Source organism: Sebastes fasciatus, chromosome 8 (genome assembly GCF_043250625.1).
Source record: "Sebastes fasciatus isolate fSebFas1 chromosome 8, fSebFas1.pri, whole genome shotgun sequence".
Classification (NCBI taxonomy): Eukaryota; Metazoa; Chordata; class Actinopteri; order Perciformes; family Sebastidae; genus Sebastes; species Sebastes fasciatus.
This window is the reverse complement of record NC_133802.1, coordinates 12893898-12953999: the sequence shown is the minus strand read 5'-3', so window position 1 is coordinate 12953999 and position 60102 is coordinate 12893898. Positions and strand designations below refer to the sequence as shown.

Here is a 60102-nt window from a genome sequence, read left to right as displayed (position 1 = left end):
AGCCCGTCTGTTAAACAGTGTTGGCTGCGGTCGGGAGACCGTAGCTTTGGTCTCCAGGGCCGGAGTCTCTGCTCCTCTGCTCCTCTGCCTGCCTGTTTGCCTTCACTCAGCTCGCTCCACCTCACGTGCATGCGCGCACACTACGCACTGCACAAGACTTCTTAGCTCTGAGAATATCTAGTAAATGTACAGTGGACGTTTGTGCAAAAATAACTGCTGCAGCTCCTCCAGACCAACAGAGATTTTCCGTGTCTTGTGAAGTGACGGGGCTCCGCAGCGAGAAACGTCATCGTCTCCGACCGGGTGCCGGTGTCTCCCTCCAGTCGGGAGGCTGAAGCAGGAAAAGCCAACACTAGGATCAGCATTGATTCACGGAGAGACCTTCGTCTGGTCAGCTAACATTACTGCCAAGCAGGTGAAATATGGAGTGATATTGTGGTTTTAGCTGACGTGAGTCGCCTCACTGTTTTGAGCGATGCTCGTTCATGTATATTTAGAGCGAGCACAAGCGCGAGCCCGACGCTGACTTTCGTTGACTTAATGGCCACAGGTGTCGCTGTTAACAAGCATTTCTGATTCTTACAAACAGTCCCTTTAAATTATTCAATATAATTATACTAAACCTTGTAATTTCCAGAACACCATAATTTTACATGTTGCGTCAGTGCCCCGCCCCTCCCTGCTTGATGGTATGATCCATGTCTGTCATCACCTGATTGGTCACACGGATGTCATTAACACAACATTCAGTCACAGTCAGTGCATGGAGTGCCCGTGGCGCGGAGAAGATCATCCTATCATTCTGCCTTGAATTAATAATAATAAAAAAAAGGCTCCCATCGTTCACTTAAAAGAGCCGGCTCTTTGAGCTGGCTCGTTCGCGACCGACACATCACTAGTCACCACACGGTGCTCTGAGGACCCCTGCTGGCCGATGGTGGGAGTAGCACTCACATCTTTTACTTGTGTAATTACAGTGTGTATAAATACTCTGTTATAAGTAAAAGTAATCAAACTTTTATTTGAGTAAAAGTATAAAAATATTAGCAAACGATACTTTTGTGCAGAATGACGCATTTCAGAATAATGTATATGTTATCACTGGATTATAATTAAAATAATTAATGTAATGTAATTAAAATAATTAATGTTTCCATCACTTTAAAGGTCCCATATTGTAAAAAGTAAGATTTTCATGTCTTTTATATTATAAAGCAGGTTTAAGTGCTTTATAAATACTGTGAAAGTATCGAATTGCTCAATATACAGAAAAATACACACAGCCCGTATTCAGAAATTGTGCGTTTGAAACAAGTCGTTAGGATTTCTGTCCATTTGTGATGTCACAAATATACAATATTTAGACCATTACACGGTTTTAAACGTAAACATTCTAAATGTGTCCCAGTTTATTCCTGGTTGCAGTGTATGTTAATAAACATCAGCTGACAGGAGGTACACATAGACCCAACCTGTTGTCTAGCAATGCAATTCTGTTGCAAATCCATTGCATTCCGTTGAAATGCACTAAAACAGAGCATTTCAGACAGAGTGTAAATACAGGTATATCAAGCAGACAGTATGAGGAAAATAAAGATTTTTTGAACATTACAGCATGTAAACATGTTCTAGTAGAAACACAAAATACAAGTATGAACCTGAAAATGAGCATGATATGGGACCTTTAATGTTGCAGCTGGTAATAGAACAATAACAACAACTTCTACATGTTGTAGTAAATCTAGATTTACATTGTGAAAAATTACAATGTATTTTAGTGGTGATGAAATGAAATGTGAAATGTGGTGATGGATTTCTGCATTACATTATCAAAAGGGATGCTTTTATGTGACAATTTGTAGACTAAAAATTGTTTTTGAAAGACATAGAACACAGTTTACTTTAAATTAATTTTTATTCTCTCTAAGGTAATTTAATATAATATTTTCAGTTAAAATAGAAAAGTGGTGTGTTTATGTGTGTGTTCTGACATTCGCACGGGATCAGTGTGTTTTATTTGTCAGCACTCACAAGAAGCAGTGTGTCCTTGGTCTGGTACAGACATAATTTCAAAATAATCAGTGCAGAAAACCTAGTGCATCTTTACAAATATAGTCTGGGGGGCACTTTAGGCGAGGTAATTTTATTTACAAAGCACGTTTCATACACAGAGGTAGGTTCAAGGTGCTAAAACATGAGGTATTTCAACATTAAAGGGTTTCCTCTGCAGAGCCACACCTAAAACACATTACTCCCACAGCGGCAATGGCCTCTGTCTTGTGACCATTAACAAACCACACAGAGGTGGCAGTAATTAGGACAGAGGCTCATACTGTGTGAGGTACATTGTTCTCTACTCCAGCTTATAATATCCTGCCATATGTTAATATTTCCTCTGCTGTCCTGGGTGTATTTGTGTAGCCCATTATGCCCCAGCTGGTGCTTTATCTCTGCCCAAATAGCTGCCAGTTGTCACTCAGAAACACAGAAAAACTGAAATGCCCTTGAGTTTAATTTAGTTTAAAACACTGTTATACATATATAATCTTAAGTGAAACCTTTTTAAGAAACATCAAGGATGCTTTGTTCTTGGTTATTGTTGGTACATATCCTTCCATGGTAACTCTTTGCAATGGGCTACACATAATCGTGAGTAATTACCAATTAATTAGTAAGGAATAAATCAGAAATGAATTAACAAACATCTAACAATTAGGACCAAAGTAATGCAGTGAGGACTAACGGAGCGGCAATCATGAAATGATGATGCATTCTTAATAAATACTCACAATACACTACCTTAATTGATGGGACAACAAACAGCAACTGACTGAGAGTTAATCAGGAATGGTGCATTAAAAAACAGGCCATTACAGATATCAAGCAAGTCAGTTCTGTAACGTACAGCAGTTTGTTTTCAAGTAATTTATAAATATCCATTAATCCTTAATTCAGGAGTTCTCCAGGAAGTATTAGATATTCATTAATTAGCAGATTTGATTCCTTACTCGTTCCTTGCTGCTCAGGATTTTGTGAATCTCATTGTATAGCGTTATACCCTGTCCATTTCTACAACTCTGTTCAGATTATTATGCTCTGTGTGACAATGATGGATACACAGCAGGCTTTTCCATTTAATGCACGAGCAATTTTACACGGAAGACATTTTGATTTGTCACAGCAGTAAAAGCATAAAAGTGTAAATGATCAGATTAATGACGCTTACTGGGACACTTGGATAGAACAGAGCCATCATTAATGTTATTAGTAACGCCTGTGCTTTTACTGCTGTGACAAGTCAAAACGTCTTCTGTGAAAAACGCCTATAGTGATTGCTGTTACCCCAAGTGTTTTAATTTTTTTTTGTTGCATGGCATCTCACAACAATACATGCATTTAAAAATCAGACACGGTACATTTAAACAAATAAGATTGCTTATTTAATTCTTCCCTAGAGGATAAGGCTCAAGATGTTGTATATTTTTCCTATTGTCAACAAATCCCATGAAAATACTCAAATCAAAAGTGCATTAGTCCGTCTCTAAGTACTTTCTGACTTTCCCAGCTCTGTGGCTCTCAGCACATTTGTTCCTACTAGAGATGTCTATCGTTAAAAACAGCCCACAAATATATAGCTTTATTAAAAAAAAAAAAGGCTCAGTAATTTCCAAAAACAGCCGGGCACTTTAGTTTTCAGCAAAAGCTGCTTCAATAAGAATAAATAGTGTATTTGATGGGACTATTTTCATCTACGGTTTTGGCACGGTCATGAGTATTTATGGCAGCAAGGTGGTGTTTGTGCAACTGACTTAAAATAAACTACAGTGCCCATGCTCATGGTAATGAATGGACATTTCATCTACTGCTATGGTATGGCTCATTGATCTGTTTTTAAAGATCCCATTTCATGCTCATTTTCAGGTTCATATTTGTATTTTATGTTTCTACTAGAACATGCTGTAATGTTAAAAAAACATAATTTTTCTCATACTGTCTGTCTGAATATACCTGTATTTATCCTCCGTCTGAAACGCTTCGTTTTCGTACATTTCAATGGAATTGTGTTGCTAGGCAACAGCTTGGGGTCCATGTCTACTTCCTGACAGCCGATGTCATTCACATACACTGCAACAGGAAATAAACTGGGACACATTTAGAATGTTTATATAAAACTGTGAAATGGTACAGACGATATATTCTATAACTGTGAAATCACAAAATTACAGCAATCCCGACAACTTATTCCAAAGGCACAGATTCTGAAAACAGGCTGTGTATTTCTCTATGGACTGAGCGTTTCAATACTTCCACAGTATTTATACATCACTTAAACCTGCTTTATGATAAAAACGACATGAAAATCTCACTTTTTACAATATGTAATAGCCTACATATGGCACAGAGGAATATATCAGCCTTAGGCTACACAGATCAATTCATTATTTAGTTTTGGTCTTTTCATTGGAATAGGACAAATATAGAAAATCACCATACTTGTCCTTTGAGTGTGTGTCAGTACTCCACCAACAGATGTCACTGTTGTTTAATGAGGGGAAGTGGTATCCTCTTTGGTTTTCAGGATTTCAAAATAACAGTTAAATAACATCTGACAACATTTTAAAAAGAACAATTTGAAACAAACTGTTAATTCATGTCAAATATTATTCTATTTGACATTATAAAACGGATTAATCTTCCCCACTTACGTTGCCTTTTTGAGTCCGTTTAAAAGATCTCACTAGCTACAGAGCTCAGACCTGAATTTGTAGTTTTAATAAACAGCAACCCATGGTGAGCTTAACGACAGCAATGTTGTGGATAAACGCTACTTCGATTTCTCATGGAGTGCATTCATATTCTGGCTTGAAAATCAATCTATGAAGCTGCGTCTGAGTGTTAAATCAATATTATTTCATTTCCACCAGCACCTCCAGTGAGAGAAAGACCAGCGAGATTCCTACTGACTCCAGTGTTTGGTCAACACTGAACAGACTGGCCGTTTTTGTACCACAAACAGACACTGTTAATGCAAACAGTAGCTGACACCTGTGAGGCTTCTCTCAGGATTACAGGAATTTTTATCCATCACATGTTATAACCTTTTTGTACAATCGTGAATTCCACTCCAGGATACAGTTTCTTAATATCTACAAGCTTGTAACCTGAAAAGAAATACATTGGCATTGCCACAGAGTCCCTTCCCCTCCCTCCTTCCTTCCCCTCCTCCCCTTCAAGGTGACTCCTCCATCTGCACCCTCCCTGGTTTGTGCCAATCTCTCTCTCTGCAGCAACCATGGTACAGTTACTGGGATCTGATTCCCCTCTTCTTTCTGTGTGAGCTGTCACTATCTCACCTGTTTTCCCTAGTTGTCCTGCACATCAATCAAAGCTCTGTGCTGCTGCTTTGTGCCTCATGTGTGTGTGTGTGTGTGAGCGAGAGAGAGGTGCAGGTGGGTCATCAAAGTCAGCTATTTCTACTCTCATTTTGATGAAAGTAATATCTGACACAATATATATATCTACCTATTTCTGTATAGCACTCACTCAAGTGGTTTTATTCCATTCACATTTCCATCTCTTAGGGGTGAGGCGTGTCTTTGTGCCCGGCTTCATTTCTCTGCACAGCGTCCCCATTTTAATTACCCTCTTCTCCACCCGTCCTCGCGTCGTTCTAAGTGGAGGGGAAGAGGAAGGGGGAAGGAAAATAGAGAGGAGATTGAGGGGAGAATATAAAAAAGAAAGATGTAAGAAGGGCGGGGTGGGTTGTGAGTGAATGGGTGGCCTGTTTTGGGTGCAGGCAGAGGAAATAGAAGAGAGTGAGTGGGAGATTTAAGCCAACCACTCACTGCTTTTGTTGACAAGTGGGACAATAATACCATCTCTATCTTTAACAATTCAAATAGACATACATTTTTTTCTTCCCCCAATCAAAATGACCAGTATTCATGCTTGCCTCAAGCACTCCTGACCCACTCATCACATGTCTGACACTTTACAGCAAGGTGGTGTACACTGCTACTGACAACCTTTCCTGTTTACCCAACATGCACAGCAACCCACGGGCTCAGACACTTCCACTGGGGGAGTGTTGTGGCTGTCGCTCCCGCCATCACTCAGTTGTCTGGTGAAGGGTTGAGCCCCTACAACGCAATTACACATTCATTTCACCCACACAGCCAGCCAGCCAGCCAGCCAGCGAGGCTCCCCTCCCCCTCATGCTCCCCATCTCCGCCCTGCTTCGCTCTGCTCTTTCTTACCCCCCTTTTATATTTCTGCAAGCATCCACTATCTCCATCCCTACCTGATGCGGCTCAAATTCCTCCCTTACACCTTTAACCCCCAGCTCCCCGCTCCCATTTTCATCCCTCTTTCACACTCTCTTCCCCATCAGCGTCAGGGTTTCAGAGAAATGCACAAAGGACAGGAGCAGAGCTGGAGAGTGGGGAGGTGGAGGCCAAAGGGAGTGAAGATGAGAGGCGAGGTAAAAGGAGAAAAACAGCATGAAATAGTGTGAAATGTGAGGGTATAGGACGGAGTAAGAGTGTAGTGGGAGGGGTGGTGAGGCGTTCTGGATGGAGAACAGGGGGGTGAGTGGAGAGAGTGGCTAATGATATATTGATTTGGATGAGCCCGGGGCAAATAAGTGGGAGTGTGTGGGAGGAGGAGAGCCACAGCTTGCAGATGTCTGAAAACACCTGGGTGGGATAAGTTTGGTTTATTATATGCTGATGGAAACATCTTCAAGTATCGGAGCAAGGCTTGTGCATGTTTGCACAAAACAATATATCAATTTCAACGTTGTGTTGCTGTGCTTCCATCTAGAGTGCAATTAAAAGGGACTTTTAGTTGTTGTTTTTTAATGTAAGAAACATTATAGCTCAGCGGTGAGCCAGAGAAAGGGCTGGACCAGAATAATATCAAAGCTTCTGGCTGTAAAAGCAGGCATTTAGACAGCGGGCAGCCTTTGGGGATCACATTAGGTGAGATCACTAATGGGGGAGAGGGAGGGATGGAGAGGAATTAATGGGATTTTGTACGTTTTCTCTTCATAATGCATCAAGGTGTGTGCATGTGTCCATGCACTTGTGTCCTTGTGGGCAAGTGAGATGTTGATATTGATCATTAAATACATCGCTGGGTTAATGATATAGTCTGTATTGATTTGAAGAGCCAGTGGAGATAAAGCATTGTGGTGGGAAAACAGCTTGGGAATAATCTGGAATCTCACAGCTGGAGTCGTCACACGGCCGGCGGGATTACAGATTTAAAATCTGATATATTCATTTAATTAATTAATTTGGCTCTCTGCTTTGGCGGTGCCATGCTGTTAAATTGTGAATTCATGTGCATTATAATGTGCAGGCTGAGGTGGAGGAGAGGAACACTTGTGGTCTCTCTATTAGCACTCAAATTAATTGGGCCACTCTCACTAAGCCTTCCTCCTCCCCTACGGTACCGTGGTAATCACCTTTCCCTTCGGAAAATCCGACGCCCACTGCACTTGTTCTGTGTGTTCCTTTGTTTCTCAAACCTGCTGCTTCACCTCTCCTCCTCCACCACCCAGCTTTCTCTCATGCTCTCTCCACCCTCGCTTCACTCTCTCCTCTGTTTCCAAACTGTTAGAGTCTCTCCCATTTTCTACTTTTGCTCATAAATTTCTCTTTTATTGCCAAAATGCCACAAGCAGCTCTCAGCAGGGTCCCTGTTAAGGTTGTCCAGTTGCCAATTATATGCTGTGAAATCTCTTTTTTGTCTGTTTGCCTCGTATTTATTCCTTCATTACAGGTGAGACGGTGTTGGTCCCCCTAAATTCCCTTTCCCTCCCTCTGCCCCTCTCTTCCCGCCCCGTCCCTGCTCTGTGTTAACTTTGTTGTGACACAGTAGCAGAGCGAGATGAGAATTGGGAATAGAGGGCTGTGATGAGTGAAGATTTGAGAACAGTGAAGGGTTGACATTAGGGAATAAACGCCCCTCCCGCCCCTGCCCCCGTCTCCCCGACTGCCATGAAAAGCCATTAATTTGTGTAAGAGGACTTACACGTCCCACATGCCAGTCAGCGTCTTATGATAGACGGATGATTCAATTCTTTATATTGCTCAACAACTCTCAAGTGTGTCGGCTTGTTTCTGCATCTCTTCTCTCCCCTTTCATAAGAAATAATCTCTGCTATTTACATGCTGTTACAACATCTCCCTTTTTTTAAAGCTGGAGTTCTCTTTAAAACATGATGCTCAAAGTCAAAATCTTCACTGCATGGTTTCTACTTTCTTATGTTAGTTAGTTAAACTTGATTTATTAAAGAATCACACAAAGAAAATCACCACACAGACACACTAATTAAAACAATAACAGTTGTTATTAGAAGTATTAGTAAGCAGAACTTGAACTATGTGACCAATTTGTCTAGTTCATTCCAGTAGTAGGCTAAAGTGCATATGTAATGCCGCAAACCAAATCAGAGTTGGTACGAGAAACTTTTAACTAGGGCTTTTAATTGATTAAAATATTTAATCTTGATTAATTACAAATTAATCACACATTTTTTATGCATTCAAAATGTACCTTAAAGGAAGATTTATCAAGTATTTAATACTCTTATCAACATTGGAGTTGACAAATATGCTTGCTTTATGTAAATGTATGTATATATTTATTTATAACATGGCAAACTGAAGCCCAACAGGCAACAACAGCTGTCAGTGTGTCAGTGTGCTGACTTGACTATGACTTGCCCCAAACTGCATGTGATTATCATAAAGTGGGCATGTCTGTAAAGGGGAGACTTGTGGGTACCCATAGAACCCATTTTCATTCACATATCTTGAGGTCAAAGGTCAAGGGACCCCTTTGAAAATGGCCATGACAGTTTTTCCTTGCCAAAATTGAGTTTGGCACATTATTTAACCTCCTTTGCGACAAACTATTATGACATGCTTGGTACCAATGGATGTCTTTATTTTGTAGGTTTTTTTAGTTTCATATGATACCAGTATCTTCACTCTAGCCTTAAAATTGCTACAACTTAAAAATTGCAAGTTGCGTTAATGCATTCAATTAAATAAGTGGTGTTTAAACAAATTTGTTAACACGTTAACTTTGACAGACTTAATATATATGTATCAAATGGCGCTGTGGTAAATAGTGTGCTGTATAATATAACTATATTGTTTTGTCTGTTTTGAAGTGAGAAACTAACTCTGTCCTGCTGTAAGTATCCAATTTGTAATTTTAGTTTTTGAGTGATGTGTTTAACAAGGGTTTTATAGGACAATCTGCTATCTAACCATATTCATAACTACTTATAATGCCGTACTGTGTCTATTGGATTGGGGATCTGGAGTACCTACCAGCCCACAAACTGGGTAATAAGACAACCCAGTCAGTTTTTTTGTGGGCTGCCCTGATCAGAAAACATGCCATTTAACAAGTCATTCAGATTTGGCTCCCCTTCCTATGTCACATGCAGGCTCGTTAGAATATATTAGACCCAGATTGAGAACTGCATCATATTTTTCTTACAAGCCATTCAGAACAGACTGGACTTTTTCAGGAAGGGGTCTTAAAGAGACAGCCTCTAAAACGGAGTGTTTCAGACGGAGGGTGAATACAGGTATATTCAGACAGACAGTATGAGAAAATTAATGTATTTCTTTTAACATTTAAGAATGTAAAAGTGTCCTAGTAGAAACCCAAAATACAAGTATGAACCTGAATATGAGCATGCTATGTCCCCTTTAAGTCAATAAAAGAAGATTCAAGGTCAAATGCAGACTGTAATATAAAGAGAAGGCCTGGTTCGGGGCACAGCAGATATCATACAACATGGTATCGTCACCATAAATATGAACATTGCAGTGCTCAGTTGGAAAATTAATATTATATATGTATAGAATGAATAGCAGGGGGGCCTAATATTGATCCATGTGGGACACCTTTATCAACTGGTGACTTTTGATTTGAAAGCAACAGCAACAACAGTTTGAAAGAAACCAAATTTACAAACATATTAGGGATAACTACTGTTACAAGAAGAGTCTATTTCCTCAGTTAGTTAATTAACAAGTCCATGCTTCTGCTGACCAAAGTTTCCTCCACTCAACTACGATTTAACACAGTTACCGATTATAGACACCTCTCCTCTCAGTCTACACACTGGCTTTCTCTTTCTTCCATTCTTTTATTTATCCATCTCTCCACAGTCTATCTAAGTCCCCATCAAATGCCATCTCAGTGCCGCTCAGAGGCGGCCGGCCCTCATCGTTTTCCTCTATGAAATCGCTTTCACACACACAGTGACTTCACCAGAATGTGAATGAAGCTGTTGCCGCTAACCCTAAGACAGTCAAGTCACATGCACACAGACGCAAGCGTGCACGCACACATATATGCAACAAAAAACACAAAATATGGTTCTTGCAGTAGAGTATTATGTACTGGCAGTCTTTTTCCTCAGAGCAGTAAATAAATAATGAGAACACTGTTAAAATTCTGCCAGTATTCCAGCGCTGTGCTGCTATCAGCCCTGTGCCTCCCTGCTCTGCCTCCCTCTAAAGAAAAGCAAGGTCTTGCTTGAAAGAAAGAGGTTTTTCTTTTTACATATCTTTGTTCCTTTTGTTTTCATCTCCCCACTGTTCACCCCTCTCTCCAGCTCCTTTACTTCTCCTTTCCCCTTTTTACTCCCCATGAAAAACTCTTTTTATTGTACTCATGTATACATAATGTTTTCCATTAACATTTTTACGAGACAGAAAGCTTCCCTCTCGTGCATTTTGGCGATGCACAGCATGCAGGAAGACGTGAAGGTCTTTCTGCCTTTGCTCTGCATTTGTGTTCATTACTCATGTATGGAGTTGAGATCCGTAGAGATATACTAATGTCAGATCAAAGGTAGAGTTCACTGGAGAAAAGGAAGGATGGCATCCTTCAGGCTACCTGCCCTTTGTTCAGGTTAGTGAGAGAAAGAACCGCCAGAATCAGTAGTGGATAATGTCAGATGACAAGCGCTGGTATTTAAGCTGGAAGCAGATCATGACACGAGCCGTACGAGGCGGATCTGACCGTTTAAATGGGATGATCCCTACTTTTCTCTGTCTTGTGGAGCGGGGCAGTTGATATTTCAGAGTTTATTTCCTCATAACACACTGACCTTTTGTGTTGTGGATGAAGATCTAAAGGAGACAGATTGGGGGCTGAGTGATGCACGAGTGCAACAGATAACAAGACAAGAGAGATGTGTCTTCCTGTTGTGTGAGTAAGTGTTAACTATCTGGGGTGCATTCAGTATTAGTAGCTCTGCAGCATTCTGAGGGATAAAATATGTGTAAGCCTGTTGATCTAACAGCCCACATGAATTTCAAACAGCAAACGTCGCACAGGAGGTTAAAAATGTGCAAGAGATAAGCACATAATAAGTGACACGGCACTCCACGCTTACGCAAGTTGTTCTTCATTTCTTGGCAGCTGATAAATGACTCTCTGATGAAGCAGAGAAAGAGTTCAAGCATGCAAAGATGGAAAAATAGGAAACTTGACAGGTAGAAAATTACAAATCCCCATAGAAAGGTTAACCCTGAGTGTGGCACTGGAAATAAAACTCTTCTGGTGTGATGGTATCAGTGACTGTAATCCTTTCTGCCCTGTGGACTGTCTCTGTTCTTCAGCCTTGAGGTGCTTGGCAGTGGCACTGCAGTAAACATGCCAGTAAAGCCTTTTTTAAATTGAAAATGAGCTTGCGAGTGGTGCTCTGATTGTGCGTAGTTTCACTGAGAGGAATTTCACTCACAAATATCTCCCAGGCTGGGCACATACTTCATATTAAATGCCTACATATGCCTCACCCCCTCCTCCTCCTCCTCCTCAGCAGGTCATTCTGATTACTGCAGAAAACCGTTGTTCCACCCCATCTCAGCCTCCTCGCCGCTCTCCCACACACTCATTTGCATGTTCTCTCTTGGCTCTCTTCCATATCTTTCAATGTATCCTGTCACACCTGTTATTCACTTGTTTTCCCTCTTTTTTTCCTCCCCAGTGGTTCTTTTCCACTCCTTCTTTGTGGCAGCGCAGAACCTCATCTGAATGCACAGCCAGTCACGAGTTCTCTACCTGCTTTGGGCATTTTTACTGGTATGAAAAAGTGCAATCATCCTTTTCTTTCTAATAACAACTCAAGGTGACACAGAATTGCTTACATTGCCATGAGATGAATGAACCTATTCCCTGCTTGTCTGCATGTCTTGATAGTGGGGTGCATGCATACCTTGATATTTCATACACTTTTATGTGGCTTTGGTGGTGATTTCGCCCCTGTCCTGCTCAAACAGTGTGCATATAGGCGTTTCCAGTGCTTGCTCTCTTCTTGCCTGCAGACAAGCAGAGAGAGAGGAGAGAGTGTGAGGAGGAGGGAGAGGGTATAGCAAATGAGGTGTGGGTAAAAATTATGGGGGGGACTGGAAAAGAGAGCAGCAGCCCAGCCCTGGAAATGGAGAGAGAGATGGGAGGGAGAGAGAGAGAGAGAGAGAAATTATACAGTGTAAAATCCATGCGAATTCAGCTTTAGTGGTAGTGCAGCGTCCAGATCAGCAGGCTCCTCCACCGCTGGGGAACAACCGCCTTTTGTGATCCCCTCCCGCTGCAGTGGGGGAGTGCATTTACCGTCTCGCCCAAGGGAGAGAGGAGCCAAGAAGTATCCTCCAATCAGCCGCTAGTGATTTCTCTCATCTTGTGGGGCTGCTGATGGTGATTTATCACTGACCTGAGACAAGCGCTGCACTCTGCAATCAACACCCCCAAACCACCTGGAATACTCCACCATGGCTTTTATTTCTTTTCTTAAACACAAAATACCCTCCTGTGGATATTTTAAATAGAATGACCAGAGGACAAAGGGAGGATTAAAATGGACTTGCTCAATGCCATTCTTGAATTTTTTTTCCTGCTGCAGACTGAAGATGGACTAACTTTTAAGGGTTGCATTTGTGCCACATGAGAGCATCATTTCATACTCAGTGCTTCAATAGGCATTTTTTACTGAATTACTTGTCATATTTCATATCATATTTTATCCTTAAAGCATGGCAAGCAGTGGTTGATTGTAGACACACCACTGCAATAATCATGTAGGACTGATACTCAGGTAGATAGAGGTATAAATGTGTTGATGGACAAGAGATGGAGACGGTGACAGTTGGAGCACACCTGCCCTGCTGAGCATGTCTGACACCTCGCTGTAGCTTGATTAGAGCGTCTGCTCTCCAGACTATCAGGTCGCCTTTTTACCCTCAAGTTATCATGCTTCCCTGTGTGTATGAGTGTATAACTGTGAGTGTGTGTTAGGAGCCAGAGTTTGGGATTACACCGCCTCTGGAAAGGATACAGGTGTAGTGGAGCCTTGAATAAGGATTAGCAGCTCTAACATCTTGTCGCTGGCAGCACGCGGGGCGATGGACCTTTCAGACAAGACTCACTGGAGGATTAAAGATAAAAGGTTTAACCGACATGATGAGACGCAGAGGGCAAGGAAGGGGACAGGGAGACAGTAGAGAAAGTTGTATTGAGATTCAGGTTATCCTTGACTGAGGCTGATCTTAAAGGAAGTGAGCATACAAACAAGCTGGTCAAGTACAAATGAGATATTGAAGCATGAGAGAATGTGTTTGTGTATCCACAGTCTGATAAAAAAAAGACCTGCCTTGATAAATTAAATCATTGGGTATGTAAAAGACAAACATTGATGGTGATACACAATCTTGATTTCCCCAATAACCCAGCAAGCACAAAATCCAATTGATCCATGAGTTGGTTTCATATTGATTCCTCTCCACAGTCAGGATAGACTCTTGTCTGATCTCAGCTTAAGAGGTCACTAATTTAATTATAATCCGTCATTCGGACTCGCCCCGGAGCAGTCAGCCAGAGTGCTGAGTGTGCTGTAGTGCAGAGGATCAATGGTCTAATACTTGTCATGATAGCTGACAACAGATCAGATAAACACAACGCCTTCCTGCTGCTGTCTGCTATAACAATCTCACAGTTTGTGTTATTTACATGTCTTGTATTATTTGGAGACGCAGTTCTCCATTGATGGCAGATCTGCTGACAGTTACAGGAAATTTGGCAGCTCGTGTGCTTGTAGTTGAAAGAAGCGTGTCGTCGCCTGTCTTGATGCAGGTGTGCATGTTTTTTGGGCTTGTGTCCCTGACATACACAGCTTATCTTAGCTGCACAGCAAAGGCTTAAATATCCTGGCTGAGGGTGTAATGGGCACCTCAAGACCTGCCCCACTTAAAAGTTAAATTAGGAAATACCTTTATCCTGGAGTGGAGGACAAGAGCAGGGCAGTCCTGACAGGAGGAGAAGTTATCTGAGCAGCCACACTCAGCGATCCTAGAAAGCAGAGGGTACAGCAGGTGGTAAGCTCGGTGTGGGAGTGAGGAGAAAAAAAACAGGAGTAAGGCGAGTTCTTTCATAGCTGTATTGTTTGGATCTACTTTGTTCAAAAAGCATAGCTGAACGGTTTGGAGGTTTAGTGCTTGAAAAAACTCAGGAACAGCGTGCGGGTGTTCAGCTGGGAAAAAGCTGCTTTATACTGCAGATTTCAACACTAAAGAACAGACCAGGCCGGGTACAGCAAGTATACTGTATTGACAAGTCACTGGATCAGCACTCATTTGTCTGAAACAACTGCCTAATCTTTTTAAGCACAAAACCAGCCGGACTCTTAGAAACATATTTTCTCCAGATCCAAGATTCAAATGAAACTGGATGATCTACAACAAGCACTTGAACTTCAACAAGCAACATTTTCTGCCTGCGATGGAGACAGAAAAAAACACGTGGTCTTGCAGCTCTGAAACAATCTCAACATTTGAATTTACTCTGGATTATAACACTTGAATTGAGAAAAAAGAAGAGGAGATCACAGCCAAATAAACTGTGTAGCAGGGATGTGTTGAGTGTTACTCTGAGGAGGAGGAGTACTGTAATATACCACAAGCCTGCGAATGAGGGTGGGGCTCTCCCACTGCCACAGACAAAGACCCTGATAGAGAGAGTCCTGGTGTGAGAACTGGTCAAGTGGGGCAATTTTTTGGACCTGCACAGTCCAGCACCGTGTCAAAAGTCACAATGGGGTGCAACATGTGCGTGGTTCAAAAGCCTGAGGAACAATACAGGGTCATGTTCCAGGTGAGCACTCTCTGTCCTCTCTCTTTCTGGTTTTCATTTCTTTTTTTCTGTCTTCCAGCAAAAGCCTTCCTTTGTGTGTCTTTAAAGTTTTCATTATTCTGTCTTAATTTGGCCCTTTCTTACAGCTGTATGAGTGACAAACAAAACAGCTCTGATGAAAATGTCATGTGCTTCCATCTGCAGTAAAAATCAACAGAAGCTCATCATGTTGACACACTCAATTAACCCAAATATGCACATATTAAACTCCTAATAACCAGTTTTGAATCAAAGATAAATTTAGCATGTATTAACTGCAGTTATTTGTATGGCAATGTCGAGGATAGCAACATCAGATAATTTATGAATGAGTCTAAATAACAAATTAGCTCCAATTAAATAAAACTTGATAGTGACATATTGAGCAATTAATAAAACTCATTAGGTGAATTAGACATGAAATGGATTTTATACAAGCTCCAGATCATGTGACACATCTAACCTTTTTGCTGGACCTATATGTCTTTTGTGTAGATTTATATATATATATAAAGCTGTGTAAATCACTTTGTACCTCTTGAGCAAGGCTATTTATTGCTCTAATGAAATAGTAATTCAGTGATGATAATACCGATAATTATGATAATGATGCTTCACTGTGATTACAATGATTAGGATCAGAGAGAGCAGAGCTAAATTGCGTAAGATAGAGAGATACGCTGGCCTGGAGAACGTGGAAGTGGTGCAGAGCCACGGAGGCAGCAGGATGGATGGCTTGTTAAAGCCGGGGCTAAAGTGTTATGGGAGAGAGGGGTTGCCACGGTTACAGCCTCAGCACCACCTGCCAACTGGGACCACAGACTGTATGTGAGTAAGCTCATCTGGCGGTGCGGTGCCTAAAGGAAAGCTGCTTCTCGGTGACTCCATGATACACAAGGTGACCAAAATAAGCCCCGTGCTTACTAAGCATGAAAAATGCTCAGCACTCATGGGTATGCAGCGCAACACTTTTAGTATCTGTGGCACCCGGAAGCCTCAGCTGGGTCTCTCTCTGTACTAAGCTGGAGTCTGGGTCTGGGCCAGTTAACTGGGCTGCATCTGGTGCCAGAGGCGATGCCAAGACAGGAAAACGTGGAGGGAGACTGAGTCCAAATAGAGGCACGGTAATGAGTCAAAGAGGGAAACAGAGTCGAAATAGGAAAATGAAAGAGGGAGGGAAAGTCAGACTGTTTTTCTTTCTTTCAGTCCTTGAGCTCTTCATGGAGCAGGGGTGAATAGAAAGGCTTGAGTGACTTCACAATAGGGGTGTAAGAAAATATTGATACACATGAGTATGGTGATATTATGTTGTGCGATACTGTATCGATTCTCCAAAACACTGTATCGATTTTTTATTAAACTCTTAAAAGTCAGATGGCCCACCGTCAAGCCCGACCGCTATTCAGTCTTTCAGAGGTTGTAACAGGCTCCGTTTTAGTGTAGCTAGAGTGATGTTACTGGCATCATATGAAACTAGAACACCTAAGGAATCCTTTGGTTTCAACCATGTCATACTAGCTTGTCACCAAGGAGGCTAAATCATGCTTCAAACTTACCTGAAATTTTGGCGAGGAAAAACTGGCTAGGGGATTTTCAAAAGGGTCCCTTGACCTCTGACCTCAAGATATGAGAATGAAAATGGGTTCTATGGGTACCCACGAGTCTCCCTTTACATACTGTACATGCCCTATGATAATCACATGCCGTTTGGGGCAAAAACATGTCGTTTTTTGCATGCGGTATACATTTGTTGTTTTTACCTCTTCTAAAATATTTCTGGTGTATTTTTTATTCTATGACAGTTTTCCTAAAATAAATTTAAAAAAATTCACAATATATCGCAATACATTGAATCGTTACCCCGGTATCATGATACGTATCGTATTGCCAGATTCTTGCCAATACACAGCCCTACTTCACAAACCACTCCATAATCAGTGACCTTGTCTAACAGGGGTCGGCAATTCTGACCACATGCAGGTCAACGTCTTTGAAAGTGGAAACCTAATAATTCCACTGATCTGACAATGTGAGCTGAACTGTGGCTGAAGGTTGTGTCCCTAAACGTCTGTCATCCCAGAAACACTTCCAGGTCTGTCAGAGAGAGTTAATCCGCACGTGGTTCCCAGACGGGCGTGGCGATAAGTGCAGCGAACAGTGATGGCAGGAAATATGTTGTATGATTTAGTGCATGCAGAGCAGTTGTCATGTTGCATGCAAATCTATTGTGTGAACGGTGGCTGTGTAAGTAGAGCAGATATTTTGAGGTGTTGGGAGCAGCATATATTGTGGTCTGGTGAGCTTGAAACGACATTTCTGGCAGGGAGCAGAGGAGCATGAGAGAGAGGGAACAAACGCAGATGGAGGACTGAGCCACAGCCTTTGGCTTTCAGTGGCTCACTAGTACATTGCAATGAGAGTATATTCAATGAAACCTCTCTGTTAAAGTGCAAAAAAAGTTAAAAAAAATGTACAAAGTAGAAAATCCAAAATACTAAAGGCAGCCGAGAGATAATCACAGACTGCATGCTGTTCTTTTCCCATAAAATTCAATCTCAGTTTTTACATGTAATGATTACAAACAGCAATTCTTGCTGTGCAGATGGCTGATTAATCCAAAGATCATGCCAAGAAAAAAATGGAGGTATACTGTGTCCAATCATAAAAAAAGAATCATCAGAAAAAAGGAAACATAATTACATTTCTCGCCCACATTTCATGGCTCTTCCCTTTAGAGGTTTACAGCTTTGAGCTTAACTAACATGTATAATTACACCTTCAAATTAGATGCAGTCTACTGAGTAACTGTCTGTAGACAATAAATACAGCATTAAACACTTCACAGCTACATCAGGCCGGAAAACTAGTCTGTTAAATTTGACTATGTGTATCAAAAACACTGGCTTCTTGTGCCAAAGGAATAAAAGTCATGCATTATACATTGGGCCTCTGCTACACATACGCTGCACGCTGGTGGTTGGTACACACCCATTGGCATGTTTCTGATCAATTTAGCCTCCTGTAGCCCCGAGTGAAAAGGCATATTGGTGTTCAGCTGATGAGTTACAGACTCAATTGTAGTCTTACGTGCACACAAACCATTTTCAGCAAGATATTGCATTTTACATACATTTAACAGAGTACCTGGCCTACACACACACACATGCAGTAAACCTCTGCCCCCCTGAGCCCTTCAGCCGCTCCCTTCTTTTTCTCTCCTCCATCACTGTAAAGCGGGAGGCTGTTTCCATGGCAACCGGCGTCATTAAACAAACCTAATGGGCTTTTATTCACAATGACACGAAGAAACATGCTGACAGCCACAAGAGGCAAACGGATGAGAATCAATACATACCAATGACCAGCTGACTTTAAGTGCACGGTTGTGTTCACACCCACATGCATGTGAATGACCCATAATAGATACCCACACATGAACATACAAGCTGGAGGTGGACAAAATAAAAGGAACACCTGGCAATATAATGTGATGAGAGCACCATAAACTAGTGGTGTCTCACAAACACTGAGCATCATACTGTAAGTTTCTCAAAGGCATTAAGCATTGCAGGGCTATTGTATTAGATTATTATACTGTAATGGTTATGTTGTCCCTGCCTCCAGTATTTGCCAGTACTGTCACTGCACTTTTCACTCATGATATTATATTCCCAAATATTCTTTCCACGTCCATTAATTCCATCAGTAACACTTTACTTTATTGCCCCCCTCATATAGCATCTACAAGCATCAATATAACACATTATTAGTAGTTATACGCAGATATAAGGACATTTTGACGTGTTTGTTATTGTACAGTATTTTCAACAATTTTATAACTTCACCTAAGAAGTCATATTATATATATTGCCATTCATTATCTGTTTACACCAGCATCCAGTTATGAGTTATGGAGGCTTCACAGGAGGAGTTAAAGTTGTTGACAACTAAATCAATAAACACTTAAAAAAGACATTATATCTGCTTACAACTACATCACAGAATGTTATGAACCAAAATAACTAAAATAACCATTTCATCTTTTCTTACTTTGCCTCTCTCTCGCATGACAACTGAAACATCTAAATATCTATGTAGTGTTTTGTATTTATATCAAATTATATCAAAACACAAGATGTGCTCTGTCTCCTGTCTAACTTAAAGGTGCAGTGTGTAGGATTTGGCGGCATCTAGTGGGGTGGTTGCAGATTGCAACCAACTGAGTACCCCTCCGCTCACTCCTCCCTTTCCAAGACTGCGGCAACATGAGCCACAGAGTGCAAAACCGTGGTAACGCAGTTTGCCTCGCTCAGAGGCAATCCTTACCATAATAACACTACTTTAGGAGCAACGGAAGTCAGACGGCGGCTGGCGATACTGCGGTTTTGCACTCTGCATCTCACGTTACCGCAGTTTCACAAACGTGTTGGAGAACTGCGGTGACCTACAGGCAACGTAAAAATGCAGTGTTTGGTTTGTCCATTCTTGGCTATGTTGAAACATGGCAGAGAAACATGGTGGACTCCGTGAAGAGGACCCGCTGCCTATGTAGATATGAAGGGCTCATTCTAAGCTAACAAAAACATGATGATTCTTAGTTTGAGGTGATTATACACTAATGAAAACATAGTTATGAATATTATATTCCATTTCTGCTAATAGATCCCCCAAAATGTTACACACTGTTCCTTTCACTTAAAGTGGTGCAAAAAACAGTTAACGTGGGTTAATTACATCACTCGACAGACTGCTAATTACCTTTTGGCTCATTAGCTTCTTTTTATGTCAAGACTAGATGTGTCAGTTTTCTCAGGTGAAGTGCAGGCTAGTGTTTTATAATATGTAGGCTATGTATCTGTCGGGTTCCTGCTCTTTCCCCATGTGTGACTGACGTGGACATGAGACAAAAAGGATGGAGAGGATGTCTCATTTAATATGAAAGGAGTGACAGAAAAAAAGGAAGGGTGGAGGGCATTATTGTAAGGTCATATAGCCTTTGACATGTTTTACAGACCTACTAACTGTTCTTCTTTTCCACCACCACTGATTCATCTTTTGTTCCAGCTGATGAATGTATTGATAAATTATGTATCTTCATAGTCCACACTCCCGCTGAGACTTGTTAGCTTCATCGCCATCATTTCAAAGAATGTTTTAAAATCAATATCTTCTCACTGCTATCAGTGTATAATAGGCCTACCACTCCCTTGCTTGTTCATTTAAATTAGCTCAGTGATATCAAACAACAGGGGTTACAGCCGGAGTAGGTCAACTCCGTCTCCAGATTAATTGATTTTCTGAGGAGGTGACTGCTCCAGCCTTCAGAGTATGAGAGATGAGAAAAATCAATTACTGAACAAGTGGAATTCAATATGTTGGGGGGTATGTATCGGTCATGCAGGAGCTCTTGCATGTGGAAATGCACATCAATCCAGGTTTGGGGAAAAACTCTGTGATGCCGGGAGGAAAAGAGGCACCTTTCAGATTAAGACTGTGATTGTTTGTGTATTTTAGAACAATACGTGTTACTGTAATCGTCCCCCTCTTTCTTTCCATCTCAGCCTGTTGTTCAGCACGCAAGATTAATTTGCTCTTTAAAGGGCTTTCAGATAAAAACTAATTATGCATCAACCACTTAGTAATTTCCCATGAGCCTCCATTGTGCGTGTGTTTACATACAAGTACTGAACCCAGAGCCAGACTCGCTATTTACATTCACCCGGCAATTCCTTGAAAGCTTGTGTTTTCTACATTTCTCATGCATCGTTACCCTCCCCTCACCTCACCTCCTTTCCTCCCCAGTGCACTCCTTCGGTGTCTCTCTGCCTTTTTTCTCTTTCTACACTTTGAACTCTTTGCATCTCTTTCATCTCTAACACATCACCCCACCATCCCCACCCTCAGCTCCGCAGCCACCGCTGTTACTACTACTACCACCCACCCCCTACTGTGAATTTTGGAGGCTTTACTATTTTTTTGAATTTCAATTCTTTTTAACACAAATATACAGAAGGAGGAGGAGGGAGAGTGGGGTTCGGGTGTGGCTTCATTATTTTTTGCTTCGCTTGTGTCGCAGCAGATGTATGCAATGACTTAGTAACCCAGAGATAATAAGAGAACAGAACATGGTAATGGGTTCTCCATCAAGTCAGGTCTCACACACAACAACCATTACCCTGCATGAAGTCATCTTCAAAGCAATCTCAGCACCTCTCATTGATAATGAATGAGATATCCCCCTCGCCCCTCTCTTAGTATTCATACCTGTCACTCATGACCACGGAGATGTTTCCTCTCTGATCCTGGAGAGCTGGGCCATGTGGTCACGAACAGAGAGCGCTGAAACAATAGATACCTCACTGTTTGGTGAGAAAAAAAAAGATGAGGTTAGAGCTGAAATAAAAATGCACTTTGATGAGGGATGTTACGGTGTGTTTGTCCTCTAATCTAACATGCAAACTACACAGTGTAAATTCATCATCACCAATAGGCCATGTAGGGGAGGAAGCATCTTATTTGTCTCCAAGTGAAGAGGCTCATTAAGAGAGACAGCAAGATTTATGAAGGAACATTAGTGTGAGGAAGGACAAACGCACACAAGGAGGTGGACCGGCTGAAAAAGATGGATATAGAGGAGTGTGGGAGGAGGGCGAGTTGTCATCTCCATGGGGAAGGGACAGAAGACAGAACTGCTGAGGCAGCACGGCGAAAGAAAAACCAGAGTCTGGAGAAAACAGGGGAGAGAAGATGCAGGAGAGGATATGGGTGGGGATGAAGAAAGAGAACAGAAAGGGAAATGAATGTGAGCATGGTAACACAATGGCAGAGCAGGAAAGATAGACCAGAGGGGTGGTGGTGGTGGTGGTGGTGGTGGTGGTGTAGCGGTATGAGAGAGAAAACCAAAGGGAGCAGGGGGCTGAATGTGGCAAGAAAGTTTTTGTGCTTGGCTGCACAAGGGAACATTGATTTGACATGCAATTACTGGAAGGGGACAAGAGAAGAGAAGAGAAGAGAGAGGGAGTGGGAGAATGAAGCTGGGCGGCGGTGGAGATGTGGAGAGTCGCAGACAGCCAAGGTCAGTGACTGTGAGTGCAGCATGAATGACACTCCACTCCACTGGCTCAGCAACTGCCTGCGAACATCATCATGTCGCTGTCGGTCTCCGTGCAATGAAATCAAGAGAATTAAATCTGTCTTCGTGAGTTCATTTGGAAAATGTAGGAAAATGTGTTATTTTAAAATGATTCTGTTCAATTTTAAAAATGGCGAGCAGCTAACGGTGCTGCTAACAGCGCTTAACAGTGAGAACAACGGCAACAGTGCTGACAGAGATAACAGTGTTTACCTGAGGGGGAATCGGAGGGTGGGTGCTATACGCTTCTACGTCGACGCCATGGGTCAGGGTGGCGTTATCAGCTGTTACCGCCGTATGAGCGCAGAGCAGAGCGGCCGCCATCAGCTAGAGAGACTCACATGCACACAAAGCTGGCTGTAAACAGAGAAACTTTGATTACAACACACACAGAGGGAGAGCAACTTCATTCTCTGCTCAGGTAGACATTACTCCACTATATCTTTACATAGCAAATAGTTGTTTGCTGCTATATTCATGCTCTGAATATCGAATTTAGCACGTTCAACCAACAGTCTTCAGCTTCTAGCATTACCAGGGTTATACCTCAATTGATTGAGAAATTTTAACTGGATAAGTGCACATTTGACCTGCTGGTGGCGCTATAGAGGAAAAGTCAGGGGATCACCAAAGTCATTCTGATTCATCCTCTGGGGACCATGAATGTAGGTTATGTACCGAATTTCATTGCAATCCATCCAATTATTGAGATATTTCAGTCTGGATCAAAGCGATTGACCGTCAGAAAGACAGGCATTGATATCCATTGAGCTACACTGCTAGTAATACAGCTATAAATACTGAATGAATCTTTCTTCTTGGTTTGCGGGGAAGTCCTGCTTGATTTGATCGGGAATGTTTTGGTTCGGTAACCCTGAAGTCAAATCCCTGTTTTGATTCATTTTCCACATTTATTTTCAATAATGTTTCATTATTAATGTCTCTCCCTCTCCTCTTTGCTGAATGAATGAACCAGCTGTGGTGGGAGAGATGGGAGATGTTTCACTCGCCACCTGATTTAGCTTTCAACAACACCAGAGAGTCAGGAGACATGTTGTGATCCTATACTCTATATGAGGACTATTTAGACTGTATATATGCCGACTGTTTGAATGAATTGCCAATATCCACAAATAGAGGGAGAGAGCTCTGATGAAAAAAGGAATTTTCAAACATACAGTATGTTTCTAGAAGTGGTTTATTTCTCCAAATCAAAATGTCTGAGAGCATGACGCTCCAGCACAAATTACATTGCAATAATTTTCAGTGTAGTTCCCCCTGCTCAAAAAGAGAGAACAATAAAACTAGTTTCCCCAGAATATAAAATATGTTTTGTTATTTCAACATATTTGCAGAGAGAAACCACTTCTGATTCACACAAAAGAAAGATAACAGTGTTTTGTAGAAGAGAACCAAAACCAAAGCGCGCAAAACTAATGTCCTAAAAAAACTCATTTTTATATCTCTGACTGTTAACTTCAATGTGTGTTTTTGTAGCTCTGGTTCTCTTCTTCTTTATGAGAAAAGTTCCTTGCTGTTTTCAATCCGTTCACAGTTGTAATTACTTTCTAACTCCACCATTTTTCCTGCTTTCTTTCCCTCTCTCCACAGAAGGGTCACATAAACAACATGTTGTGCTCTTTTGACGCTGACGGCCGATTAAAGGTCTCAGTATAAAGCTTTCTGCTCTGCTGCTCTGTGTGATGTGGTGTTGAAACCTTTTAGATATAAACCATGTTTTTTTTCCATCTCTGTGCCTGTAGAAACAGTAAATACACTCATATGTCTGCTGAAGTGTGTCTTTCCAGTTTTCTATTAACTAACACAACCTCAGTCTTTCTTTCTGTAGGTGTTTGTAGCTGTAGTTCTCCCCTCCTGTTCTCTGTGTTTCTGTGAGGCGGCTTTACCTCTGTGAACTAACCTTGCCTGTTTGATAAAACTGGTCTGTCCGTCCATCCTGTCTTCCTCCCTTCCCAGCAGTGGTGGAAGAAGTATACTTTACTTAAGTAAATGTAGTAACACCGTGTGTAAAAACACTTAAAAGTAAAAGTCTTGCCTGCACACCAGTAGCCCATCCACACAGGTGTTTTCACGCACCTAATTAGGGCTGCACTTGATTGAGTTTGGTGACTTCATGTAATCAGCCAGAGTGATTGGAAACACCTGTGTGGATGTGCAGAGCCTTTCATTTCCAAAGTAACTTTAGCCGTCAAATAAATGAAGTAAAAATTACAATATTTCCCTCTGGAATGTAGTGGAGTAGAAGTATATAGTAGCATAAAATGGAATCACTCAAGTAAAGTACAAGTACATTAAAATTGTACTTAAGGTATCTATCTATCATCTAGTGGTGTGGTTGCAGATTGCAACCAACTGAGTTCTCCTCCGCTGACTCCTCCCTTTCCACGGACGATTAGACTGTTGTCAGGCTATTAAATAGGCATCGTCAGTCGCTATAAGCCCCATAGATGTGGGTCATTAGGGGCCTACTATACCCACTGGTAGGTTTTATCCTCTATTCACATGGTAGATCACTGAAAGAAGGTATAAAAGAACACAACAACGACCGTAGTAATTATGACAGGAGCAGAAGTATTTGTTTTCGTAGTTATTTTAACCCAAAACACAATGTTTTTACCTAAACTTTTTTTTGCCTAAACCTAAAGAAGCCTTTTTGTTTTTTGTTCAAAACGTGTCGTTTCATTCAGTTTTACATGTTAAAACGTGTTGCTTTTAAGTTTCACTTTCACTTTTACAATGTAGAAGGTGTAGTAGGCCCCTATTGACCCTCATCTATGGTGCTTATAGCGGCTGATAACGCTTATTTAATGGCCTGATAACAGTCGAATCGGGTGCTTTCCAAGACTGTGGTAACGTGAGCCGCAGAGTGCAAAACCGTGGTATCACTGTTCGCCTCGCTCAGAGGCCATCCTCACCATAATAACATTGCTTTAGGAGCAACGGAAGTCAGACGGCAGTTGGCAGTACCACGGTTTTGCACTCTGCTGCTCACGTTACCGCAGTTTCACAAGCATGTCGGAGAACTACGGTGGCCTTCAGGTAACGGAAAAACACAAAAGGCTCTCTCTAAAGCTTGGTTTGTCCGTTCTGGGCTACTGTAGAAACATGGCGGACTCCATGAAGAGGACCTGCTCCCTATGTAGATAAAAAGGACTCATTCTAAGCTAACGAAACACAACTATTCTTAGTTTCAGGTGATTATACACTAATGAAAACAGAGTTACGAATATTACATTCCATCCTCCGAAATGTTACACACTATACCTTTAAGTACAGTACTAGGGTAGTTTCCACCACTGCTTTCCTGTTATTCATGTCAGCATCTATCTAGTTTATCTTTTCACTGTATAGAAGTTTGCTGCCCACTTTCTAAACATTTGTCCTTTCCTTGTGGTTTCCCTACAAAACTAGATTTAGAAGCACACTCCTTTTACACCTGGTTTCTTTACCTTTATCCCTGCACGAGTTTTCCTTTAATTCAATTTGCCCCTCCTCTCTTTTTCTCTTCCTCTTCTCCTCACTGCTCCTCCACCATTTGATATGTGTTTTACAGGTGAATGGAAAGGAGCTGTCCCGCCTTTCCGGGGATCCCACCCTGGACATACGGGACCCCGTGCTGTCCAACATACTGAGGCGGGGGGCCCGCAGACGTGCAGGCCTAGCGGGGGCCCTCGGAGGGTCACTGCCAGTGACCATGGGCATGGCCGACTGTGTAGACAGCTGCACCCAAACAGACATCAGCTTCCAGCATATGTTGACTCTGGGCAAGAGTAGCCAGCATCCCTGTGGAGCTCCACCCCCACCCGACCCTCCGCCGTCCCCTCCGCTGCCGCCCTTACTGGAGCCATATCTGTTCAATGAACTGTGAGTGGGAGTAGTCTAATAGGCCTCTGCAGCATGTCCAACTGTCAGACCAGAGCTCATCTGCTGTCTTGGTTCTGGTCCATGCCATTCTGTTCACACATTTCACGTTTGAAGCTGCCCCAATTACTGAAATATTATATCCTGAATATTGTTTTTCTCAGCTTTATAGAGCCCGTATACTACGACCCCACCGACTACTTCGATATCACCCAGCATGAAGTGGACAGGCAGGATGAGCTGGAGTATGAGGTGAGAGCCACTTTACTCAAACGCTGGTACAGAAAGCTGCCCCACTGTTCTCTGTCTCTGTCTGACATCCTCCTACTTTTCTCTGCAGGAGGTGGAGTTGTATAAGTCTCGTCAGCAGGATAAACTCGGGCTGACTGTGTGTTACAGAACCGATGATGAGGAGGACTTGGGAATATATGTAGGAGAGGTGAAGATAGTGTTATGAAATCACATTTTCAATAAAACTTTCCCATTTCTTTACACTCCTAAACAAATCCCTCTTTTTCTCCAGGTGAACCCGAACAGTATCGCTGCACTTGATGGACGTATCCGCAAGGGAGACAGAATACTACAGGTACAGGTTTCCTTAACAGTATACTGGAGCAATATGATGTTATCAATACTACTACAGTGTTGTATAACTCTTCACTGCAACAACTTTTTACTTCTTCTTTAGTGATCTAATGCACAGTTTTGGAAGAAGTATTGAAACCCTTTACAGTATTAATAATACAGTGTTCAAATATTTTGTTACAAGTAAAAGTCCTGCATTCAAAGTCTTACTTAAGTGAAAGTACAAAATTATTAGCATTAAAATATACTTAAAGTATCAAAATTAGAAGTACTCATTATGCAGAATGGCCCATTTCAGCATAATATATATTATATTATTGAATTATAATTAGTGATGCATGTGTTCATCACTTTAATGTTGCAGCTGGTAAAGGTGGAGCTATACTTTAAATACTGCTGGGTAACTTAAACTGTAATAATACACCATAATGTATCATTTAGATTTTTTTAATTTTTTTTTATTTTCTATTAATAATCTCAATATGCAAAGTAACTAGTTACTAAAGCTGTCAAATAAATGTAGTGGAGTAAATGTACAATATTTGCTTTCAAAATGGAGTGGAGTAAAAGTATAAAGTAACATAAAATGTAAATACTAGGGCTGTCAGTCAATTAAAATAAAATGTAATCATGATTAATCGCATGATTGAATTAATCGCAAATTAATCACACATTTTTTATCTGTTCAAAATGTACCTTAAAGGGAGATTTGTCAAGTATTTAATACTCTTATCAACATGGGAATGGGCAAATATACTTGCTTTATGCAAATGTATGTATATATTTATTATTGGAAATCAATTAACAACACAAAACAATGACAGATATTGTCCAGAAATCCTCACAGGTACTGCATTTAGCATAAAAAAATATGCTCAAACATGGCAAACCCATCGCTCTTATTATCGCGTTAACTTTGACAGCCCTAGTAAATACTCAAATAAAGTACAAGTACCCCATAATTGTATTTAAGTACAGTACTTGATTAGATGTACTAAGTTACATTCCACCACTGGTAATGCATGAATCTTATATAACCCCCTGGTTCATAACAGAGCTGCAGTCAAGTCCTTTTTAATCCAGCCTTATTCACATATTAAAGCAAACTGCTAATAGTGCACCATTTATTCTGAATTCTCTCATAAGAGGTAGAATATCATTACTCGTGCTATTAAGCTAAAGAGAGATTTTTTTTTCCCTGACTATTTCCTGAATCAAGTAATTTAATTGAATCTGGCCTTTATCTGACATTAACTCAGTTTTTATTCTCCTCTTTCTCTCTCTCCCTCAGATAAACGGCGTGGACATCCAGGACAGAGAGGAAGCGGTGGCTATTCTCACCAGAGAGGACAGCACTAATGTCTCCCTGCTCCTCGCACGACCCGAGATAGAGGTGAGGAAATTGGATATGAGGTCTTGGGGGAGCGAGCGGCAAGGCTTAGTGTGAATACTGACCTAAGAAAATGCATTCTTCTCCCTTTGACTCCCTCTTTATGTAGCCAGAAATGAGTTTACATGCTTGGGTATGTGAAGGTAGTGCTCTATGTGATAGAGAATTGAAAAAATGGGGACACAAGAAAGATGGTGCTCTGGTTTGTCCTATCCTGCTGCAAGCTGCACGAAGGCAGGAAAGCAAAGAGGTGCAAAAACATGATGAGTACACAGATAGTGTGAGGAGGAAGGCAAAGACAAATAGTGCTTGTGCTCACAGTGCTAATGTGGCGCCGCTTTGTTTCCCTCAAGGTCACTCTCCTATAGCAGATACGAGGACATAGTAACACACACCGACCGGATGCCCCTCAATAACACACCTCTGCCAAAATGACTTGTAAACACACAACTTGACACGTGTCGACACAGCCAAATTGACTTACCATGGTAAAAAAAAAAGAAGAGCTGCAGCTGGAGACAGTGTACTGTATGTGAGAATACAAAAATCTGTATGCTGGCTGCATTTGTACATAAAGAGCTAAAGGGCAGATTTAAAAGGCGCTCATTAAAATGGTCAAAGTCAAAGACACACACACACACACACACACACACAAACAACCTCTCCCCTGTTTTAATATGTCCTTGTATTGAGAGACAGAGAGAGAGAGAGAGAGAGAGAGAGAGAGAGAGAGAGAGAGAGAGAGAGAGAGAGAGAGAGAGAGAGAGAGAGAGAGAGATGAGCACAAGCTCTACCTGTGAAAGGCTGACAAGATTTATATTGCCAAGGCACGGTCCCACATTAAGATTCATGTGAGCGAGGGGAGGACGGAGAATCATCAGAGGGAAACGCACAAGCAGAGATTAAAGCTTGATCTGTTGTCTTGAGGGAGAAAGAGAGAGAACTGAAGGGTTCGTCGAAGAATAAGAATGAAGATAATCAATACTTTGTCTGTAGTCGGCACGCAACTCACATTCAAATCAAACCAATTAGCCGAGATCTACTGCGCTCTGTGGAGTGGATTGTTCACTTATTTATTACAGTATTTGCATTATATTTGATGGGATGCCAATCAAAACGGCAAAGTAAACAGCTCAGAAACAACAGCTCTTATGAAATATTAAGTTATTATTCATCTCTAAAGATTGGATCATTCTGGATGGACGTTCATCGTCTAAATACTGAATACTTGATTATGAATGATCAATGTCTTTTCCATGTTTGAATGTACTCTAAACATGAGCTGTGAGTGTTTGTTTTCCTCTATAGACAAACTACTCAATGGAAACCAAATGCAACAGCAGGGTATTGAAATGATATTAAAGTCTCACACAGCACTGGCTCCATCTACTGACAAAGAGGAGCACTACTCCTATATCAGTTCAGAAATGTGTTGCACTCAACATTAAAGTCAATGGATCAAATGACAAGGCTTAATGTGAAAGGGGTCACTCGTTGGGATGAACCCACAGAGATTTATCACCCAACTCTGCAGTTCCCCTCAACTCTATGAGGCATTCCCATGTATTTAAGTTCAGTGTTTTTGTTGTCTCACTGTTTTCTCAACAAAAAAAAGAAAGAAAACTCACTGTACACTCCCTGCTCAGGACCAAACAGCAGACAGACACAGCCAGTGACTAGCTGGTGAACATGTAAGGGATAATGTACAACGAGCCAGTCATTGCTGTGAAATAAACCCTGACAGGGTCTTGCATCAGGGTTTATTTCACAACACTGACCCGCTATCTGTACATTATCCTGCTTATTACACAGCTACTTACAATAATTTGACAGAAAAATCGTCCGCCATAGTCCGACATCAGAACTGCGCCCATATCAGCCCCAACGGTCTGCTATAAAGAAATAACAGACCATAGAACACCATCAGAATCGACTATTCAACAAAGCTGTGTAATAAGATGGAGCAATTAGCAGCTAAAGAGCCAGATATTTCCCTCAGCAGTTGGTGGAGACCAAAACAGAGCTAAAAGGGGAGTGAATATCGGACTTGCATTCTGCAGGTGGCCAGAAACATAACTCCAAAAGAATACTGATGTTTCTACATATCTACTTAATGTGTAAATAGGCAACAGTTTGCTAAGAAGTTCACCATATCTACTTTAAAGGTGATTATATGTCAGTGTTGTGTTTGGAGCTTGTTTTCCGCTGCCCCAAAGTGGCCGAAAAAAAATCAATCTGTAAATCCTGGTTTATACATGTTTTTTTCTCCAAAGCTTTAAAAATATAGATATATTCAATGTTAAAGATCCCATCCAGACATGTGTTAAGATATACAGGAATACTCTGCTTTGAATAGGAATTTGTGTTTGATATATTTTCCTACAAAAAAGTTCAACTTCAGCAAAAATATTTTTTTGTCATATTTGCTCAAACACTATATCCTGACAGTAGTACATGAGACAGATAATCTGTGACAAGATCAGGTTCCTCTGTCTCCTCTTAGTGCTCTGAATGGCATTTACAAGATTCTACCACGAAACAACCAATCAGAGCCGAGGAGTCTCTCACGCAGCTGTCAGTCACTTGCAAAGCTCGAACTCGGATGAAACTGTCAAACTAGGCATTGCTGATCAAATATGAATCAAGATTCTGTTACTGTAATGCTTATTTCTCGCCTTAAATGTTTTCAGAAACATATTTTAGTTTCCTGTTTAGTTGTAAAATGAGTGCTTGGTTTTGGCTCGGCTGTTTTCAACATGCCTGGTTTGACAGTTTGATCGGAGTTGACGAGCTTCGTGAGCAGTGACTGACAGTTGCGTGAGAGACTCCTCGGCTCTGATTGGTTGTTTTTCTTCAGTCTCATGTACTACTGTCAGAATAACTAAGATTCAAGATGAGCACAGAGAAGCTTTCCCACATTCTGCAAGTGAAGTAAAAAAAACAAGCAAAACACATTTTTGAGTGGAGGGGGACTTTAAACCTTTAAACATTCTAACACATACTTTTTCTTTGTCTTCTGTTTGTCTCTTCAACAATGACCTTTACACCTCCACTGCAATGCCATCAACTACAACAACCTATGCCTGGTACACCTTTACCTGTCAGAATGACAACCAGCTGGACCCAGATGAGCTGGATCTGGAGCCACTGGACAACGCTGTTCATCTGCCCGGCAGCCACAAAGCGAGGAACGGCACCTCCGTCCTAGGTGCTGAACCAGGCGGTGTTGTTGTTGGGGGTTTTCTAGGCAGCCATGGTCGCTCAATAAACAGGGATTCACCTGATCTGCTTCAGACGGTGCTGAGCAACAGCCAGGAGCTGGACAGTGGGGTGGGCCGCACGGATGAAAGCACGCGTTACGAGGAGTCTTCAGAACATGACCTCCTGGGAGACGACCACACCAGTGCTTCCAATACGAACGCCACCAACACACCCGGCAGCATGCGCAAGTTTTTGTCCGGCCGAGGGGACACTCCACCCTTGCTGCACTCCCAAGACCTCCAGTTCAGCACCGACTCCCTCTTAGGGCTGGATTGTGTTAACGGAGGAGGGCTGGAACAGGTGGAGCGACTGGAGAGGGCCTACGTGGCAGATCCTATGAGGATGATGATGCCTGGGCTCACTGAGGAAGAGTGTGAGAGGTACAAAGAGCTCTTGGAAATCAAGTGTTACTATGAGAAGAACAGTAATGCTCTGATGCTACTGGGAGGTCAGGAAGAGGAAGGCGGCGTCTCGCTGGATGTGAACAGGAACGAGAGCCTGACGCAGCACGAGATGGCCCTCCTGGAGGAGGAACTGCGCCACTTGGAGTTCAAGTGTCGCAACATCTTGAGGGCGCAGAAGATGCAGCAGCTGAGGGAGCGTTGTATGAAGGCTTGGCCTCTCGAGGAAAAGAATGGAGCAGGTGCAGGGGCTGGAGTAGGAGCTGGACGCTTGGACATTAGTGCTACTTTGGTCAGCGAAGAGTCCTGTCACCACGCTCTGTCAGATATCAATGAGCTCCCAGAGAGGGAGCGCTCAGACAAGGACAGCACGAGTGCCTACAACACTGGCGGGGAGAGTTGCAGGAGCACCCCTCTGGTCACTGAACAGTACCCTTCACCTTCCACGCAGAGCCTGGAGGGAGGAGAGCCTCTTCTACCAGAAGGTATGCAGCTTCCAACCTCCACCAGGCAGAGAGAGAGAGGGACCAGGGCCGAAAGAGGGGACGGGACACAAGCAAACCTCAACCAACCCTACTCTCCCCACAGTCACAGGAGACGAGGTGAAGCTAAGACATACAGCCCCGGAACTAAGGTCAGGTCCCTGTCCCGGGATAGAGGAACACGGCGGGGCTCGGAGGGAGAGGTGAGACGCAACCCCAAAGCCAATGGGACAGCTGAGAGGTCTGGCGGGTACAGTGCAGAGAACAGCCCTTACCTGTCCCGCCGTCAGACGGACACAAAGCCGCCTCAGCACTACCTGAGCTGCATGCAGCTGAGGTCTCCTTCCACCTCTGAGACACTCGGCGGACTCCGAGACGCTCCCAGAGAGGGCATCATGGAGACTTGGGGCGACGACAGCCCAATGAGCTTGGGCAGCACGTGTAAAGATGTTCCCCAAGTCCCAGGAGTCGCACCCCTGTCCCCTACGCTGCTGCCCGCCTCCCCTCGCATGGAGTGGAAGGTGAAGATCCGCAGCGACGGCTCTCGCTACGTGGCCAAGCGGCCCGTGAGGGATCGCCTTCTGAAGGCGCGCGCCATGAAGATCAGAGAGGAGCGCAGCGGCATGACGACGGACGACGACGCCGTGAGCGAAATGAAGATGGGCCGTTACTGGAGCAAAGAGGAGCGCAAACAGCAGCTGCTGAAGGCCCGAGAGCAGCGGCGGCGCAGGGAGTTCATGATGCAGAGCCGCCTCGACTGTTTGAGGGAGCGCGAGAGGGAGCAGGGCGGCGGCGGCGGTGGAGGTCAGCAGGGGACGACACAGCAGCAGGAACCCACCACCATCTTGGAGCTGTGCCACCGCAGGAGCATGAAGAAGCGGAGTCGCAGAATCCTGGACAACTGGATCACGATACAGGAGCTGCTGGCACACGGGACCAGGTCTGCTGATGGGAAGAAAGTCTACAACCCCCTGCTGTCCGTCACCACCGTCTGAGATCAGATGGGAGGGTTAGGAAGAGATAAGAAAGTGCCAAAGTGTTTTGATAGAGCCTATAGGATGAACACAAGCTGCTTCAGTACACCTTGGCACAAATACTTGTCTGCAGGGATGCAGCAAAGTCCATGATAATAATATAAAGTAGCACACCAACCTAAAATGTTTAGATTGGAGAAAAGCACATGACTGAGACTGCCAGGGTTTGTGTGTCCAGTAACATCATCCCAAACAGAAAGACAAAGCACACATCTACAATATTGTCGAACCAATGCTGCATTTCAGAAATGCATTCCATAATCGCAAATGCAGATTTACTAAAGTCACAAATTTCACAAGTATACTGGTTGAATGGACCTAAAACCAGTCAGGACAACACTTGCCAGCCATTTTCATGATGCTTTCCTCTCACATGTGAAGAATGTGATCTTTTATCTATAAACAGAAACCTGCACCAGCTTGTCAGATTTGAAATCCGGGACGTCACACAGTCAATGCACAAGACGAAAAAAGAAGTGTGTGTAGGTGGACAAGTGGAGAGACTTTCAGATGAGTGTTTTCTGAAACAATAACACGTACTGAGGGAGTCCATTTGGAAATGCGTCACCACTCCAGATTTATCTCCTTACATAAAGGAGAGATGGCACCCCCTGCTGTTCAGCCATTAGAGTAGTGGAGCACTAAAGTAATCTTTGCAGGCCTCTACATTTTTATGAATAGAAGCAAAATCAAAAGTGGGGCTAAGATCCACGTAGCTGTGAAAACATTATGAGAAAAAGCCACTTCTGTGCCATAAAACTGTATATTTAGTGTCCATAAAGGACTTTTTTTGTTGAAGGACATTTTACTGTGTGCCGGTTAATGTAGTTTTTTTGTCATCCTCGTAGTGTTCACGTACAAACGCTCCTTTTTTGTGATACAGGAAATGCAACATCATCGTGCTTCATACATGCTTTTTGATAATAAGGAGCAGAGCGGTGCCTTCCTTTTAGGCAGACTTGACAGTATAGCACAATTTTCAAAGTGATACGAAAAGGCTGAACTACTGTAGCTGAGATACAGAAGCACAGAGCAACTTACGGGCTTACTGTTTTTTTTAAAAGAGTGGCACATTGTGTCATATAAAGCACAGAAAACATTTCATGTTTCATTCAAAAAAGCACATTTAAATGAACAAAATATCAAATCCTTTCTTTCTCCGTTTGCTATTTGAAAATTGCAAAAATGCTTTTTCCGGACCAATAAGTTTTGGTCTGTATGAAATCAACGAAAGTCAGCGTCAGGCTCGCGCTTGCTCGCTCTAAATATACCTGAACGAGCATCGCTCAAAACAGTGAGGCGACACACGTCAGCTAAAACCACAATATCACTCTATATTTCAGCTGCTTGGCAGTAATGTTAGCTGACCAGACGAAGGTCTCTCCATGAACATGATTTAGATCTGATCCTAGTGTTGGCTTTTCCTGCCTAAGTGCAGGCTGAAGCAGCGGGGCTCTGCAGCGTGTCTCCTCTGCTCTCTCCGCCCGCAGCCGGAGAGAGCAGAGGAGACACCGGCACCCGGTCGGTAACGAGAGGGTAACGTAACTCTCTGAAGAGCTCCGTCACTTCACAAGACACGGGAAACCTCTGTTGGTCTGGAGGAGCTGCAGCATTTATTTCTGCACAAACGTCCCTTGTGCATTCACTAGATATTCTCAGAGCTAAACTAACTCTTCTGCAGTGTGTAGTGAGCGCGCGTTCACGTCTAGAAGTGGAGCGAGACAGCGAGGACGCGCGCGCATTCTGAGTGAAGGAGAGCAGGCAGCGGAGACGAGGCTCCAGCCACATGCGAGCGTGCATATGCGAACGCGCATGTGTGGCGACCCGCTACATTTATGCGCTTAAAAAGTTACAAATAGTCCCTTTAATTGCAACATCAGCAGTGGATTTTTCTATACGTTTCCTGTCACGTCATTCCCAAACTTGATTCACTTGTTAATAATGTGCTCTCAGAACTGGCCTCTGGATCATTATCCAGCTAAAGTACCTATAATGACACAGCCAAGAACGGGGTGTTTATGAAACCCTGTGAACAAAAAGCTGATTTTTCATTTGGCTTACATGCATGTTTGATATTGAGTATATTTCATGTACTTAAAAAGCCTTTAACATTCTGTAATTGTGGGTGTGTCTTTCTATGAACTCTAGCATAGTGAAAGAAAACATGGTGTACTTGTTCAGTATCGTGATGTCTGTTCTGTGTCTGCCATTTTCCAGTGAAAGCTTTTCTAAATAAATGCTGTGATCATGAACCATATTTCGGTGTTATTTTCATAATCCGTTATTGATTGAGATTGAGATGCGAAATAATGAGTCGACATATCCTAAACAATTCTAAACCTTTATTTTTCTAACAAGAGTGAAAAGAAACAAAGGCAACATTAAAATGAAAAGTTTATACACAAACTCACGACAACTGTGTGTCTGCAATATCAATAATAATAATAATAATAATAATATTTGAACCCAGGAAACAAAATAAATTGTGACAAAGTGAGTTACAGTGAAGTTACCTTAATTTGCAAAGAGAGAGAGAACGAGGTGAAATAGAAAGGAAGAAAATATGGAGTCAGAAGGATGGGTGCTTAAAAAAAAAAAGAAAGAAAAAAAAGGCATCTAGGGGAGGGAAGGGAGGAGAAAGACCAAGCCAAGAGGTACAGATATCCATTTTGGGAAAGTAGCACCAAAAACATTAATGCCTGTTTTTAACACTTCCCAAAATGTTCTCAGTTTATTCAAAATGCATGTCCCCTCAAAACAGCATCAAACACAAGATTCAATACAACTAAAAAATACAAGTGTAACCACGGTGCTGTTGTCTTAAGATCAGCAGTCAAAAACCCCTCTGCTGTACCTCAGCTTCAGGATCCATGCCCCAAACAGACAGTCCTAAATAAAACCCCATAGCTTATCCAACTTCAACGGGTGGGCTCACGTGAAGTGAAACTGCATCTGCCGGTGCGGAGACAGGCTTCGGTTAAACTAACATTTAATACAGTTGGGATAACGTAGCATACTGACGGACCTCGGATACAACTCTAGACACTCCTATTGCGGTAAGTCCCACATCGGTCCAACACGGTCTTTAATATGTTCACAGGAAAAATGGATCCAGGGGAAGGGTGGAGAATAAAGTTTGGGTAAGACAGTCTGAAATAAAAGTCAAGACGGGTGAGATATGGCTGAGTGTAGGATGAGACGGTGGAGTGTAGAGGGAGAGTCATCGCTCTGTTAGTGTCTGAATGCGTGAATGAGGGATGAGAGGGGACGTCGGGTACGGGTGGGTGGAGGGAGGGGGGGGAGGGGGATGTCCTGCATCTTCCTATAACTTGACACTGTCTTCTGGCACAGAATGCTCCGTCCTTTCGATTCCTCCGACGAATCCATTCAAACAGAGCTCCAGCGCTGACATTATCACAAAATCTGTCAAGTAAAAAAAAAAAAAAAAATGTCATTTCAAATAAAGCTTCAGCATTAAAACTACAATTTCCAGAAAATGAATTTAAAAAAAGCAAAAGCAAGCTCAAGGGGCGGTTTTTACCTGTGGATAGGTCTGGACAGGTAACTGAGGGAATGGGCCGTGGCTGATGGGACAGGTTTTCTTTGACTCCGAGGCATCCAGGGATCTTTCTCCTGTCCCTTCCCCAGTAACACCTCTGTGGCTCTTTCTCTTCCTTTTGGAGTCCTTGGTTCGTCCGCGGCTGGTTCGTCGCTGCTCTTCAAGCTCAATCTGAGAGAGAGAGAGAGAGAGAGGACAAGAATATTAGAGGAAGCAGTTGAAGTGGACAGAACTCACGAAAAATGTAAGATGGCAATAAACACAGTTAGTTTACTCCTAAATTATCTATCGGTTCCATCAGTCAGACTTTTGTTCTTGATACAACAGAGAAGCGACACTTCACACACTGAAATGATGCAAACGCTAATAAAAAGTACAATTTCTTACATATTTGTATATAAACTGATAATTAAATTGCATTCAATCAATTCAAGTTCAGGACTTTTCAACACACTATGGGAAGATTATGTAGTATACCTCAATTAAATACATCTGGAATTCATCATATCTGGATATTTGACTATTCGGTTATTTGTTCGTTGGGTAGGTATTCGCTTTTCAATTTATTTTTTTTTACCCCACTGGATTACAAACATGCATAAAACATACCAAACCTTTTGAAAAGTGCTTCTTAATCAATAACAAACAAAAATACAAACAAAAATACTGTAGAATAACAGAATCCTTAAAAATGAATGCCTTTAATTATACCGAAAGACATGTGAAATGCCTGGCAAAAAAAAAAGGGGCAGAGGTGGAGCCTCTGCAGACTGCATTACGCACGGGCTTACAGCCGTGCACTGCCGGAGAGGCGGTGCGTAATGTGTGGAGACAACAGCCTCAAAACTCTGTCGTTTAGGGGAGAGGGCTCGCAAACGCGACTTTGACTTAGGTGTATTGATGTGGCTATTTTTGGGTTAGTTGGTACTAAGGTAGTTTTGCTTTCAAGAATTTATTGTTCTATTTAGTGTTACATGTCTTATGTCTGTCTTTTAACATCTTGCCCCCTCAAAATATTTAAAAAAAAAAAAAAAAAGATCTGACTTAATTGTCCTGACCTGAATGAGCGTGCGCAGTGTATCTCTGGGTGGAACTGAGGCAGCTTGCAGGACTCTGTGGATGATGAGTGTCTGGTCCAAGGACACCTCGAGCAGATCTCCTTCCAGCTGCAGCTCCACCAGCTGGATCCTGGTGGCTGGGAAAAGCTCCACTACCTGGCCTTTTAGTAAAGGCAGCAGGGGCAGCAGAGACCCCACACCTGAAAAATGAGCGGAACGAAAATGTTGTGAGGACTAGTGACTTGTGCAACGCATTGCTCAACTCAGCTTCTGACAGCTACTTTGAAATCAACACTCCGTCTTACCTGTAACATTTGACTTCTTTTTGATGCCATTTTCACATCCAGCCTGCGGGTAAACAAACATGGTATTACAGGCAGGTTGGATACAGTATGACAAGAAAGTATTAGATCATTAAATTAAATTAAAATAAAGAGTCAGAATAAGGTGTTAACCTGAGTGCCGTTGCTTTCCTTGGTCTTCTTTTTCGGTGACTTCTCGTCCGTCAGATCAATGACTCCTTCCCCACCCTCGGAGTCTGATAAAACAATCACTGAGCTCCCTTCTGTCTCCTTTTCCACGTCTTCACTACGGAGAGTCTCTTTGAGTTCCTGCAGCCTCTGAAGCGCCTGCTGCAGCTCTGGTGTCTCCAGCGCCTCCTTGGCTCGGCCCTGCCAGGTGATGGCCCTCTCTGTGAGACACTGCAGCGCTTCTCCCTCAGGCAGACGCACCGGCAGCCTCTGCAGGGCAACAAGTAACGCCAGGATAGTCTCCAGGCGCGGGCGCCGCGATCGCTGGCATCGCGGACACAAGAAGCGCGAGTCCCAGTCCCACCAGCAGAGGGGGTTCCCTGGTGGTCCGGAGGATGGGAGCAGGGAAGGGAAAGGAACGCAGCCCCCGTGGAACCAGTCCTTACACAGATGACAGCGGAGCTGAGGGGCACGAAGCTGACCGGCGCACACGCACACTGACTGAGGAGGGGCGTGGTTACCGTTACCGTTCTCTTTTACAGAGTTCTCTGAGTGGCTGGATGTGTCCGTCTCCATGGCGTCGTCCCACCTCCCGTTCTCCTTGTCCTCCTTGCAACTTGCAGCGTTATGTCCAGATTTACACATGTTTAGTTTCTGTAACCTCAGTAGTGCCTCCTTCTCCTGGTGCTCCCCTTCTTTGAACGCCATCACCTAGAGAGACAAGGCACGCAAATCAAGCTCACATACTAGAACTAGTATCTATCTAACACCGTGTCCTAACTGGATGCAAGCGTCCGACTATCGCGACAGATGCTCTCCGTCCACACCGAGTACGTTAAATAAGCACTTCTGTTGTAAACAAACCACGTACATATCAGCTGTGTGCTCCATATCAGACTGGAGTTGCAATGTTAAAAGATGGGTCAGTAGTACTTGCTATCCACGTTTGTACTTTTTAAAACAGAAAACACATGTTTTATATTGTGATATTTACTGGAAATAACATACAATACAGCCCGCAGTGCCTCTTGCTTGTGCCCGGGACAAGTTGCGACAACACCACAGGCAGTCACACAGACAGGTGCCGAGAAATTAAACATCATATAAAGCTAACATTCTGACTGATTTCTTCCGAACCACAATTTAAGTTAATAAAGCCTAATTGTGGATGTTTCACTCACCAAACAGGTAGAAGTAAGAGGAGCACAGGATGCTTTTCTTACTCTCTTGGTCCTTGCATTTTAATGCACCTGATTTGTAGGCCTACTTGATCTCAATTTTATTCTACTGAGCTAGTGTTAAAAACACGGACGTCCAAACGGGAGCCTATCAAAACGAGGCTTCCTCCTGAAACACTGTAGTGACGGCCCACATTTACCATAGTTTCCATAGTTGTCACTTGTGCTGTGTGCTTGTGTTTTGTTTTAACCATTAGTGAGGTGGCTGTTACTTTTCTTGACACCAGGTAGCTCGTAATATTTTTTCTCTGGTGGACGCTGCGCATATATCCGCAAGCTTCAATGCTTGCGCTCAAAGTGGTAATAATCAAGTTAATATCCTCATCTATATCCAGGTAAATTGACCCGGTTTTCTCCCTCTGTCGGCAGCACTGACGGCTCATTTCATCTAAACTAATCAGCCGTTCCTCGTCCATGTTTGCGGTGCTCCCAATGCAAGCAACAGAAAAAATAGGAACAGGGCGGCCGATAAAAGCTCAGCTCAAAATGTAGCGTCGCACCACGCTGTGCAGCACCGGGTTGTTCGCGGCCAGTTAGGACACACAATAGAAAACAATGTAATTAAGCTGATTTTGTGGCTGATGCTCCCTCATGTCGCATCCAGTTAGTACACCGTGTAAGAAAACTAAATCTTAGAGGAATTAAAAATAAACAATGACATGCTCTATAAACTCACGATAGCTGCGGGGTCCCTCAGGTCGTGAGCAGAGAGGCCCAGAGTGTTGGTATCAGAGTCATCTAAAGGCTCATCCAACAGCTCCGTCTCATCTCGCCTCTCTCGCCTTTTTGCGCACGGACATAACACCTGCGGGGCGACACTGGAGTTTAGTTCATGCTCTCATGAAGGTTGCCTTGCCGTATACAGATCGTGTTGTTCAATGTTGACAGAAATACAATCTTTTTCAAATGTAATTTCCCCATTTCCTTGGAGTTGCCCACCTCTAGCAGACTGTGCTGGCTGCTCTTCTTCAGGAAGGTCTTGGTGGCCTTGTCCCTCCAGGAGTGAGCGCTGGCTACCTGTAGTTCCAGCTGTCTTAACTCCTCCATGAAGACTGGCAAGTCCCTTCCAATAGCCACCAGGCCCTCTAGGTCATCCAGGCAGGGGTAATGCTCCCCATTCTACAACAAAGAAAGAATTCATAATTAGGTAACAACGACCAAAATCAAGACTAAGTCCACTCCTTATATGCAGTCTATGTTTCAAAATAAGGCCAATCTAAAAGACAGCAGAGATGATGTTGTTTTCTTACCTGGATTTCCTCTAGGTCTGTTACCCAGGCCCGTGCTCGAGTGAGACAGCCCTGTAGAGCCAGGATGTTGGGCAGCTTGACAGGAATAAGCTGGGCCTCATTTACTATTGCCTCCAAAGTAGAGAGAGGGTGCTTTTGCCTGGAGGAACAAAACCATTGACAAAAGACATGTTGACATCTTTGCAACAGGATAAACTAGTTGTGAATTTATGACAACCTCTGTGACAGCTGAGGCGTAGTTTATTGGTTTGACTTGTTTGTCTTACCTTTGTTCAAGGCAGATCTGTGCTTTTTCCTCCCAGCGTTCTGCGATTGTGAGCAGCTCCTGAAGCTCTGCCATGGCCGTCTCCACGGACGCACTCTGGGGCACGTTGCAGCCTGCTTCCATCAGGTTCCTCAAAACATCCAACATCACCTCCTGCCTCTCCCCTCCTTCTGAGCCCAGGGTGCGCCTCACGTCTGCCAGCCAATGGCCCTGCTCCTTTACGCCCTGGAGTAAATCACACTCCGGCACCACGACAAGCAGCTGGGAGCCCTGGTCCAACAAAGTCTGCAGCTGCACAGGCGGTGAAGAGTCCCTCCTCCAGTCCTTGTCATTGGCTAGTAATTGAGCCCGGCTTTGGAAATCCTCCACTGTCCGCAGAACCGCCTTTAAAATCACACGGTACAGAGGTAAATTGTAATTGCATTAAATAAGGGTACAAATCTTAAGCTGAGGAAATTTTTATATATTTACACAGAACATTTTATCAATTTTGGAAGGATAAACAAAATATACAAAAGCTAGTTTACTGTGTGTGTGTGACATAACTCTCACCTGTACTTCCTCCAGCTGGGTGATCACACAGGGCAGGTTTTGCATTGTCTCTACCAAGGATTTCAGCTCTGCCAAAGTCATCTTACTTTCACTAAAAGACAGCAATATGTTAGTGCATGTAACTGAACAGATAGTGGAAATGTTAAAAGGTGCTAAATTCAAAATACAGAGCAGTAATATAGCAGCAAACAACTATATGCTATGCAAAGATATAGTGGAGTAATGGCATCCTGAGCAGAGAATGAAGTCACTCTCCCTCTGTGTGTGTTGTAATCCGAGCTTCTCTGTGCTTTGTTTACATAGCCACGTGTGCATGTTAGTGCATGAGAGTCCCAGTGTGTGTGCCTCACTGGTTAGCTAATAGCCGTGGCTCTGCACTGCGTTCATATGGGGTTACCGTCCCAACCCCCGGCGTCGTAAAGCGTAGCACCCACCCTCCGGTTAACACCGTTAGCTATGTCAACACCGTTGTTTGCACTGTTCATTCTGTTAGCACCATTAGCTGCTAGCCGTCGGCTCACCCGTCGCCATGTTCAGAGCCATGCGGTGGAAATCCCTCAATCATAGATTTGCTCTGAATTTGGAATTTAGCACCTTTAAGTACAGTACGTGATCTATCATACCTGCTCTTTGAGTTACTGAGGAGTTCAGTACTTGTCTTCTGGCAGCGTACTATGTCTTTAAGAACAGTGTTGAGTTTCCGCAGGAGTTCGTTGTCGGGAAACTTTTTTTCTACTGCTTCCATCTTCAGCGTCTCCAGGTCGTCAATTCCTGCAATTCAACAACCATTTGGGTCATACCGCTTTCTTTTAAGATCATCATTTTTCTGTTGAAACCAAGTTTAAAGGGACACATTTAGGCTGATTTCCCACCTATCTTGTTTCCTTCTTCCTGCTCGAGTGCCTCTTTCACTCTGTTGGCCCAGGAATCAAAGGACTCAGACCGAACCTTTAATCGGTGCAACATGGCTAACAGCTCATCCAGGGTGTATCTGTATCTGCAAAGCGAAAGGGATAACAGAAAAGATTAACACACACACGGCGGAGATCAAAGTAGAAAGTAAAATAACATTGTTTATTAAGAGTACTGTTGTCACTCAGGATATCATGGTTCACTGCAGAACATTGGCACACACGCTCTCACACAGAGATAAATACCTGAGGTAGAGTTTTTCAGTGGGGCAGTTGCACAGATCCTGAGTGTGATAGAGACACACCAGACTCTCGGGACAGTTCGAGCAGGCCAGAGCAGAAAGGAAGCATGTGGTTTTACATTTATCACACTGTCTCTCATCGTCAGGCAGCAGCTCAAATGCCTCGCGCTCTGCTTCGGTAATACCCTGGAGGTACAAACACACAGATTTGATTAGACAATCAGATTCCCCATATTCTCATTAGAACATGACAGTATCAGACACATCCAGCACGGCACCAGACTGAACTGTTATTCACTTATAGAGTGATTAAATAATTAGAGAAGCAAATAATCTCAAAGATCTATTTCTGTCTCACCCTTTCCATCAGACCCTTCCGCAGCTTCCTCTCCTCCTGAACAATAATGAACATTTCCCGGTGTGTAGCTGCAGCCAGGTTGAGGTCTAGCTTCTCTGGGCTTGCAGCCATTTTACAGGTGAGCTCCTCGTGGGAGAACACACAATACCTCCGTAGACGCCGGTAGTGCTCAATACAGGAACGGCCGGCAGGCAGCTGAGAGGGAGAGAGAGATTGGAGTGATGTTAATTATGCAGTACCGTGGACAATATGAAATGACAACTTGAGAAAGTGTGAACATACTGTACATACCCAGTCTGCAGTGCAGAAGTTAACAGCTTCAGCAAAGTTATATCCCTGATTGAAGCCACTGTGGTAGGCTCTGGGGAAGGTGATGACAAACTCACCAGCACACTGGTTGGTACGTACAACCTGCCAACCAGAAAACACAAGTTAAATCATAGAATGAGTTTTCACAAACCATATTTTTGTGCTGTGTGCACGTGTGTTTATGTGACACTGACCGGTACACCGTGAGACATGAGGATGTTGGGGTTCATGATGGTGACCAGCTGGTGCAGGAGGTCAGGTTGATACTCAAATAGCTCTGGCGTCAGCTTCTTCATGACCCCCTCGAGTCTCTCGGCTGCCACAGAGGGAACCCCATACCAAGTCTTGGGTTCACCCCTGGAGATGATAGATAAGAGGGGAAGTAAAAAACAGAGAGGGGAGAGATTTAGTCTTTCAGTGCCTTTATCATACGTTAAAAGCTGCTATTGTTTAAGCCTTATGACTACGATAGAACGCCAAACCCACAACAATACACAAAAAAGCCTTCTGTACCAGTGCAGGTAGTTGATGGAGTAGCTCCAGTGATCCTCAATGTGCCAGCAGAAAGCTGAGAACACCATGCCAACATAAAGCCAGGGCACCTTCATCCCAGAGATGTCTCCATTAATGTGGCATAGGAGCGACTGCTCCAGCACGGGCATCACGTTCAAGTTCCAGCCACTGCGGGCGTATTCCTGACCAACAAAGAAAACAGAATGCACTGAGAATAAACACTGGACGAGGATTATGGGGTCGGGTTTTGTTTATATTTAGTCCAATTCTACTTATCGGTCCAGATTGATTTCTTGACATAATATTTGAGCAAGTAATTGAGTGATTTATTTTTTAGATGATTTTTGGCCTTTGCACACCAAGTCAGTATTTTAAATTGTGGTATGTTTAAAAATAAATACGACCTCACATTGTGTCAATCACGTTAACACACCGACTCTGAAACTTTCGTCCATCATTAAAGTTTTTGGAACAGGTTTGATTTCCTGCGTTTTTTGCATCCGTCAAAGGGCAAAAGAGGGATATTTGACCACTCAGAGCCACCATCCGTGCAAACGTCATCATCCAAAATGGTATGATCAACATTCACTTTGTCTCCCAGCACAAAGCACTTTACGATAAAGAAATAAAAGAATATAGAGATGCGGAATTCAAAGATAGATCGAGGCAGCCGATTGCAGAACAGCTTGGAATCGGGGATGGGAGCAAAACAAAGAATGTACAAAAGATTAGACGGTAGTGATTGTGCTCTGGGCAGCTAAACGATAGCTTCTTGCTAATATCATTCATTCATTAGCCCCGTTTTGGACTAGCACTATCCATCGCACCCACGGAAATAATTCAGTTTTGTCTCATATTTGCTAATTTTCGCAAAAAATTAAATAAAACGCATCGGACTCATTGTGCAAGGTTTCTGTGCATAATGATTTTTATAGGATGTCGGATAAAAAAAAATGCATACGGAAAACTGTCAATTGTCATAAATCTTCGAGAGGTTTTAGGATTATTGTCATGTTTAACCTACCATCTCAACAAAGCGCCTATTAAATCGATCGGAATAACAACCAGACAGTTCGCAAACTCACTGTTCTCTCTCTCTACTTTTAATAATGTATGAATGTAATCAAAACACTGCAGCAAAGTTTCTGTTAAAATGTAAATGGTTACAGTCAGAATGCCACATGGGCCTTCTGCGGTCATGATACTGGATTTAAAATCTACTTCTAGTGGAGTTCAACGTAGTTCTCAACATTTTCAACATGTAAGCATGATGCTGCAGTCCTCACTTTATCCTTGATGACAACTGTTGAGATTACAAAAGAGAACGACAATGTGCATACCTCCTCTTCCTTTGTGAGCTTCCTCTTGCCATTGTTCATCGGGAAGCCGCTGCCAAACTCTTTGGAGTGTATGTCCGCTCCGTACTCGACAACCACGTCTTCCTCGATGCTACTGACCAACCTCCAGAACTCTCTCTCCACGAGCTCAGTGGGAACCATCTACACCGACAACAACACACAGGCTGGAGATTAGTCTCTGTCATTATCACCGGTCAGGTCAGAGTCGTGCTTCATAATGAATAGGTGATGTCTGGTGTGGGTGCGCTTACATGGACAGGCATGTTGAAGTAGTCCGCTTTGAAGGCATCCGCCATTTCCCCAAAGCTCTGCAGAGTGTACTCTCGTGTAGCCTGTTCAAAGCCAAACGCTTCTGCAGGTTTCTTACACTCCTAGAAAAAGTTACACATTGAGAAAATCAAAACAAACTTTAGTCATGTGGGTTAAAAGAAACCCGCCAAAACATAGCACGAGTGTCAACGTTTTTACTTACCTCAGCCACACACTTCGGGCATCGCCAGTTGCCTTTGGGAGCATCAGTGAGCGGGGGCAGTAGACAGTAGGTGTGGTAGTTATCATCGCAGCCATCACACAGCAACAGTTTCTCATCATCATCTCCCCGACCGCACATCCGGCACACAAAAGAATCCACCTTTGAAAAAGTGAGAAAAGTACAAAACATTCATTCTACGGCTCGGAGCCAGACGAGTGTGGCTCTCTTTAACTGGAGCAGACGACCACAGTGAACCACAACCCTGTGAAGCACTGAACATAACAAAAGATCAGATTGTGTGTGGAAAAGGAGTCACTATTCTGTCAAAGACCAACGCACTGCATTCACATTAGAAATGCAAGTAATATAGAGCACAGTGCATTGTGTTTAATCATTCGACTTCTCATGGTAGTTTGATATTCAACCTTGTCATGTTGATCTCAACTTCCGACTGCCACCTGGGGGCGTTCTTTGGTCTACTTACACACTGTGGGTTGCCGAGGTTGCGTCTAAGCCTCATGGTCATTTTGGTACAAGGTCCATCTGCATCATCTGCCCTCTTGTCTTTCCCTTTCCCATCCTCTTCCTTTGGTTCTTCTTTCTTCACTTCTGTCTTAACTGTGATGGTAGGAGGCGGCGGTGGGGGGCTCGATGTACTCCCGTCGCTCTGCTTCTCTTGAGCCTCCAGTGGCTCCGCTTTGACTGAGGTATCACCCGGAGTAGGAGACACGCTGTCCTTGATGGTAACGGTTTGAGGCAGCTCATCTAAAATAAAAAAAAAGAGGAGCGAGGAAGGATTAGATTCAGAGGTAGACATTTATACACAGAGATGCAGTGTTGCCTCCAAATTTCCAGGTTTCTCAACGTTACGGTTGACAGATTTAAAGACCATATAGGTTTAATTGTATGTGTCTGACAAGGTGTTTAAATGAGGTTGTGGTAAGGGCACTTACCTTTCTTCCTCATGCCTTTGTCCCTTGCCACCAGTCCAAGTCCCATCATCTTAGGCCCAGCGCCATAGATTTGTAGCTTCTTCAGTTCTGGGTTCTTCTCTATGTCTTCCTCCGTAGGCTCAGGCTGTGGATCAAAGTACATTTTCGTCATGAAGGCGTAGACAAACAACAACTCCTCTCCAAAGCACAAAGAGCCAAGCAAGGGCCAGAAAAAGCCGAACAAACAGTTAAAACAGTGGAGCCTAGCATTGTCATCACAGGAAGGGATTATGCTCGGTTAGAGAGTGAGGAAAAGTTAGCCTAGATCACAGTGAAAGCTTCTACGTTAAGACCCACCACCAGAACACACAAACACCAGCAGTTGCAACCATACAGTTAGAGCAGAGTATTATTTACATTTTGTTAAATATGAGTCTCCTTTTTATCAAATCTTTGGTTTTTGTTCAAAGCATATTATATTGTTTTATGAGTTTTCTTATTGCTTGAGTTGAACATTAGCTGATTCTGAGTAGCAGTAGTTTAGATAGTTATTATTTCTATTACCTAAAAGGCAGGTGATGCTTATTTTCCATTTAAGTGCGCCTCAGCCATGTAATAAGAAGCAAGTGTCCTCATTTTAGACTCAATATAGTTTTATGCTAATTGTGCAGAAAGAGTTCAAACTTAGATCGTTAGCTTATTGGTCAGAGTTGTTTCCTGTTCCAATCACATTTCATCATCATGTCTGACTCGCTATGAACAACAGTAAGATAACAGTATAAAGAATATTGAATAGGAAATTTGTTTTATCAAAATTTAAAGTAGTCTTGACTTAGACTTGCCCCCTATTTTAAGTCTACCTCAAAACTGCTCTGACTTGGACTTGTCTCGGACACAACTTAAGTGGTCTCGACTTCAGACGCTGCTGCATTCTCAGAGATCATTATCCCATTTCCTCTTCTCACTTTCTATTATTGGAGGCATATTCTGAGCTGTCCCAAGAGGACCTTGTTTACAGTTAACAGCAGTGAACCTTGTTTTCTTGTAGCAGGAGGCTTTTAGATGTGTGGAGACGGTGGGTGAAAACAGTTTAAAGTGCTGTGCCCCTTTAAACTGGTTTCTTTTTGCAAACATTGGTAAAACAGAAACTTAATGAGACTTAGCAACATTGTAGTAAACTCTTTGCCATTTAAGACTTCCTCCCTTGCCTTAAATTGTTTTTGCGCCACACTATTGGGCTCTAGTTCCTCTGCCATATGATTGCAAACAGTACACACAAGTCACGTGTGATCAGCACTGTAGACAGAAACACAGAAGGTCTTAACATCACTTTCAATAATCACTGAGTAGATCTAAAAAGCACATAAAAGCAGGTTCCAACATAAAACATCCATTTAAGGTGCTTTCACACTGACAGTTTAGTCCTAATCTGGGAGAGGCTTGGCTTCTACTGGAGTGTGCACAAAGACATCAGTAATATGTGTGCAGTCAGAACGCAACCTGTATTCCCAAAACAAGAAAATGAATGTATGCATGTCATGACAACTTTGTTAGAGTCATTCCTGGCACAGAAACTGGACAGATACACACTGCCATGAAAGATAACATTCAGGACTTTTTTACCCCCCCAAGAAGGGTAATGGAAGAAGCACATTTGTTTAGACTTTACCACCTGTATGCGACTGCAATCTCTTCAGTCGTGCAAATGCAACTCCCGCTGCCCATAAATTGTTGTATATTTTCTGCGTAGATAAAAACAGGCCCCTTTGGTCCGGGGCCAAGATAAGTCATATTGCACCCAACTTTGATCCTACCTGTATTCGACGTAAGATTGATCCTGCTACTTTATACCACCAATGTTGTGCCTGCCCTTCAGTGGCAAAACTCTGGGACAGGATATTTAAATGCCTCTCTGAAATACCCCCCACGAATATTAAGCCCTCTCCGTGCGTGGCGCTATTTGTGAGTTTTACCAGTAAACTCGCCGCCAACTAAACTTCAGCATGGGGCGGTGGCCGTAGCTACGCCTCTCGCAAGAAGGGTCACTCTTTTAAATTGGAAGTCGCCTGACACTCCACCATTCAGGAACCGGGTTAGAGATCTGCTGATATCTTTGAGTTTAGATATTCACTTAAGGGTAAATCCAACATTTTCTCTAAGATCTGGGACCCCTATAAAGCTTAATAACGAAGACTGATTTTTAACCAATTTCCCCTCTCTTTTTAATTTACTACCATCGTTATTGGTGCTATTGTCATTAGTATTATTTCATTGTATAATCTGGCTAGCTATGCTGTATCTATTTCTGTCCCCCTTTACCACATTTTTACCTCTCTGCATCCGTCTGACTGTATGTCTGTATAACTGACCGGATATGTAATGATCGGAATTATTCGTGTTTGTGTTCTTTACTATAACACCAATAAAAACTGTTTAAAAAAATAGGCCCCTTTTCCTAGCACCTTAACTTTGTTGAGCAAAGTACTATATAAGTGGGATGGATATTGGAAGCAGTAGACAACAAAGCAGGTCAGCAGGTCTTGATGGTGGAAGCAAAAAACAAGTAAACCTAGAGAGACTTGGAGGCAAACAATGTGTTCAAAAAGGGTAATTGTTTTTCTGAAATACTTCTGTGCTTTAAGTGACTCCAATATTTTACCGTCCATCATCAGACTATGGTGCTCTGCAAGTAAAACTCGATTAAATTAAACCTACTAGGTTCTTCTGTGTGAGTGCACTCAATAGAGAACGCATGCAGCCACACTGTTAGCTGCTGTAGCGCGTAGACAGCGAGGCAAAACAGCAGAAGGCACACAGACAGCCCAACGACAAAGCATTTCAAGCCAAGTGCAACCACAGAGACAGAGCTGGGGTGAAAGAGAGAAATCCAGAGAGTGCATCAGCCCCACAACAACTAGACTAGGAAGAGTGTGTTTGGCGACTGGGGAGAAAGTGAAAGTTTCTTCAGGAGCTTACAGTGAACTGTGCCATTTAGGACATCTGAAACAGTAGTTCTCAACAACGTAATTTGGCACAGGAATCCAAATTTGCATACATTCAAGACCCAATATTAAGTTGTTGCTGTAAAATAATGCCTAAAAACACACTGACATGGCCCCAAAACACCTTTGTCCAACATACACATGGCTCATTTAAATAACGGTCCTAGAGCATGTTCATGAAGAACAAACTTCTTAAATAAAAAGAGAAGAAACCGAACAGGGAAATCTTCCTCTCTGTGTTCATTGTCTGGTCTAGAAATGGAAGATAATGGTGGTTTACTAATGTCGTTCACCAACTATTGTTGTAATGCCATAGAGTTTTTTTATGGCTTTTTTTTCTAACGTCCGCAACTGTCATGTGAACCTATTATGGGTTGGGGGTGTATGATTGCATGTTAATGATTTAGTGGTTAGTAAAACAAAACATCTAGACAACTTCAGAGGGGGTGAGGTGGTCTAGGAAAAGAGGCAGGAAGAGAGCGGGGGGGTGGGGGGGCGGAAGGCGAGCTTGTATGCTCGAGAGGCAGTACCGAAGAGATGAGTTGAGAACCAGTGGTGAGAGGATGAGGGACCAGATCCTCTGGACCCTGCAAGGGGAGACAATAACAGCAACAATAAACTAAGACAAGAGGGAAAAAAGGGAGATGAGAGAGGAAGGGAGGGAGCCACTCGTTGTCACTGGGACACATTATAGCACATCTGATGCAGGACCTATAACGGTCCAACAGGAAATGTTGTGGATCTAGATACTAAATTCTTCATTGCAAATTCAACATGAAGTTTATTTTTCGAATGTTTGGTGGTATATCTAGTAATTCTTTGGAGAGGGTTGCATCATTTAAAGCCTCTGAACACCCAGATGTTTTCAGTTATCTTGGCTGATTAGACGTCTACTCAGGTTGAAGGTGGGTCGGAGCTTTGTTGGAATTTATTTGGTCAAAAATCATCTCTTCTTCATCTATCAATAACAATGATGAAGGTGTAATTTGGCCGCCCTAACAGGTGCAACAAAGTTTACAGGAGACTCAGTCTAATCAGCCAGATTAACTGAAAACACCCGTGTGAGGCTTTAAGGTCTGTTTGGCTCATTTTGCAGTCCGATACACCAGTTTGTTGTAAGACCATTGTGGTTAAATATCAGGATTTTTAGTACGAGCTGAACTATTACAACAGCAAACTATTTAGACAATCATGTTTCTGTTATCTCAGCCATGACCTTACAAGTTGCTGTCAACAACTAGTCGGTGATTCAGCTGTCACACCAACAGGATTTATTCTAATTCTATTTGGCACCGAACAGAAATGGGACTGGGAAGATGTTTCAGTTTGGGAATGTAATGTTTGTTGACAAGTTTGTAGTCCAGCTAGAGGTAAACAATAGAAATATCTACTGGGTCTTAAATCTGATACTTTTATAAGCTAATCTGAATATGAAACACAATCCCATCTGAAATGGTTAAAAATGTGCCAAACTTTTAATAAAGAAATGCTCCAACCTCAACACACTGTCTGTATGAGCTGTAATGAGAACAAAAAGTTCCATTCCTTAGAAAGTCTCTGTATTGCGTCAATCATCTTAATTATTTTTTAGCACAAATCTGCAAACTTATTTTTGTTCATACCAATTCGGCATATTTTAAAATATGCAAAACAAAAGATGTATTCCAGCATAATAAATGAAAAAAACTAAAATCCATTGGCGAGCATTACGCACTCAAACTGATGAGTAAGCCATCAACCACCTTGGGGAGGGAGGGAGGGTTTAGGGTAGAAAATGAAGCTGAGGTTAGGTTGCATGTAACATGCATGAGATAACAGAATGTTGGTCGGTCCAGAAGTTGCGTAATCATATGTGGTTTATGAAATAAACAGTGATGTGTCTACCAGTGAGATGAAGGGGAGTGGAAGAAACAAAGAAGAAAACAAAATAAGACATGGAGCAGAGAGCCAACACAGCAGAGTTAAGCGCAGCAGCATGGCGGGATGGAGAGTAAGCAAGGCGGGATGCGCTCTGAGTGCACTGTCACATCTTCCACACACTGCTCGGTAACCGATGCACAAGGGCACATGGATAAGCATAGAAAAAGTTAATAACATGACAGCATGGTACACGCTAGAAGATTGTCATCCAACAGACACTTGAGTAGACTGTTGGATTGACTTTTTGTTTGCCTGTAATGATGGAAGCTCTGTTGTTATTCATTTGGCAGTAGATAGTAGACTATTAGACGGTACTAAAACTTTACAATGTTAACAAACACGATTAAAGGCGATTAGAGCCTTTTACGTTTGTGTTTGCTGTTCAAACCAGCTCATCAAATAGCAAGCATATATCTATTGTACACTGAGCTTTAAAGTCCTGGAAAAAAACTGCAGATTTCTTTCAATTACAACATAAAGACACACTGTAGTTGGCACATTAATTAGTGAATTACTAACACAAAAAAAATACAGATATCATCATTAGTGGCACGGATTTTGATGTGTGGTTTAAGTCCTGTGGGAAACCATCAGTGATAAAGTAATTATAGGTCAGGACAGCCTGAATACCTGGTAGTTAAATCAATTTCTGTCATTCTCCTTTAATACAGTCCCACTGCTGAAACAAATTCATCATTTGACAGATCAGTTGAACCGAACCAAACCCATGCAAGTTTTGTGGTCTTGAAAAGCAGCTGTATAAACAAATGTTATTTTATCTCCGATTGGTTCCGAGGCGGAAATGTGATCCGAAAAGTATATTTAAGTGACCAAAGTACAGTCCAGTGTAGCGTTACTGGTCATAGAGGTATGCAAATTAATGGAAAGACGAGTAAGGGTAGGAACTCTCACTCACATCGGGCTGGCAGCGGTTCGCTCTGCGTCCGTAACTGCTCATTTTGGATGGCTGCACAGACTGTCGAAGGGGGATGGAGTGGGGCTTGTACTCTTTATCCACATCCTCACCATCATAGTGCTTTGGCTTGACATGCTAGAAATGATGTAAAAAAGAGAGTTTACATAACAACATGTGAATAAACAGACGATGTACCGCAGTAAGTCTTTTGATTCTATCAAAAGAAAGGATACAACGCATCATATAGTGACTGAGCTACTCTTTGCAGATGGACTCATTTTCAAAGCTATCTATTAGCTGATCACCCCATGTAACACAGAAAGGAGAGAAAAGAATGTGTAGTGTGATACCGGCATGCTGGCACCAGACTGGAACATTTCAAAGGGGTAGACGATCCTCTCGTAGTGCGAGCGCAGCAGAGAACCGATGTTCTTGCCTGGAGGGTAGCCAAGCCTCTGGGCCACACGAGCCCAGCGCCGTTCCTTACAGACCATCTCAAAACCTCCTTCATCTGTCACAATCTGGAACAGAAAGACAAGTTTAGAAAATTATAGGTAAGGAACAAAATAACTACTTTTAAAATGCACTTTCTGACTACACAAACATTTCAATTAATATCTACCCTTGACAGGCCGAACAGATCAAGGATGCGCCTTTCAATGTGTGGGATTTTCAAGGACGACGCCTGGACCTCCCAGAACCTGGCGATGCGGTCCAAAAAATTGAGCTTCACTCTGGTCTCCGCCTAAAATGAGATGCATGAGGGACTACCATGATTACTATGACCAGTTCCATCAATAACTTCAATTATCTGTCAACAATGTACAGCTGTAAAGGAAAATAGAGGAACTTACCTCCAACTCATTAAGCCTCTGGATGCGGGGTGTGAAGCGGAAGGTATCCAGCTCCACTGAAAACGGCGGTTGCCAGTCCTATTTGGGAGCGAAGACATGCAAATTAAACTTGTACGCCTATATGCTAAAACATCAACAACAACTTGTGTAATTTCTGCATTGATGTTGACCTCTATCACTCAAGGAGCTGACTAAAACAACAAATAAAAATGGACTTGAAAGATTAATGAGATAGTGAGTTTAGTTTGGGCTTAAACCTGATTTAATTATGGCTTTCAGGCTAAAGAACTTTTCAGTTTTAACCAAGATGGATCACCAAGGTCGTCTACTCAAGAGCAGGTGAAGTTCACACTATCAACTAGGGATGTCACGAAAACCGATACTTCGGCACCAAGTGGATCACAAAATTCTGAAAATGTGACGGTACTTGTTTTTCTACAGTAACGCAGGTACTGCAGGTACCGTCAGAGATCAAGACAAACTGCCTCCCGCTGTTGCAGGGACAATAGAAAATGTGTTTGGGATGCAGTAAACTCACTATTGACGCATCCAGAGGACGCATCCCTGGTAATGCTACATTGTGAACAACAAATCAGTGTTGAAATCGTCAGGACAGGAGCTAGTTAATGTTAGTAGCCGGTAAGAATCACAATCCTGTACGGAGCTAACAACTAACGTTAAGTGGAGGTGCCATTGATTTACATTATGATCCGTCATGTGTTCAGGCTCTATTCAGTAAATATGGAGTATTGGGCGAGGTAAATACTAACGTCATCATGATGTGTTCATGTAAACTTTTAAAATGTAGTTTTTGGCGAGAAACTTGAATAAATAGTTGTTTGAAGGAGATGTTTTCACAGCAATATAAAATAAATAATAGAGAGGGAATTATGACCCGTTTAATTTCCTAACAAAAACCAGTATGCAAACAGTAATAAATGAGTGGATGTTGAAGTACATGGGATTTATTATTTTACTTCTGTTTTTTACCGTGGTATCGAGAATCGTGGAATTTCCCTGGTATCGGCATCGGCTACTAAATTCTAGTATTGTGACATCACTACTATCAACAATTTAAGGCCTGCCTCCTCACCAATGAATTGTGAAAAAAAACATAATTCCTACACGATCTTGACATAGAAAAAATGCTGCACTGTCAGTTATGTGACCAGCATTTAGTTGAACTACTATAACTGCATGATTACATCCACCAAACCCTAAAGATAAGCAGTGCTGAGGCTTTAATTTACACACTCACACCATGTCCTCCAGTAATCCTCTCTACCCTCTGCTGCAAAAACAGCTTTACTTTTGTTAAAATGTTTTATTCTTCAATGTAACTCCTGTAACAATGTAATGTATTTCCGAATTGCATTTGTTACAAATTATAGCGAATTATAGTGTTTATGAGAGAAGCACAAAATGGAATTTATGGAACATAAATGCAACTGAATATGAGTGTAAATCTTGTTTTGGGGGAGAGTATGTATAAAGTAAATTACTACCTGTAGCTGTTTTATTGTTATTATAGCTCATTTTTGTGTAAATATTCCACACATTTAATCCTGCTGAATCATCATTTCTCCCTTTGCAACAACACAAACATCTGTGGGAATCAGTCATTTGATCTCATCTCATATTAAACGGCTGCTCTTTTTTGTTCACGTTGCACATAACTTTGTCATCGTCAAGATTAACACAGCGAGTCCATGCGCCTTTTACTTAGTACTTATAGAGTAACACTTTAAACCCAAGGCATGGCACAAATGTTACACATAGAACACAGTGAGCATGTCATTTTTTCAACATAATCAAAACATAAGCAAATATTTACTGGTGGAGGTCGAATTTTGCAGATCCCAGACTTCTCTGCAATTGGACGTATCTTTGCGATGTAACCCAGGGGGTCCTGAAACTCCTCCCATGACGGCTCAAATACTGGACACTCCGGAGGAGGTACAAACTCTTCCCCTTCCATTGCCCTGACAACAGGAAGAATGACAATGCAAGTTAATGAACTCTAGCAGACTCACGAATGGGCAGGACAGCATCAATACAGCATCCTAGAAAGCCTTTCATGTATGCAAGTCTTGTTTTTAATTTGTAGAGTACAATTTAAAACCCTAAAACCATGCATGCTTTAAAAAGACAATTTAAAGCCATTGTTTTTTTCTGAATTGATTTACACTTTTTTTTTCTTCAGAGTGCTGTAGGGTCACAACGTTGTGTGAAACTGATACTTTTGACATTTTGATGTTCACTGGCCAGCATTTTGTCTTCAGAAACAACACGTACATAACACACACATCTCAATAAATGCTCCCAAAGACGGTAACCTGAAACTAATTTTTACAAAAGGCAATGCAAAGTTAACATGGGAGCCTAATTTATTTAAGGATGAGTAAAAGAGACCAATGTATGAGGACATAAAAAGCACATTATGCAGCTACTACATGTCACTGCATTTGTTTACTCTGGCTCATACTACTTCCTGGTCTAGCACGGCATTGCTGTCAGCATTAAATATATGGCAGTAAGTTCCTCTGCATGTTTCATAGTTTATCATTTCCCCCCAAAAAACTTCACATAATAGTCAATAACAACAGACATGGATAATCCCAGGATAAGGATTTAGGGTGATTTTGGTCCCCTAAAGTGATCCTTGTTAAAAACCCCTCCCCCAACACCAGACAACAAAACAAATGCCATGCTCAGTTTAAATCAACAAGGCCCAGGGTGGAGAAGGACACAACTTTTTAAGTGATGCTTCATCAGTAGCAGAACAGAGCAACAATCAAAAGGATTTTAAGCTGATGACACATGTCTGCATGTACTTGAGCAATAAGCATTGCTTCATGTAATGTGTTTCATAAGAGTCTTCATAGTAAGAGTCTTACATAAAATGTTGTCCTGGGGGTATTTTATCATGAAAATCATAACAACTATGTTGTGGGACTTTCAATGCCAAAGTGTCCCCATCTATCTGATCCTTTAAAAAAGGCCTTCAGACAAACAATGGCGTGGAGGCCATGAACCCTGAGGTATAGAGAAGGCCATAAAGGCATCCCTGTGGGCTGGGCTGGATTAATCTATCAGCTCTAAAAGAGACACAACAAAAACCAATCACTCGATGACACGAGCCTAAATAGAGACATTTTAAAAGTACATCTTGTTAATAATACTCAATATAATACACATTAACTGTTAAATAACTGTAACTGTTAGGTAACTACTAAAACTTAAACTAACAGAAGAATTAATAAATGTCTCCCATTAAGTGAATCACAGTGTTTTAGTTAAGTGTCATTCATTTAAGTGTGTTTGTGTCTTTTGTTCAGCTATCAGAGGCGATAACGTCGCTTGGTAAAGCTAACATTAGCATCCTACTAAAACTTGAACTAACCTTCAGACATAACACAAGATGTAATAAAAAGAATAATAGTGGTATAGATAAGTGTCATTCATGTCTCTCCTTCTGGACGAACCATGAAGTGTGTATTAGTGTGTATTGTTCAGCTCTCAGAGGCGTAATGAGCTAACATTAGCATCGAGGCCTCCTCTTCTTCCTCAGCCCAGTCCCATCCATCTCCTCCCACGGGTTGACTAACTAGCATCAGTGAGCTAACCTGGCTGTCTGAGGGGAAAGTCAACAATCTGAGCTCATACAGGCTAACTAGCCTGCGAGCTAACCTCGACGCTACCGATACGCTCGTATATAACATGTAACGCGATGTGGAAGAACAACATGCAGTGGTTTCCTGTACTAGTGTGTGTCCGGTAACTGACCCGCAGACACCGTGATGTCCCGGGGTGTGATCGGGCCGGTGGCCGTGCTCTCCTCTCCTCTCTGTTGTTGTGATGAAGCTAACGTCTCTCAGCTGTGCTCAGGTCCAGTTCAGCTTTACAAAGTTCACCGTGTTTCCAGCCTCACTTCTCCCCTTTGTGTACTCCGTTCAGCCGAACACACGGCTTCGAACTGTATATGGTTCGTTTAATAGTAAGCGAGAGTCTTAAACGTTATCAATTGTTGTCGTTATCACTCGTTTTCCTCCGACTGAACATCATCATCACTCTTCTTCAGGTCCATTCCTATCTTTCTTGACGAGACGCCATCTTAGTTTTTTCTCACGACCGAAGCACAACCTCGAAATCTTCACACCACGTCCGTCACGTTTACTCCCTGAAAGTAGTACCCACGTACGCCACTACCAGGCGAAGCACACTACAGCGAGGACCGGCCGTGGAGCCTTTATGTAAGTACACATGAGCAATGCCATCACGTTAACATACTGTCATTACAAAAAGAAAGTAATATGTATGTATGTATATATATGTACAAAAAAATAAATAAATATCTATATAAAAAATATATATAAACAAAAAAATAAATAATATGTATGTATTTATATATTTATATATATATATATATATACAAAAAATATATATATACAAAAATATATATATATATATACAAAATATACAATATATATATATACAATATATATAATATATATATATATATAAATCTATATATATACAACAAATATGTATGTATGTATATATATATATATATGTATATATATGAAAATATATATACAAAACAAAATAATATATATATATACAATATACATATACAAAAAAAATATATATATACAAAAAAATGTGTATGTATGTATATATGTATATATATATATATGTAATTATATATATACAAAAAAAATATATATATACAAAAACATATGTATGTATGTATATATATGTGTGTATGTGTGTATATGTAGATGTGTACGTGTATATATATGTATGTGTGTGTATGTATGTATGTATATATATATATATACAAAATATATATATATACAATATATAAACAATATATACAATATATATATATACAAAATATATATATATATATACAAACAACTAAATAAATATGTATGTATATATACATATATATATATGTATATATGTATGTATGTGTGTATATGTATATGTGTGTATGTGTATGTGTATATATGTATGTATGTATGTATGTGTGTATGTAGGTATATATATATATTTTAAATGTTTTTTGTTTTTTTCTCTTCTCCTTCTTATTATTATTTCATGACTTATTGGTGGATACTCTCCCTGTGCTGTATTCTCTACAATTAGAATTTTATGTATCCATGATTGAGAATCAGTTAGGTCTTTTGTGGCCAGCTGTGGCTGTCTGTGTGTATGTTGTTGTCAGGTATGATTGATTGACGTGTTGTGTCACGAGTGAGTGTCGTTCAGAAAAACAAAAATAACTTTCCTTGTATAGTGATTGTTTTTTTGATTATTGACAATTAATAAAAACACCTTTGAAAAAAAACAAAAACACACTACAACGAGGACCAGCCGTGGGAGCCTTTTTTACGTCAGTAAAATTAGCAATGCCATCACGCAAGTGACCTTCTTTATACTGTTTGCATAATTTATTAAAGGTTGCATGTTTTCTGGATTCATATGCAACTAGCTGTTAAAGTCAAGTAAAAAGCACAATATTTCCCTCTCTATCAATTGCATTAAATGGAAATTCATCAATTAGCATAATGTTACAGTGTATTTGAGTTAATGAGAACTTTCCACCACTCATTGCACCGACTTATTTACTGCATGGCTAATTGACAATATTTGGTGACAAATGACACTATCTTAAAGGGACTGTTTGTAACTTCTTACACGTATAAATCAATCCGGGTCGATGTCCCATGCACGCTTGCGTGTGGCTACGCTGTTCAGACTCAGACTCCAACACAAACTACACGGAAGCACCAAAATCACAAAGTTATATCCAGTGAAGCCCGTCTTGAAAAACAGTGTTGGCCGCGGTTGGAGGACGCAGCGGAGACCGTAGCTTTGGTCTCCAGGGCCGGAGTCTCTGCTGTACTCTGCTCCTCTGCCTGCATGCCTGCCTTCGCACACCACGCTCGTTACTCACTCAGCTCGCTCCACTCTAACGTGCATGCACGCACACTACACACTGCAGAAGACTTAGTTTAGCTCTGAGAATATCTAGTGAATGTACAGTGGACGCTTGTGCAGAAATAAATGCTTCAGCTCCTCCAGACCAACAGAGGTTTTTCCGTGTCTTGTGAAGTGACGGGGCTCCGCAGCGAGAAACGTTATCGTCTCTGACCGGGTGCCGGTGTCTCCCCTGTTCTCTCCGGCCGCGGTCGGGAGGCTGAGGCAGGAAAAGCCAACACTAGGATCAGCAGTGATTCATGGAGAGACCTTCGTCTGGTCAGCTAACATTACTGCCAAGCAGGTGAAATATAGAGTGATATTGTGGTTTTAGCTGATGTGTGTCGCCTCACTGTTTTGACGGATGCTCGCTCACATCCACGTAGCGCGCGCACACGGGCGAGCGCGAGCAACATGACACTGACTTTCGTTGACTTAACGGCCACAGTTGTCGCTGTTACAACCAATTTCTGATTCTTACAAATAGTCCCTTTAAATGGAAATTCATCAATTAGCATAATGTTACAGTGTATTTGAGCTGATGAGAACTTTCCACCACTCATTGCACTG

At 42.2% G+C, this 60102-nt stretch overlaps 2 protein-coding genes across 4 annotated transcripts; one reads left to right on the top strand and one right to left on the bottom strand.

The window, feature by feature from the left end:
- The first annotated feature begins 14975 nt into the window (after positions 1–14975).
- LOC141772501 (PDZ domain-containing protein 4-like) lies at positions 14976–33471 on the top strand. 2 transcript variants are annotated; one of them, XM_074643522.1, is made up of 8 exons: positions 14976–15183; positions 23945–23998; positions 25908–26218; positions 26380–26467; positions 26556–26654; positions 26739–26801; positions 28092–28193; positions 31296–33471. In XM_074643522.1, exons 1-8 carry the CDS (start codon positions 15124–15126, stop codon positions 33327–33329), a joined length of 2811 nt encoding a protein of 936 aa, XP_074499623.1. In that variant the 5' UTR covers positions 14976–15123; the 3' UTR covers positions 33330–33471. The 2 variants fall into 2 exon arrangements, with proteins under 2 accessions (XP_074499623.1, XP_074499624.1); XM_074643523.1 differs by lacking the exon at positions 23945–23998.
- A 2219-nt stretch (positions 33472–35690) lies between these two features.
- Positions 35691–57676, bottom strand: kdm5c (lysine demethylase 5C). Of its 2 annotated transcripts, XM_074643515.1 has the most exons (29): positions 57334–57676; positions 55382–55529; positions 53548–53625; positions 53316–53438; positions 53044–53214; positions 52694–52828; positions 50388–50444; positions 46877–47000; positions 46408–46688; positions 45924–46082; positions 45703–45822; positions 45434–45592; positions 44094–44275; positions 43775–43937; positions 43563–43682; positions 43272–43466; positions 42918–43099; positions 42633–42757; positions 42384–42531; positions 41761–41851; positions 41210–41592; positions 40944–41082; positions 40633–40812; positions 40370–40498; positions 38441–39166; positions 38291–38333; positions 37986–38185; positions 36910–37098; positions 35691–36791 (listed from the first exon to the last, which is right to left on the bottom strand). In XM_074643515.1, exons 2-29 carry the CDS (start codon positions 55523–55525, stop codon positions 36783–36785), a joined length of 4755 nt encoding a protein of 1584 aa, XP_074499616.1. In that variant the 5' UTR covers positions 55526–55529; positions 57334–57676; the 3' UTR covers positions 35691–36782. The 2 variants fall into 2 exon arrangements, with proteins under 2 accessions (XP_074499616.1, XP_074499617.1); XM_074643516.1 differs by lacking the exon at positions 50388–50444.
- Positions 57677–60102: the final 2426 nt, after the last annotated feature.

What these genes read in the sequence shown, in the direction of transcription:
- kdm5c (XM_074643515.1), bottom strand. Translation starts at nt 55,525, where the DNA reads ATGGAAGGGGAAGAGTTTGTACCTCCTCCGGAGTGTCCAGTATTTGAG. An exon ending in AGTCTGGTGCCAGCATGCCG is followed by an intron (nt 52,829 to 53,043) that starts GTATCACACTAC and finishes CATCATTTCTAG; the next exon opens with CATGTCAAGCCAAAGCACTA. An exon ending in CTCAGTAACTCAAAGAGCAG is followed by an intron (nt 41,852 to 42,383) that starts GTATGATAGATC and finishes GCTGTCTTTTAG; the next exon opens with TGAAAGTAAGATGACTTTGG.
- LOC141772501 (XM_074643522.1), top strand. Translation starts at nt 15,124, where the DNA reads ATGGGGTGCAACATGTGCGTGGTTCAAAAGCCTGAGGAACAATACAGG. An exon ending in AATACAGGGTCATGTTCCAG is followed by an intron (nt 15,184 to 23,944) that starts GTGAGCACTCTC and finishes CTCTCTCCACAG; the next exon opens with AAGGGTCACATAAACAACAT. An exon ending in ACGCTGACGGCCGATTAAAG is followed by an intron (nt 23,999 to 25,907) that starts GTCTCAGTATAA and finishes TGTGTTTTACAG; the next exon opens with GTGAATGGAAAGGAGCTGTC.